The sequence below is a fragment of the Gavia stellata genome, chromosome 28, assembly GCF_030936135.1.
Source record: "Gavia stellata isolate bGavSte3 chromosome 28, bGavSte3.hap2, whole genome shotgun sequence".
NCBI classification, from domain to species: Eukaryota; Metazoa; Chordata; class Aves; order Gaviiformes; family Gaviidae; genus Gavia; species Gavia stellata.
Window position 1 is genome coordinate 5,810,522 of NC_082621.1, and position 67,806 is coordinate 5,878,327.

At 59.8% G+C, this 67,806-nt stretch overlaps 5 protein-coding genes and 1 long non-coding RNA gene across 6 annotated transcripts in view; 3 read left to right on the forward strand and 3 right to left on the reverse strand.

Moving 5' to 3' along the window:
- The first annotated feature begins 4,053 nt into the window (after nt 1-4,053).
- LOC132319556 (uncharacterized) lies at nt 4,054-6,043 on the forward strand. The gene is made up of 3 exons (XR_009484515.1): nt 4,054-4,180; nt 4,518-4,595; nt 5,826-6,043. It is a non-coding gene; the product is annotated as an uncharacterized LOC132319556 (long non-coding RNA).
- A 629-nt stretch (nt 6,044-6,672) lies between these two features.
- Nucleotides 6,673-8,496, reverse strand: HEXIM1 (HEXIM P-TEFb complex subunit 1). Its single transcript, XM_059830543.1, has one exon. The coding sequence runs from the start codon at nt 8,494-8,496 to the stop codon at nt 7,573-7,575; it is 924 nt and encodes a 307-aa protein (XP_059686526.1). The 3' UTR covers nt 6,673-7,572.
- A 2,456-nt stretch (nt 8,497-10,952) lies between these two features.
- ACBD4 (acyl-CoA binding domain containing 4) lies at nt 10,953-19,241 on the reverse strand. The gene is made up of 10 exons (XM_059830563.1): nt 19,172-19,241; nt 18,945-19,065; nt 18,771-18,855; nt 18,579-18,703; nt 15,822-15,931; nt 14,488-14,594; nt 13,511-13,661; nt 11,884-12,053; nt 11,430-11,474; nt 10,953-11,063 (listed from the first exon to the last, which is right to left on the reverse strand). Exons 1-10 carry the CDS (start codon nt 19,239-19,241, stop codon nt 10,953-10,955), a joined length of 1,095 nt encoding a protein of 364 aa, XP_059686546.1.
- A 7,659-nt stretch (nt 19,242-26,900) lies between these two features.
- Nucleotides 26,901-40,024, forward strand: PLCD3 (phospholipase C delta 3). The gene is given in 17 exon segments (XM_059830373.1): nt 26,901-26,983; nt 26,985-27,217; nt 30,439-30,600; nt 31,952-32,180; nt 32,269-32,398; nt 32,944-33,169; nt 34,032-34,233; nt 34,332-34,476; nt 34,551-34,703; nt 34,779-34,934; nt 35,109-35,144; nt 35,775-35,934; nt 36,593-36,709; nt 36,815-36,963; nt 37,813-37,948; nt 39,032-39,181; nt 39,263-40,024. Coding segments are annotated over 17 exon segments (2,556 nt in total). The 3' UTR covers nt 39,352-40,024.
- A 1,347-nt stretch (nt 40,025-41,371) lies between these two features.
- On the reverse strand, nt 41,372-59,284 carry NMT1 (N-myristoyltransferase 1). The gene is made up of 12 exons (XM_059830470.1): nt 59,157-59,284; nt 52,020-52,131; nt 50,531-50,675; nt 48,069-48,187; nt 47,418-47,509; nt 46,643-46,759; nt 45,985-46,155; nt 45,496-45,604; nt 44,232-44,402; nt 43,810-43,977; nt 43,269-43,406; nt 41,372-41,706 (listed from the first exon to the last, which is right to left on the reverse strand). Exons 1-12 carry the CDS (start codon nt 59,282-59,284, stop codon nt 41,686-41,688), a joined length of 1,491 nt encoding a protein of 496 aa, XP_059686453.1. The 3' UTR covers nt 41,372-41,685.
- A 1,434-nt stretch (nt 59,285-60,718) lies between these two features.
- DCAKD (dephospho-CoA kinase domain containing) overlaps nt 60,719-67,806 on the forward strand; it is a 7,710-nt gene continuing 622 nt past the window's right edge. The window contains exons 1-4 of the mRNA XM_009807039.2: nt 60,719-60,807; nt 63,082-63,199; nt 65,158-65,361; nt 67,258-67,345. Of these exons, the coding sequence (XP_009805341.2) occupies nt 63,088-63,199; nt 65,158-65,361; nt 67,258-67,345 (404 nt within the window). The 5' untranslated portion in view covers nt 60,719-60,807; nt 63,082-63,087. The remainder of the gene's footprint in view (nt 60,808-63,081; nt 63,200-65,157; nt 65,362-67,257; nt 67,346-67,806) is intronic.

Consider the following 67,806-nt stretch of genomic DNA (forward strand, 5'->3'; position numbering starts at 1 on the left):
GGGGAGCATCCCAGGGAGCGTGGCTCTGCCTCCCTCCTGTCCCCCCGTGAAGATCCCAACATCTCTCAGACAGGGAAGGGACAAGGAAAAAACCCTCCAGGGAAGCGAGGGGCTGTGCCAGGGCTCCTCCTGTTCCCTGGCACCGTGTCAGCCATTGCCACTGCCGCCACAGACCGGGGCAAGCCCAGGCCTCTCGCTGGCTACTGGCCCTGCCTGCACCTCCCGGCACGGCCTGGCGCTGCCTCCCTGGCACGGTGCCCGTCGGGGACAGGGAGGGTCCCAGAGGGGCTGGGGGCACCCGGTCCCATGCCAGGGGTGACGCCGGGGAGCTCCCTCTCCACGGATAGGGCACCGATGTCACCAGCCTCCTTCACAGCCCCCCCGGGTTTCTGCCCCCCACTGTCCCCCAAATCTGCAGGAGGGTCGTACTGGGACAGGCAGAGAGGGAGAGGTGGATTTGTCCCCCTCCTCCCTGCCCAAATCCCAAGATTTGGCCCATTTTACACCTCTCCATCCCCTTTTCTGTTCAGGAACAGCCAGCCCATTGCCAACACCAACCCTCTGGCCAGAAAATGTTCAGCACAATTAACCCTCACTCACTAAAACCATAAACAACAGAGGGGGGTGGTGTGTAATTTGGGGGTTTACCAGCCCAGAAAAAAACCTCTTTGTCTTTTCATAACAGCAGAACTCGACTCAAAAAGCTTCAGGCGGCTGCGCAGGCTGACTCCTTGCATCGTTCTTCCCAAAATCACACAGGGACACGGCCTGGGCCCAGCGTGTCCCACACTTTCCTCCAAGAAAGGAAAGTCCAAGACATCTGCCTTCATATGGAGAGTTTTTTTTGGGGTTTTTTTGCCTTTATGCAAAATTTATTGCTTATTTTTGCCTTTTATGTGTGCTGACACCCAAAATACACATTATTCCCTTACATACTCGCAGACTGAAAACCCCATCCCTAACACCCACAGCTCTGCCAGCGAGGCCGCTTGCAAGGAGCATTACCAGTGCCAGGGGCAAGAACGAAGACTTTGGGAAAAATCCGAGGGACACACTTGGAAAAGCTCCTCCTCGACTTTGCTCTTTGGGTCGCTCCTCTCCTTGAGATCCAAGATGGAGCCTAGGCTCACCCCGGGAGGAGGAGGCGGCAGAGCTGGAATTGGGCAGAGAGGCAATTTGGGGGGAGAACCGCCACCTCCGGAGAACACTCGGCTCTCGCTGCGCCGGCCGAAGGGGCCGCGTTCCCCACGGGGAGACGCGTCTGCTAATTGCGATCCGTCTCTGCTAACTGCCATCCGGGAAGGGCTCCGAGGGAGGAGAGCGGCATTCAAGAGTTAAGCGCCAGACGGTTGAAGCAGAAGGCCGGGCCTAGAGCCGGGCACCCTCCATGAGCCGGGCACCCTCCATGAGCCGGGCACCCACTTCGGAGCCGGGCACCCTCCATGAGCCGGGCACCCACTTCGGAGCCGGGCACCCTCCATGAGCCGGGCACCCTCCATGAGCCGGGCACCCGCTTCGGAGCCGGGCACCCTCCATGAGCCGGGCACCCTCCATGAGCCGGGCACCCTCCCGCGCAGGCCGCTTGAGCGAGGCCTCGGCCCTCTGTGCCACCGCCGGGCCGGGCCGGGCAGCACCCAGGGCCGGATTTACCGACCAAACACCTCCCCCCCGGAGCCCGACGGGCCCTGACGGCCCAACCGAGGCGCTGCCCCCGCCGAGGGGCTCAGGGGAGCCCGGGGAAGGCCCGCAGCGCCCGGCCCCTGCTGCCCTGCAAGGCCCCGGTCGCATCAGGGCCTGCGGGAGCGCGCCCCGCCGCGGCGGAGGCCTCGGCTCCGGGTCCCGCCGCCCGCGGCAGCAGCAGGGCCGGGAGTCCGCGGCAGCGCAGACCGGGGCGGGACACGGGCCCGGCCCCCCGTCAGCCCCCGGGCGGCCCCACCCCGCCCCGCCCGTCGCCATGGCAACGCGCCGCGCCCGGATGCGGCGCTCCCCGCTCGGCATCACGGGACAGCGAGGCTGCGGCCGCGCGGTCCCCGCCGCCCCGCCGCGGCGGAGGACTACAGCCCCCATAAGGCCCCGCGGCGGAGGCGCGCCCCTCCTCTTCCTCTACGAATCTCGTTTCCATTGGCTCCGCCAGGCCGTCGAGCAGCGGCACGGAGGCGCCTGATTGGCGGAGTGCCGGCAGAGCCGGGGCGCCGGCTATGGCGGCCGAGCGGGCGGTGGGGGAGCGGCGGCCGCCGCCATTTTGTGTGTGTGGAGGCCGGCTCCGGGCCTCGCTGCCCGCCGCGGAGGCGGGGGGGCGCGGCGCGGCGAGGCCGGTGAGCGGCCGGGGACCGGCGGGGGGGGGGGCTCCTCCGCGGGGCCGAGCTGGGAGCGCGGGGCGGCCCGGCCGGGCCTCCCTTCCCCGGGAGAGGAGCGCGGGTCTCTCCGCCGGCCCTGAGGCGGCCAGCGGCGCCGCGCCCGCCACCGGCCGGCTCCCCCTGTCAGGGCTCCGGGGACGGGGGGAGCCCATCCCCTGCCGGGAGCACCTCGCCTGGAGCCGGGGGAGGCTCGGAGCGGCGCCGGGGCCGCCTCCCGGGGTCTGAGTGCGCGGTGGGGCGGGGGGGGGGCCCGGCCCGGCCCTCCCCGCCTCGGGCTCCGCGGTTTTTCATGTCGTGGCTCCGCTCGCAAGCGGCCCCTCGGCTCCGGCCTCACCTGTAATGCTGGGGGGGGGCTCGGGGAGGTAACGTTTTTCTAGCAAAACCCGCGTTAAACAGCATTTGAGCGTTGCTCGGCGGAGCAGCCCCAGTTCCCTGCAGGGCCGGTTCCTGACTGACCCCCGGTAGGAGCGAAGTGGGGAGGAACAGCGCAGGTTTATACTGAAAGTAAAATTTGGGTTAGGAAGGACGTTTCCTGGAAGGGTGAAAGCTGCTCGTTGTCCGCCGTGCCATCGCACAACACCCTTCTAATACACCACGGCGGAGAAAAATAATCCCTCGAATTTAATCCTTTGTTTCACGCGTTTCAGCCGAACCACAGCCGGATTCCCGGAGGGGGTTCTCCCTGGCTGGATCCAGTGGATCGCAGTTAATATGGCCTCCCTTTGCCTGCTGCCGTCTACCGAGGCAGCAATTACCGCTGTGGCGCTTAGAGAGACTTAAAAACAAAAGCGTTTGCCTGTTGCTGGGGGCGAAGGGGTAACTTTTCAAGCTGATAATAAACTGGAGCGAACCTTGTCTTTGAGTTATAAATGCCACTCCTCTGGCTGGTGAAAGCAAGGGCTGTGGAAATAACTGAGTGGGTTTTTTTTTCCTGTGCAAAGTCAAAAAAAGCCTGTTTTTTTTTTAAAAAAACCTAAATTTTTTTTTTTTTTTTTAAAACCTCGGTGCTGGGGAGTTTTTTGAGCTGACTGCAGCCTCTGCGCTCGGTTGCCCCACAAGCGCTGAGGCTTGGGGCAGTTGCTGAGCCTGGGTTGAGTTCCTCGTTGTGTGACAGGCCGAGTTTCTTTAAGCGAGGGCCTCGGCCGCGCTTTCTTCCCTCTGCGAAATGCAGCTAATGCCGGCTCATCCCCTGGTATTAATGGGGCTTGGTTTAGATGTAAAACAGGGAGATTTTGGAGGCTTCTGGTATAAGTGCAGATTGCGCTGTCAAATGTGGACTCTTCCAGTTAAAAAACGGATTATTTTATGTTTATGCCCTTGGTGTTCTTTTTTATGAAGAAGATGCTTTGTTGAAATGACTCTGCTGACAATTTTTGACTCCCACGTTGCTTTCTTAGGTCCTGAACTCCGAAGCTTCGTATTTTTATAAACTGCTGCATTCCCAAAGCTGGGAGGTTTATCGTTTTGTGTGTCTTCACATGCACACGACAGCTGAAGAGCTAATTTCAAGTTGATTTTGCCAAACTAATTGGGGTTACGCTTCATTCAAGCCGGGTGCCTTGCACCTACCTGGGTTGTTAGAGGGTTTTTTGTAGGGTGGGAGCAGGAAGGGAGTGAACACGAAGGGCCTGATCCTAACAACCAGGGTTTGCTGTGTTACAGATGGACCAAAAGCTGCCAGCTTTTTGGCGATGGCCTCATCGGCGAGCGCTGTAAAACCACTTCCGTCTGCAGGGCTCACCGTGCCGCAGAGTCTCCTCTTTTATTAACAAAATACCGCTTACCTTGCGACACGGAATCACCAGGATATCCCGAACAGCTGTGTAAGTATATCCTCAGAAGGTAAAGCTGACAAAATTAAATGCAATTAGTGCAAGTTAAGTCGTAGGTAGGACAACAGCGTTATTGTCAGCACTATGTCCCTGCTTTGTAAAACCTGGAACATCAAGCAGACGGGTTTAGCAGACTTCAGGCCCTAACTGCCGTGCCGGTGAGTACCGGCAACCCGCTCCTCGAAACTTCTTCGGACGGTGAGGGAAGGCAAGCTGCAGGTTCCCTCCAGCCAGTGTTGAGGGGCAGGATTCGGGTTTCACTTCACACCAATGTTGCAGCATTAACAGGCTCTTGAGATGACTACTTCCCTTTTTGATTTTCTTGCAGCTAGCAGCGTTTTCAGGGAACTGCTTTGTCCTTATGCTGCTTCGCCCCTGCGTCGAAGAAGAATGGCTGTAACCGCAGGTGGGATGTTCTAGTCCCCTTTTCTTTTGCATTGGTGCCGTAATTTCTACCTCTCCCCGGGACAGAAACGCAGTCCTTTCCTCAGCAAGTGGGAAACCCTTGCGAGGGGAGGAACTGGGGAAGCCCTTTAGCCAAGAGGGTCCCTCTACACCCCGTGTTTCCGGGGCTGCTTGCTGCAAAGCCGGTGTCGCTGCTATCTGCCTGCAGCCAGCGGAGCGGCAGCGAGCCTCTTCCTACGGCTCGGTCCTGCAGTCGGGACGGGCAGGAGCTCTGACAGGCAGATTCCTGCCGCCATGGGCTCTGCGCTGAGGCGCAGCCTGTTCAGGGAGATTGGAGGGGTGCTGCCATGCCAGCGGCGTTCCTGGGCTCACCGGAGGTGCCGGAATAAAGGCCAGTTGGCTCAGAACAACCCGGGAAAGACCAAAGTGGTGGCAGCAAGAGAGGGGATGTGCTTCAAAGGTTTGGCAGGCGCAGCTGCCTTGCCCTCCAGGGAGGTACTTGCCCTCAACTAGTTAAGACAGTGCGCTGCCTTCTTGTCAGGAGGGACTAATTGCTGCCCTTTGATACCACATCACAGCGAGGGCTGCGGCACCTTTATCTCTGGCGATCTCTCCAAGATTTTATTTGTGCCTCTCAAACAGTTGGGCTGCAGTCGAGCTCATCGCTTCTGGACCGGCTCCGAGCCCGGCTCCAGGCAAAGCTGGCAGGGAGGCTCAGGCGGGCGAGCTCTGCCCTCGGCTGGGGAGGCGAAGCGCAGACGAGCTCCCCGTCCGTTACTGATCCACTTGAGGTTTCAAAGGTCCCCGAATGTCGCCGGTCCGCATCTGCCAGGAGGTTTGGGCACGGGAGCTGGAATGAGGCTTTGCCAGGAGATGTGCCGTTCTTAAACACCTCCTGAAGCGGAGATCTGGGGTAACCTGGTTCGTATGAAGACTCGTCTTTATTAAAAGAGAGAACAGAATGAAGGAAGAGTTGGTGGAGTCAGAGCAGGTTGGGGAGTTGATCGTTACAGTACTTTTAGGGGTTTGTTTAAGTTCTATTTGTTGAAGTATTTGCAGATAACTCAAATGATTTATTCCTGGGAGTTAAATGTAAGAAGTTTGGGGTAAGTAGATGGAGGGCAAACCTTGTGGGTGTGCTGAACTTGGTAACAGCCATCACTCTGTAACAACCATCGTGCTACAATTGATTACTATTATTTCCTGGTGTTAAGTTTTTCACGTTAACCAGGTGCTGAAACTACATTTCATGGTACTTGTGAAGCATGGCACCCACTGCCGGAGTTAGTGCTGTCGGACACACACCTGCGGTTGTCCTGCCTCAGAAGAAAACGAAAATCACGGGCAGCACGGATATGGAGAGGGAAATAAATCGCTGGAAAGAAGCGCCCGGAATGAACGAGCAGGACTGGGGGTTTGGCGCCGCTCTTCCCAGCCAGCGAGAGCCTGATTAACTCGTTACCTCTCGCTGTGCCTTGCCCCCGGTCTGGCTTGGGGCGGTGCGGTGGTGCCTCCCTCCGCAGCCGCGCCGGGCGCTGGCTCTGCCGAATGATGTCATGGCAGAGGGGAAGGGAGCGCAGGCAGCTACCGGGCTCTTGAGCAAGTAGCCCTCGAATAGTTTCCTTTTTTCCTCCCCCTCGATGCCAGTGTGTGCCCCAGAGCAGATTGCGTTTTGCCAGGCTCATGTTAAAGGTGTGAGCCTTAAAGCTGAGCCCCTCGGCCGCAGCTGCCTTAAACCCCCCGATTTCGTACCACCCGCCTGCGCTGCTCACCCCACGCAGAGCTGTGCTGTGCTGGGGGCACCTTTGTCTCCTCTTCCCCGACACCTCAACCCCTTTATTTTTCTAGAAAAGGCTGCTTTCCCTGCCTTGTAGTGTGATGGGTTACCCCAGCTGACCCCCCCGGCTCCCCAGGTCCAAGCTTCGCTGCCACACACTCCCAATTCAGAGCCCGATGTCCTTCAATTACACCACAGCGCCAACCAAAGCAGAGACAGGCCCCTCTCTTACTTTGCTCTTTGATTTACCTGTTTTCCCCCAAAAATACCCTACAGAGAATACAGCTGCCAGGAGCTTCCCCCGCTTTTGTCCTCCTCTGTCCCCTCTCAGGTACAGCAGGAGGGAGGCGAAGGGTTCAGCCGTTGCGTTCCCCTTCCACTGCTCCCTCCTCGTCAGCCATTTCGGAGGCAAGTGCTGACTACCAAAACTTTTCCCCGGGCTGCTCCAAAACTTGAAGTTTTTTCCCCTCACTTGCAGCTTGAAGTACCTTTTTAGGCAGTTTTTGCCCTGATTTCTGTTAACTGACCCGGGTTCCTATGGACCGGGGAGGAAACAGAGTTTAACTGAGCCTTTAGGCAAACAAATACACTTCAGCTTATTAATACACAGGATAGGTGTAAGTAGCATCCATTATACAAATGATATTAGGAGCTGTTCGCCCTCTTCCAGGTATTTTAACTACTTCAGCTCATGGAGCAGGACTAGAATTTAAAAGTAGTGGGGGAAAACAATAACAAAAAAAGGGTTAAGTGGGAAAGTACAGCTAATTTTGATCACGCAACACCATAGACCCATTTATCATGAAAATAATTCAAAACATATTCCCTTCAGGAATGCCATTCTGAATATTTTCTAGAAATCACACCAAAACTGTTACAGTTACAAGTAATTAAATTTATTAGACCTCTATAATTTTTTTATAGTCAGTTTTGGCCAATTTACAGCTTTCCTGGGGACCTTTTTTTTTTTTTTTTTGGTTTAGACACAAAAATAAAATAAAATCATGAACCAAGTATCACCGACACATCAACCCCCCCCCTCGCCCCCCACAGCCACCTCGGGAGGGGGGAAGCCCTGGGCAGCGCCGGGCCCCCGCTCCCGGCTGCGCTTTATTCCCGTTAAAAAGGGTCGGCGGCGCCTCTGTACAATGTATAGAACGTTACACCCCGCACTGTAAAAAGCCCCCCCCCGCCCCCAGTGTCACTCCCCCAGCTTGCAGGGGCCTTTCTCGGGCCCGGGGGGGCCCTTCTCCCGCAGCAGCTGCAGGTTCTCGGCTCGCAACCTGTCCACCTCCAGCTCCAGCTGCCGCACCCGCGCCGTCTCCGCCGCCTCCCCCCCGTGCTTTTTGCTCTCCATCCTCAGGCGGTTGTTCTCCTCCTCCATACGGGAGAGGCACTTCTCCAGCTCCAGGTACTCCTTCACCAGCTCCTGCTTGCTCATGTTCTGCAGGCTCTCCACATGGTACCGCTCGTAGGTCTCCGAGAAGTCCCGCTGCAGAAACTCGCTGCCGTCCCCCCCCATCCCGTCGCTGCCCCCGTCCTCCTCCGCCGCCTCCTCCAGGAAATCCTCCTCGCTCGTGTCGTCCGACTTGGCGGCCGCCCGCCGCGGGTACAGGCCGGTTTTCAGGTCGGGCTCCTCCTGGTCGTGGTCCTCCATCAGGAACTGGGTGGTGTTGTAGGGAGCCACCGGCTGCCCCTTGGCGAACATCTCGGCGCGCAGCCGGGAGGCGCGGAGGCTCTGCCGCTCGTCGAACTGCTGCTTCTCCTCCCAGCTCAGCTTCGAGTAGGGCTTCCAGCGCCGCTTCTTCTTCGACGGCCGCCGCCGGTGCTTCTTCTTCACCGGCCACTCCTCGGCGCGACCCACCGACGACCGGTACCGCGGGCCCAGGCCGGGACGCGCCGCTCCGCCCGCCGCCGGCCGCCCCTCGGCGCCGCCCGCGCCCTCCGCTGCCGCCTCCTCCGCCCCGGGGGGCGGCAGCCGCCCGGCCTCGCCGTCCGCCGCCGGCGCGTCGCCGCGCTCGGGCTCCCGCTCGGGCTGGGGCTCCGGCCGCGGCTCGGGCTCGCCGCGGGGCTCCGGTTCGCACTGGGGCTCCGGCCCCGGCTCGGCGGGCGCCGCGTCTGCCATGGCGCTCGGCTCCGCTCCCTCGGGGACAGGCGCTACCCGCGCCGCATGGGGCCGCCCCCCTCCCCTCAGGCCGCCCGGGCCATGGCGCGGGGCCGAGGCCCCGGGGGTCACCGCCGCCGGTCGCCGAGGGGTTAACGCCGCTGGGCCCGCCCCCCCGCGCGCATGGCACGCGCCGCCGCCGCCTCCCCCCCCGCCGCGCCCCTCCCTGCGCTGCCACCCGCCGCCGCCGCCGCCTGCTCCCGACTGCCGCTCCCCGCCCGCTCCCCCGCCTTATATACCCGCGCGCGCCCCGCCCCGCCCCGCGCAGGCGCGCTGCCCGCCCCGCCCCGCGGCACGCCGGGACCCGCAGTGCCCCGCCCCCGCCGCGCGCCCGCCTCCACCACTACGGCTCCCCGCGCGCGGGCCGTGCCGCCCCGCGGCCAATCGGCGGGCGCGGAGGGCGGGCTCGCCCGCCGGGCCTCGCCCCCTGGCCGCTGCAGGAGGAGGGTCGCGATTGGCCGCGCCGGACGTCGCTCGCGCGCGGCGCCGCCTGTCCGGGGAGGAGGGGCGGGGCCGGGCCGTACCACGCGCGGAGGGGCGCCCCCGGGCGCGGGGCCGCGCGCGCCCGGCGACCTTCAGGGCCGCGCCGAGGGCAGCGCCCCCGCCCCCCCCGCGGCGAGCCCGTGGGGCGGCCCGAAAGGAGTCCCCGCACCGCGGAGGAGTCCTCGGGCTGTTCCGCGACACCTCCGCCCCGGCCGCGGCCCGGCCCCCGAGCGGAGGGGCTGTAACGGGCCGGGCGGCGGGGAGGCCGTGGAGGGGGGGGGGGGGCGGACGGGCCGCGGGGCCGGGGGGGAGGGGGCGGGCGGAGGAATCCCGGGGCTGCGCTGGGTGCGGTGGCTGCCGCCGCGCGGAGGAAGATGTAAACAAACCCGGACGGAAAGAAGTCCCTCCTTAAAGGGACCGCGTCCCTTTTTTCCAGGGGCGGCGCGGAGCTGCGCTCCCGGGCGCCAGGGTCCGCCCGCGTCCGCGGGGGGGCAAGGGGGGCAGGGCGGCCCGGGGCCTGGGCCTGGCACCCCACAGTGACGGTGTGTCCCCCCCCGCCACGGTCCCTGGGGCCCCACGGCCGGGGGGGGAGCTGGGCTATGGGGGAGCCATGGCGGGGGTGGGGGGGACCCACGGCCTGGGGGGGGGCTATGGGGGATCCGTGGTTGGGGGGCGAACATGGCGGGGGGGACCCAGGGCTGGGGGGGACACACACACACCACCCTGTGGGACACACGGCCTGGGGACCCACGGACGGGGTGGGCCAGCCCACGAAGGGGGCTGTGACACCCGCTGTAGCAGCAGCACGGGGGGGCCCTGCCCTGCCCAGCCCCCCCCGCATCGGCTGGGCCCCCCCGGCCCGACGGCACCGGGAAGGCCGGGGGGAAGCGGCTGCCGGGGACCCCCAGGGTGGCACTGCCGGAACCCTCAGGGCGGCACTGCCGGGCCCCGGGGGTCCCCAACAGCCCCCCCCGGGCAGGAAGCTGCCGTCTGCCCGTCCGGCAGCGCGGCCAGGCGGGGGGGCCCGGGCGGTGGGGGCCCTGGTGACAGCCACCGCCACCAGGTCACCCCAAGCGGGGCGGGAGGTGGTGCTGGCAGCGGCCTGGCGGCACCAGAGGCCCCGGCCTGCTGGGTCCTGCCTGTGCTGGGAGCTGCCCACACTGCCCTCCCCACGGTGCCACTGCCACCCGTGTCGCGTGGAAGTGGGGACCCTAAGGATGGGGACGGGACCTGGCGTGGGAGGAGAGGTTGGGCTCTGGGGACAGTCCCCCTGCACCGGGGACCTGGCAGCGCCTGGCAGCCATGGCCAGGGCTGGCAGGGCAGGGACAGGCAGCTGCACCGTGCCCCTCTGCCCGCTGCGGGGACAACAGGGTGGCCAGGCTGGAGCGGGGTGGCCCCGGTGACGGCCGCTGTCCCCTCCCCGCAGCAGGGCAGCAGGCAGCCGGGGCTGGACTGAAAAGGCAACTTTAATTCAGGCAGGTTCAGACGTTCCAGCACTTCGTGGAACCGGTCTCTGGGGACGGCGACGGTGGCTGTCCCCCGCCATCCGCCCAGCGCCGGGGCCATGGTGCTGGTGGGCAGCCGGTCCCTCTGTGCGCAGTAGTGAGGGGATCCCCGGGGATCCGGTTTGGGGCGCAGGGGCGATCCCACACCCTGTTCCCCATGGACGGCCGGTCCCTTTCCCATCCCGGCAGTGCTGGCGAGACCCTGAGAGTGACAGTGGCAATCGGCGGTGCGCGGTGGCTCCCCCTCCCTCGGGGCTGGGGTCCTGGCCCGCAGGAGACCCCGTGGCTGGGTGAGGCGATTCCTTTGTCGATCCCATGGCGCTTCCCCGGCTCGTGCTAAGCAGGATGGGGAAGGCGGGGTGGCAGCAGCCCGGCAGGGCCATCCCGTGCCCCATACAGGGCCAGCGGTGGCGGCAGGGACGCGGCGGTCACCTCTTCCTGCCCTGCCAGCGGTGCAGCAGCCACTGGGTGATGAAGGGCCAGGTGACGAGGAAGAGCAGGGTGCGTGGGGACACGGTCAGGGGCCACGGGGATGTTGCCTGGCAAGGGGACAGAGAGAGGCGGCGTGGAGAGGGGGACAAAGGTGTCACCAGTGTGACCAAACATCCCCCCCAGCCCTCTGCTGAAAGGCAGGCGGTGGCAGGCCACTGTCACAGCACAACAGTCCTTGCCAGATCAGTCATCCTGTGGAGATCTTGCATCAACACCGTCGTCCCTGGTGCCACGACGCTGGGGACACATCCCCAGGGATGTCACCTGCCCCCCAGCTGAGGGACCCTTTCCTGACCTACACCCCCACACCGCATCTCCAGGCCCCCGGGGGTTGTGGGGCAGCCAGGCCCCTCGGGGCAGGCAGTGTGGGGCGGCAGGGCCACCACGCAGCACCGCCTCCACCTCCAACTCACCTGTGGAGCAAGCGGCTGGCCAGGGTCGGTCCCAGCTGCGTCCCCCTGCAAGACATGAGAAGGTTTGGGGTGCAGGCAGGGCTGGGCACCCCCCTTCCAGCCCCGTGTCCCCGTGAGAGGGAGGGAACAGGCAGAAGCGGGCCTGCTCAGGGCTCCTGCGAGGGATCCAGATGGTGCAGCTGGGCTGGGACCCCAGGGGCAATGGGAATGATAGGGGCAGCGGCTCCCTGCCTGCACCTCAGCTCCCTGCCTGCACCTCGGGGTGGATCAGAGCAGCACCAGCCTCCGCCCTGCTGGGATGTGTCACCAAACCCCGCGGTCTCTCGGCACCTGGGCCACCCGGGGCTGCCTGTTTGCAGGGACCGGAGCCAAGCCCTGCCGGCCTGGCCTGCACTGGCGCGAGCATCGCGGCCCTGCCAGCCCGCGTCAGCTCCCCACGCAGCACGGCATGTACCTGCGCAGAGGTGAGCGTCTCCAGCTCGCTGAGGCGCTCCAGCACTTGCTGCATGTCGTCTTGCAGGGCTCGGACAGTGCCGGCCACGCGGGCGTCCAGCTCTGCCAGCAGCCCCTGGGTGAGCTCGGGGGCACTCCCGGCATCCTGCTCTCCCCCTGTGAGCTGGAGATCTGTGGGGCACAAAGATAGGTGCTGCTCAGAGGTAGTGGGACAGGCACACAGTGTGGGTGGCAGTGCCGCCCATCCAGATCGGACAGGGCAGGCTGAGCACCACCTCACGCTCCCTGAGGACGCCCAGGCAGGAGGTCCCCACTCCTGAGGACCCCACTCTGTGTGCTGTCACCCAATGGTGAGCAATGGATCTCATCGGGTGCCTGCACCCCACCGAGGGCTGCCCACATGCTCCTGGCTCTGCCTGCACTGCAGCTGCTCCAGGCAGAGCCGGGACCCCCCAGCCCAGCAGCCCACATCCCCCTCCACCAGCCGGCACCGGGCCTGTCCCCAGGAACACGGGCCGCCAGGCGTCCCCAGTGCGGTGGTGGTGGCAGTGGGTGACCTCTGGCCCACCAGTGTGGCAGGTGCAGCGGTGCACGTGGGTCACCTCGCTTCACCCAGCGAAGGCGGGACGCTGAACGCCAGGCAGGATGCCTTGCCTGCACGGCTGCCTCCCTGCCAGGCCCTCGGGCTCAGTGAAGGCCCCAAACCTGCCTGGCTGCAGTGCAGCAAACACCCAGATAATCCGTGCTGCGAGCGGGAGACAGGCAGGAGCTCGCTGTCAGCCCCCGTGTGCACCAGCACCCCGCGGGACAGCCCAGCCTAGCTTTATCAGCCTCGTTACAAGTTAACTCCCAAGGTCAAGCAGCCCAGGAGGGTCTGCGGAAATGTTAACGGGGGCAGATAAGCGCGAGACGGGTGGGCTGTGCCCAGGTGAGGTGGCGGCACCACGCCTGCCAGCCCGCGGGTGAGGGTGGCAATGCCACCCTGGAGCAGAAAACCCTTGGGATGTGTCTGGGGAGAGCCGCTGAGGTCGGCAAGAGGCTCCTTGTCTCCTCTCCACAGCAGCACAGCTCAGGCCTGGCTGTCCCCAAACGCCAGCAGCAGCAGCGCATGGCGTTAGCTGAGTGGTACCGCAGGAGGAGGGCATCCCCGGGACCAGCGCCTCCAGCGACACAGGGCCCAGCTTCACCCACTGCCCTCCCAACACCACCCACATCCAAAGGCATGGGTCAAGGACGCTGGCAGGGGGGACCAGGCAGGAGCTGGGCACAGGCAGCCAGGGATCCACACTCCCTGCCCAGCTGCTGGAGAGGAGCCAGCAGAGCATCCCGAAATTTAGGCAATTTAGCACTGTTGGGAGAAACGTGCAACACGGGAGATGTGTTCTAGAGGGGTGAAGACACCGAACTGCTCAGGGACCAAGGGGTGAAGAGAGGGGAAGCTCAGGACTTCTTGCAGCTACGGAACAACCCACCCCTGGGTGCTGGAGCCAAACTCTGTTCCTGGTTGGTGGTCGCAGCCCTCACCTTTCCGCTCAGCCCCGACACAGCCCCCTGACATCCAGCCCTGCTTGCCGGGAGGTGGGGAGGGAGCAGCAGGAAGGCGCGCAGGAGCCAAACGCTGCACCCACCTCTCTCGGAGCCAAGGGCTGCGAGGCCAGCGCTGCTCCTCCCCTCTAGTCTTCTGCCTTCTCGCCGCTCTCCCTGCCCAGCGCTGTGGGGCGTGGGGGGCTCAGGCCCAGCCTGGATTCCCTTCAGGGAGAGACCCAGTGGCTGCCCAGCCTGTGCAAAGGGAGAGAAGAAGGGCCCTGAGACCCCCGCTCCCCTCCCTGGGGGCCACAGGAGCACAGCAGGCAAGAGGCAGGCAACGCCAAGGGCAGTGGTGGTGTCTCTCCCCCCGCCCCACGGTGGCATTTTTGGTGGTGGAGGGCGCGCGGGGCTGAACGAAGCCGAATCCCACCAGCAACACCGGTTAGGACACGATTTGGGAGGTGACAGAGCAGAACCCCAGAGACAAGTGAGGTGCCCAGGCTCGAGATGGCGAAAGAGCTCCAGGGAGAAGCTGGGCAGCCGGGTGGCTTCCTCCCTCCTGCCCACCGGGTCCGCTGAGCCTTGCTGTAGCACCTCAAGTGCCAAGCGCTGCTGGTGGCAGCCGAGCTGCCCGGTAGCAGGGAGCAGAGCATGAGTGGCAGGGGTGCAAGCAAGGTGGCCACACCAGCCACGCTCGGGGCTACCGGCCTTGTTCAGCCCCAGCGGCCCACCAGTGCCCCACTGGAGCAGTACCGTAAGAACGAGGGGGCCCGTAGATGCTGCTGGGGTGCACCAAGGGCCCCTCAGTCTCCCCTTGGTGATGGGGACGAGGCTCCAAGAAGGACACAAAGCACGGAGGGGTGCAGCTGGGAGGCCCCATAGGTTTTGGGAGTCTCACTAGGCTCCCAGGATGGTGGAGCTGAGCAGCGGCGTGGCAGTGCCACGATGGCGTGCAGAGCTGGGGGAGCTGACAATATGGAAAGCTCTGCCTGTACAGTGCAGGCAGGGCAGGGCTGGCAGCAGGCAAAGCCTCCACTGCAGTGCGGCAGGACCCCAGCACTTCCCAGCCCTCCGTTACCTGCTCAGGCTCCATCTGCTCCAGGGTATCGCAGTACACGTCCCCCTCGGAGTCGCTGGTCACCTGGCTACCCTCAAGTGCCTCGGTGGCAGGAGCCAGCCCACCTCCTGGAAGGGAAGCACACGGCTCAGCCGTGGGCAGCGCCAGTGGGGCAGAAGCGTTTTGGCCATGTCTGGAGCGCAGCAGAAGCTCAGCACAGCCGCAAGGCAACAGGTCTGCAAGCAGGCAGGAAGGCAGCGTCCGTGTGCACGAGGCAAGGCAGGAGGAGAAGGAAACTGAGGCACAGAGGGGGAAGGAACTGGCTCTGTTACTACTCTCCAGATCGTGGCTGTCAATCCAAAGACCGAATTCCTCCTTCTGCTGCCCACGGTGTCACAGAGCCCCGCTCACGGGCAGGCATGCCCTGACACGGTGCCATTTTAGGGTGGGTTTCTCTGCCAACATGTGGCTCCCACCTGGGGAGAGGGCTGCCACAGTGGCCAGCTGAAACCCTGGCATGGCGGGGAGCCCCTCCAGCGGGATCCGCAGCCCCGGCTGTTCTGGCAGGAAGCGGGTACCGTTCGCACAATGCCAACTGCCACTGGGGTGATCGCACACTGGGGTGATCGCACACCCCGCCACGCAGGCAGGGACGCTGCCCAGCTCCCCGCACGCTGCCAGCCCAGGCGCACTCAAGGATGGGCATGGCCTGGATGCAGGCGTTCGCTCGGTGACCATATATGCTCCTTGGGGGAGGGCTACGACGGCGGCAGGAGGAACGCCTCCCCGGAGCACCCTACCCAACCCAGGGCACAGTGAGAGGCCCCTCCGGGCCGGGAGAGCCACGCGTGCTCTCGAGGGAAGCACACGGTGGTGGGCAGGTGAGTGTACAAGAAAAGCCAGGACCAAGGCGTTAGCCATGGCACCGGCAGGGAGGGCTGCTGCTTGGTACCGTGGCTCCCGGTGCCGCAGAAGGGGCAGACTTGGCTTGAGCTGAGGGAGAAGGTCCCCTTCTGGAACATGGACCTTCCAGGGCGACGTTTTCCCAGTCCACAGGGAAACACCCTCGCCTTCTCACTGCGGTTTAGCAGAATCAGGCCCCTTTGCACAGGTAAGGGCAGCACAGAGTCAAACCAACACGCCCAGGGTTACCCTGGCTTTGGTAATGGCGCCGAGAGCTGGACCCATGAAAAGCTGCAGCTCGCCATGACTCAGGCAACGCCTGAAACACCGGCAGGGTCAGACCAGAGGTGCCTGAAGCCAACAGCTGTGTGGCCAGACGGAGGCCGAGCCCCGTCGCCGGTGCCTCCTCTGCGGGGTCTCTGCCAGGTGCTGGCCACACCAGGGAGACCAACCTGGCACGTGCTGCCCGTTCCGCTGCTCCTTGGGCAGGGTGTCTTCTGGGCGCTCTGGAGCCGGGCTGCTCACTGGGTCGACCTGGCTGGGGTCAGTAGTCCGCTCCTGCCTGCCTGCACGGAGGGGAAGGGCAGAGGAGAATTAAAGCATTGCAGGTGATCCTCACAGCGCAGGCTCTCTGTGGGCTGGGCTCAGTACTGCTTCCCTGCCAACATGGCTGGGGGACACGCGGATGCAGGGACACCCTCCTGCCAGGCAGGCCAGCAGCCTCCGGTCACGTGCAGCGGCTGGCAGGGACGGAGAGGGGCCAGCTCCATTTGCCAACGGCCGGGAATCAACACAAACTCAACTGGTCAGCAGGGTCTACCCCGTGCAGACCACCCCGCTCACCCAGGGGGTGGCAGGGGAGTCCCTGTCCCCTGAGCCCCTACGGCAGCAGGCAGAGGGATCATCACTGACCAACAGCTGGGTAAACACCGACGGGTGACGGCCACCGTCCTCGTCCCCTGGTAGGGCACATGGCACATCCATGGTAATGAACAGAGCCTAATGCAAGAGGCATTGGCTGGGGAAAGCCTTCTGTGGGCAGTGCACGTTGCCATCACCTGCGAGGGCTTTCAGCAGGCACCGGCATCCCAGAGAGGGCCCAGGGCAGCTGCCTGCCTGGGGATCCAGCCCTCCCCACCGCCCCGCAGAGCCCACGGGGTTAAGCCCAGCCACGTTTCCAGTGGCCCCAGGGACTTTGCTCCCTGCTCCTGGCCAGGCAGGTATGTGGCAACGCTGCCCTGCCTGTGCCTTGCCCACACATCTCCGCCATTCCCAACCTGCCTTCGCCATCACAGCAGGCCCACGGCTGTGGGAGCCCCCAGAGGCCAACTCCCCTGGGGGGGATGAGGGCAGCCCCCACCCCGCTGAGGAGTTAGTGCCAGGGCTGCTCTGCTCAGGGATCGTCACTGTCCCCAAATCTCTCCTCAGCATGTGTGCTATGACTCCTGAGCCTGTCCCATGGGGTGGGTGGGCGCAGGCAGGGTCCTGTCACCTTGCACATCGCCACCTGGCTCCAACACCAGCCCCCCCATGCCCGTGGGGCTGGCAGAGCAGCATCGGGCCTGTGCATTAAGGGCTTAATTGTCAGTTCCTGCTTGTTTCAGTCTTGGCCTACATGTACAAGACACTGGTGAAAGTTCTGCTGACTGGAGACCTGTTGGGACCCTGAACCATTCACGATTTGGGTTCCAAGTGCCACTTCACAGTGCATTGACTTTGTAAATAAATAAAACTAAACCTGCCCAGACTCCTCCCGCACAGGACCTCTGTCCCCCAAAAGCTCCGCAGCCGCCAAGGGCCCCGTGCCTGCCACACTCCGCTCTCACCTGCCGCAGCGTCTAAAATCACCTTTCTCCTCTGGATTATCAGTAACAAAAGCTGCAATCGCACAAAATCTGAAGGCGGGTTTGAGAACCTTTAACACAAATGACTCAACAGCCTAAGTTCAGCGCTTTAAATCACTGTTTCAGGCACCTCGGGCTCATTGGCTCCACAGACACTGCCAGGTTTAGATTTAAGTGACAGTGTCATTTATAAGCGACACTAGCACAGGATGACACTCCCAAATGGGTAAGGATCAGGATTTTAGACCCAGCTTTTAAGTTCCAGAGAAAAATAAAGTCTATTTGCCTTTTAAAGGGATTCAGCATCAAAATGGAGAACAAAAGTGCCTGGGTACCACAGGAAGGAGCAGCCATCCTGAGGCCAAGCCTTACAGGCAGCGTGTTTTTAGCATCCTTGATGGAAGCAGGGGGTGACAGTAGCTGTCAGACACAGGACAGATGCTTGGGGACAGTCCATTTGTCAGCGCTCTTCCAACATTAGCAAAGCACTGACAGTTTACACACCCGCTGCAAATATACCCTGAAAGCTCATCTGCTGCTGAGCTAATCTACTGGAAATGCAGCACAGCCAAACCTCCAGACGTGCCACCAGCACGTTCGCTCCGCGGTAGCTGATACCTTTCTGAACCACCACGTCCAGCCCCTCGCTCCCTCGGACGCTTCTCACAAGTTAGATACACCAAGGACTGCCCTGCTCCAGGGGTGGGACAGGTCCCCAGCCACTTCTCAGCATGAGGTGGCAGCCACAGGCATGGAAAGAGCTGGGAAAGACTCTTCTCTAGCACAAGGCGGTCCCAGTAATCCCATTTCTCAACCCCAGTTTCTCCACATCCACTCCGCTGCAAAACTGGCCGGCCTATCCAGATGTTTACATTAGATGACCCGCACTCCCTGTACACAGCCTGCCCTGCCTGGAGGTGGGCCAGTGGCAAGAGAAAGTACAGCCTCCCTGCCACAACACTCCACAGGAGCTGATCCCCTGCTCTACCGGGTACAGGGATTTGGGCCGAGGGGCATTTGGAAGCCAAATCTCAAGTTTTCTCTTCAAAGTTTTGCAGAGAGAAAGCCCAGACTGAAAAGACACCTGCATAACTTGAAAAGACACTTCTTTGGTGGTGACCAAACAAGCACCTCAGCAGCGGCTGCACCATGGCAGGGGAGTCAGACGGGACATGGTGTGTCCATCCTGTCCCTCGCTCAGGAAGCAGCAGCAGGATATGCCCTGGGGAAGAGCAGAGCCCAGAGGTGATGGCCGTACTGGTGCAGAAGCAAGCAGGGAACAGCAGGAGTGATGCGCCAGGAGAGAAGAGTGTGCCAAAGAGGTGAGGGATGTGCTGGGCACAAGCAGAGTGCAGAGGCTCCCACTCACCCCCTTTCCTCTTGAAGAAGGACTCGGGGGGCCGAGGCATGTCATGGATCACCTCATAGAGTGGCTCGAAGTACCCAAACATCTCCTCTGTCGTCTCGTCCATGGGCACCGTGTCAATGATCTGGAGAGGGATGCAGCTTACAACGGGCACTACTGAGCACCCCACCCGCTCTCCCCCTCCCCGTTACCTTTTGGGCCACCTTCTTCATCTCGGCCACATAAGCAGCCATCGCCTCCTCCTTGGACATCCTCCCCAGGCTGTGCCAGGCATCCCTGCAGGCAAGAGCGGCCGTGAGGCGGGGAGGAGGGGGGTGAACCGGACCCGAAGTGGGCCACCCCCCCACCCCCCCCGGTGGCCTTACCACTTGTACCGGCCGATGGGGTCCCAGAAGCCAGGCCTTGGCCCTTGGCAGCACCCCGCCGTCGCCTGCTTGTAGTAGCTGTAGAAACGCAGCATCTCCTCATAGGAGGGACGGTACGAACCTACGACGCGACACGACACGACCTCAGCGGAGCCGAGACCAGGGCGGCGGCGCCGCGGCCGCAGCTCCCGGCCCGGGTTCTGGCCCCGTTCCCGGGCCCTACTCACCGCTCCGGGGAAGCCCCTGGATAACCTGAACGGCAGCGCGGAACTGCGCGCCGCAACCCGCCTCCTCCATGGCGCCGGCACCGGCACCGACACCGACACCAGCCCCGGTGCCCGTCTCACTCCGTGAGGGGAGAGCGCAGGGGCCAATCAGCGCCCGCCTTCCATCGCCCCCTCCGCGCCGCGCCCAATCAGCACACCGCTTCCGAACCGGACCGCTCTGCCAGCTTCCCGCCCCTTCGCTCCCGGCGCTCCGCAGCTAATGGTGAGGCGCATCGCGCGCGCCCCCTGCTGGATGGACTCAGAGCGCGCCGCAGACCAGGGGAGCGAGGGTCGGTCCCACCGCGGCGCCCCCTTGCGGGCAGTGAGCGGAGCTGCAGCGCGGCGGGGACCCGGCACGGGGCGGTGGGTGCAGCGGGAGAGAGAGGCTGTGCACCGGGAGAGGGCACCGGGAGAGGGCACCGGGACAGTGAGGCTGTGCACCGGGAGAGGGCACCGGGAGAGGGCACCGGGACAGTGAGGCTGTGCACCGGGAGAGGGCACCGGGAGAGGGCACCGGGACAGTGAGGCTGTGCACCGGGAGAGGGCACCGGGAGAGGGCACCGGGAGAGGGCACCGGGACAGTGAGGCTTTGCACCGGGACAGGGCACCGGGAGAGGGCACCGGGAGAGGGCACCGGGACAGTGAGGCTGTGCACCGGGAGAGGGCACCGGGAGAGGGCACCGGGACAGTGAGGCTGTGCACCGGGAGAGGGCACCGGGAGAGGGCACCGGGACAGTGAGGCTGTGCACCGGGAGAGGGCACCGGGAGAGGGCACCGGGACAGTGAGGCTGTGCACCGGGAGAGGGCACCGGGAGAGGGCACCGGGACAGTGAGGCTGTGCACCGGGAGAGGGCACCGGGAGAGGGCACCGGGAGAGGGCACCGGGACAGTGAGGCTGTGCACCGGGACAGGGCACCGGGACAGGGCACCGGGAGAAGGCACCGGGAGAGGGCACTGGGAGAGGGCACCGGGACAGCACACCGGGAGAGGGCACAGGGACAGTGAGGCTTTGCACCGGGACAGGGCACCGGGAGAGGGCACCGGGAGAAGGCACCGGGACAGGGCACCGGGACAGCACACCGGGAGAGGGCACCGGGACAGTGAGGCTGTGCACTGGGACAGGGCACCGGGACAGTGCCCTGGAGCGCTGGGACAGTGCACCATGGCAGTGCTCCGGTGTACCGGGACAGTGCTCCAGTGCGCTGGGGTAGAGAACCTGTGCACCGGGCAGTGCCCAGGGACAGCGCACCAGTACACGGGGACAGTGCACCGGGACACAGTGCACCGGGCCAGTGCTCCAGTGCACCAGGATAGCGCACCAGTGCACCGGGATAGAGAACCTGTGTACCGGAACAGTGCATGAGCACAGTGCAATGGGACACTGCACTGACAGTGCACCCGGACAGTGAACCCGTGCACCGCGATAGTGCTCCAGTGCGACAGTGCACCAGTGCACCGGGACAGTGAACCCGTGCACCGCGACGGTGCTCCAGTGCGACAGTGCACCAGTGCACCGGGACAGTGAACCCGTGCACCGCGATAGTGCTCCAGTGCGACAGTGCACCAGTGCACCGGGACAGTGAACCCGTGCACCGCGACGGTGCTCCAGTGCGACAGTGCACCAGTGCACCGGGACAGTGAACCCGTGCACCGCGATAGTGCTCCAGTGCGACAGTGCACCAGTGCACCGGGACAGTGAACCCGTGCACCGCGACGGTGCTCCAGTGCGACAGTGCACCAGTGCACCGGGACAGTGAACCCGTGCACCGCGATAGTGCTCCAGTGCGACAGTGCACCAGTGCACCGGGACAGTGAACCCGTGCACCGCGACGGTGCTCCAGTGCGACAGTGCACCAGTGCACCGGGACAGTGAACCCGTGCACCGTGATAGTGCTCCAGTGCAACAATGCACCAGTGCACCGGGACAGTGAACCCGTGCACCACGATAGTGCTCCAGTGCGACAGTGCACCAGTGCACCGGGACAGTGAACCCGTGCACCGCGATGGTGCTCCAGTGTGACAATGCACCAGTGCACCGGGACAGGGAACCCGTGCACCGCGATAGTGCTCCAGTGCGACAGTGCACCAGTGCACCAGGACAGTGAACCCGTGCACCGCGATGGTGCTCCAGTGCGACAATGCACCAGTGCACCGGGACAGTGAACCCATGCACCGCGATAGTGCTCCAGTGCGACAGTGCACCAGTGCACCAGGACAGTGAACCCGTGCACCGCGATGGTGCTCCAGTGCACCAGTGCACCAGTGCACCGGGACAGTGAACCCATGCATCGCGATAGTGCTCCAGTGCACTGGGTCAGTGCAGTGAGACAGTGCACCAGTGCACCAGTGCACCAGTGCACCAGGACAGTGAGCCTGTGCACTGCAATAGTGCTCCACTGCACCGGGTCAGTGCAGCCAGACAGTGCACCAGTGCACTGGGACAGTGAACCTGTTCACTGTGATAGTGCTCCAGTGCAACAGTGCACCAGTACACCGGGACAGTGAACCTGTGCACCGCAATAGTGCGACAGTGCGACAGTGCACCAGTGCACCGTGACAGTGAACCTGTGCACCGTGATAGTGCTCCAGTGCACCGGGTCAGTGCAGCGAGACAGTGCACCACTGCACCGGGACAGTGAACCTGTGCACTGGGCAGTGGTTCGGGGCAGCGTAATGGGACAGTGCTCCAGGGCACCAGGACAGTGCACAGGAGCAGTGCGCAGCACCGGGATACTGCAATGGAATAGTGCAACAGGACAGTGCTCGGGTGCAGTGCACCAAGGCAGTGCCCCAGTGCTCCGGGACATTGCACCAGGGCACGGGGCAATACACAGGGACAGCGCACTGGGACAGCACGTGGGGACATTGCACTGGCCCACCTGGGCTGTGCAGCAGGACAACGCAGCCAGGCAGTGCCCTAGAGAGTGCAGCAGTGCCGTAGGGTGATGCAGTGGGGCAGCAGGGCTGTGAGTGTGGCAAAGGGGCAGGGCAACGCTCTGGGGCACTGGGACAATCATCCAGGATGCTGGGGCCACGGATGGGGACGCTGGGGCCATACACTGTGACATCAGGACAATGCACTAGGACAATGCACCACGTATGGGGACAATGCGCTGGGGCCACGTACTGAGGGCCCCAGGGGAATGCACTGGGGCACTGAGACACTGCACTGGGACACTGCACTGGGGAACTGGGATATTGCACTGGGACAATGTGCTGGGGCACTGGGCAGGGACACGGCCCTATTGCATGGGGCAGAGGACTGCTGGGTCTAGCAGAGCAATTGATTACTGTAATTATTATCAAACTCTATTAATTATGGTGGTAAGGTAGGGGCAGAATTTGGAGTCCCCGAGCCCCCGAGGTGAAGCTCCTTCACCCTCTGCTCCGAGGGATTTCCTTGAAAGCAGGGTGCTGTGGGGACACAGGTGACATGGGGACATGGGTGTCCTGGAGACATAAAGTGCCCTGGGGACCTAGGATGTTATGGGGTGCCCTGGGGACAGCCTGGATCCGGCCCTTGCCCAGGGCTGGGTGCTGGGAGGGGGATGCAAGGCAGCTTTCAGCAGCCCCCTATCATGCCTCATCATTGCCCCACGCTCCTGTTTTCCCACATTTTGGGGAAGTTCCCTTAATCCCATCTCCAAATCCCAAATCCAAGTGGGCCCCCCACTCCCCCATCCCCCTAATTCCCATCCCATGTCCCCCTGGGGAAACGTTTCCTCTATAAATTCAAGATCCAGCCAAGCTTTTTAAACCTCCTGCCATTTCCAAGCTCTGACTCAGGATTTCTGCTCCGGGACGGCGCGTTGAGGCCTCGCTGGCTCTGACTCACTGCAAAAACCAACCTCAAATCCCGAGCGGTGATTCACAGGGACACGTGCTGTGCTATAAGCGGCCGGGAATGCGAGTTGCTGCTTTCCATGGGGCTCCTTCCAAACCGCTCGCGGGTGGTAGAAAATAGCAACGCCACGGGAGAGAGGGAATCACAACCGGGATTTATTTTTGCTGTGGATTTTGCAGCGAGAGGTGTTTATCCCGGTTGTTTCACCAGGTCAGTGTATCCGTTGCTGAATTCCTGGCAATGCAATTCCCGTGGGAGGAAGAGGACTCGGAGCAGGGCCCAGTTAGGGGGTTGCAAGTGCATTTTAGGGGTGGCTGCGGCTGCTTTCCCTAAGAGTTTTTGGCAAAGGAAAATACATTTTGCATAAATAAATTCAATATATTTTGCAGCTCCTGGGGTGGTCAAAGCCTCGAGCCAAAGAGGACTTTGCCCCGGGCTGGGCTGTCCCTGTGAAAATGCCCTGCGTCCCCATGTCCCCAAAGGATTCAGGGATGGCTGTACCTCCCCTCCCCAAACACAGCCAAGGGGCTGCCCAGATGTGACCCCAGCTGTCCAGATGTTGCGTGGGTCACCCAGGTCTTGAACTGCAGCACCTAGATACTGCCCCAAGCTGCCCAGATGTTGCCCAGGGTGCCCAGATGTCGTCCTATATGTACAGATGTTGCTCCAGGATAAGTAGGTATTGTGCCAGGGATGCCCAGATGTTGCTCTGGGCATCCAGATGTTGCCATAAGGATAGTCGCATATCACCCAGGATTCCCTGATGTTGCTCCAGGGTTCCAGATGTTGCCCAGATGTTGCCCTGGATGTACAGATGTTGCTCCAGGCTAGTCATATATCACCAAGGATGCCCTGATTCTGCCCTGGGTGTCCAGGTGCTGCTCTGGGACACTCAGATATCACCCAGGATGTCCAGATGTCACCCAGGATGCCCAGATGTCACCCAGGATGTCCAGATGTTGCTCCAGGATACTCCAATATCACATGGGGTGCCCTGATGTTGCTCAGGATAACCAGATGTGGCCCCAGGATACTCGGGTATCACCCAGGATGCCCAGATGTTGCCCCATGGCGCCCAGTTGTTGCTGTGGATGCCCAGATGTTGCCCTACATGTCCACGTACTGCTCCAGAATAACCAGAGATCACCCAGGATACCCACATGTTGCCCCAGGGTGTCCAGATGTTGCTCCAGGACACTCAGATATCACTCAGAGTACCCAGAAGTTGCCCCAGGGTGCCCCAGCATTGTCCCATGGTGCCCAGATGTTGCCCTAGGTGCCCAGATGTTGTCCCAGGATGCTCAGGTATCACCCAGGGCCCAGGGTGCCCGGATGTTGTGCCCAGCTGCCCTGCCATCACCCATGGGTGCCCCACCATCCCAGCTGGGTCTCACAGCTGTTGGCAGTGCTGCCCGCTGCCCTGGCCCCGGGGGAAGTCACCACCTGCGGTGGCAGTTTCCTCTCCCTGTGCTGTGGCTCCTGGTCCCCATGGCCTGTCCAGGCCAGGAGTGGCCTCTGCATCCCCCCCGGCACCACAGATTTTTGCAAGAAGCCATGTTGAGTAGTCAAAAATAACTCCTTGTTGCAAGAACACGGCCCCGTGCCCAGCTATGGGCTGAAAACCAAAGCCTGGCTCTGCCTCTGCTCTGTCACTCATCGCCCCAGCTGGGCTGCGGGGACAGGGACCCCGGGGTGGGGACAGAGGTTCTTCCCCTGCAGCCACTCATCCGTTCCCTCCCCACCTGCCCTCAGCGAGCAGTGGCTGTGGGAAAGGTGGGGATGTGTAAAATTGCAGGGATTTGGGGCAAATTCATGCACATGCTCGTGTCGGTGCAGGCACATGCGCAGGTACCGCTGCACAGGCGGGTGTACAGCTGCAGAGATATGTGTGCATGCAGCTGTGTGTGCACATGTGTATACATAGGTGTGCGCACAGATGCACACACTCATGTGTGTCTGCACACACGTAAACACATACATACATGTGTACATGGCTTCATACACACATGCACACAAGCATGCAGGCATACGTGTGTACGTGGCTGCACACATATGTGCACACATACATGTGTGCCTGCATACACACACGTATGCGTGTACATGGTTACACACACACGCACACATGCATGTGTACCTGCACACACACCCCTGTATGCATGTGACTGCACGCACACGTGCACACGGAGACATATGCATACACGTGTACACGTCTGTGGACACACATGCACAGCTGCACACATCTGCATGCACGTGCGCACATGGCTGCACACACACGGATGTACACACGCTCACGTGTAGAGGCCCACGCACACGTGTGGGGCTTTGGGACCGGGGACTAAATGGGGACATTTTCCTCCTCTCTGCCCGGTCCACCGGTGGGGACGGTCACCTGGGGGTCCCACCAGCTGCCTGTGGCCCCTCGGCCCCGGTGCCACCCTCCCCAGGTGTGACAGCAGAGGGGGTCCCCTGGGTCCCCACTGTCCCCGGGTGAGATGGTGGAGGGATCCCGTGGGTCCCCCTGTCCCCAGGCTGGTGGAGGGGGTCCCCTGGGTCCCCACTGGTGGTACCGGGGTGGCACCGGCAGCAGGCAGCCGTGCCCCCCGGGCAGAGCGGGGTGCCCCGGTGAAGACCGGGGGTGTCCCCTGGGCCGCTCCCCGGTGCAGGAGGACCCCCGAGGGGAGGTGGGGACCCCCGGTCCGTTCCGGGACGGACCGGTCCTTCGGGTTATACCCGGTGCAGAGCGGGATCCCCCCCCCGGTGCCGTTCCCCCGTTGCAGAACAACTCCCCGGGTGCACACGGGGACCCGGGCCCGTTCCCCGGGCAGAACGAGCCCCGGTGCAGACCGGACCCCGGTGCAAACCCATCCCGGTGCAGACCCATCCCGGTGAAAACCCATCCCGGTGCAGACCCGACCCCGGTGCAGACCCATCCCGGTGCAGACCGGACCCCGGTGCAAACCCATCCCGGTACAAACCCATCCCGGTGCAGACCCATCCCGGTGCAGACCGGACCCCGGTACAAACCCATCCCGGTGCAGACCCATCCCGGTGCAGACCGGACCCCTGTGCAAACCCATCCCGGTACAAACCCATCCCGGTACAAACCCATCCCGCTGAAAACCCATCCCGGTGCAGACCCATCCCGGTGCAGACCGGATCCCGGTGCAAACCCATCCCGGTACAAACCCATCCCGGTGAAAACCCATCCCGGTGCAGACCCATCCCGGTGCAGACCAGACCCCGGTGCAGACCAGACCCCGGTACAAACCCATCCCGGTACAAACCCATCCCGGTGCAGACCCATCCCGGTGCAAACCCATCCCGGTACAAACCCATCCCGGTACAAACCCATCCCGGTGAAAACCCATCCCGGTACAAACCCATCCCGCTGAAAACCCATCCCGGTGCAGACCCGACCCCGGTGCAGACCCATCCCGGTACAAACCCATCCCGGTACAAACCCATCCCGGTGCAAACCCATCCCGGTGCAGACCCATCCCGGTGCAGACCGGACCCCGGTACAAACCCATCCCGGTGCAGACCCATCCCGGTGCAAACCCATCCCGGTACAAACCCATCCCGGTACAAACCCATCCCGGTGAAAACCCATCCCGGTACAAACCCATCCCGCTGAAAACCCATCCCGGTGCAGACCCGACCCCGGTGCAGACCCATCCCGGTACAAACCCATCCCGGTACAAACCCATCCCGGTGCAGACCCATCCCGGTGCAGACCGGATCCCGGTGCAAACCCATCCCGGTGCAGACCCATCCCGGTGCAGACCACCACCGGCAGCCACCGCTCGGCCCGGGCCGGCACAAACGGTTAACACCGCCCGGGCTGAAATGTGGCTCCTCCCGGTACCTCCCCGCGCCCGGCCCCGGTCCCGGCGGGGCCGCCCAGCCCCAGTCCAGCCCCAGCCCCATCCGCCGCCGCCGCCCAGCTCGGCTGCACCGGCCGGGGGCACCGGGGGCACCGGGGGCAGCGGGAGCACCGGGGGTACCGCGGGTACCGGGGGTACCGGGGGTACCGGGGGTACCGGGGCACCGGCCCCGCACCATGATCTGCGGCAGGAAGGCTCGTCCCGCCGCCGAGCAGCCCCGCTCCCCGTCGGACGGCTCCGGTGGCCCCCGCCGACCCGGCAGAGCCTTGAAGAAAATGGGTGAGTCCCGGGGCCGGTCCCGCCGGTGGGGGGGGTGGGACGGGGGACCCGACGGGGCGGGCAGGGGGGGGGACCGGGCAGAAGCTCCGGTGGGGCTGTGCCAGCGGGGGTCCCGGGAGGGATCTCGGTGGCTCGGAGGGTCCCCGAGGTGGATGGGGACCCCCATGGCAGGGATGGGGCCCCATGGCAGGGAGGGGTCCCCAAGATAGCCAGGGTCCCCGTGCAGGAAATTGTCCCCACGGCTGGGTGAGGTCCTCACCATGGGGAGGGGTCCCCATGGCCACGAGGGTCCCCTTGCCGAGGAGTGTTCCCAAAGTGGATGGGGTCCCCCATGGCAAGGATGGGTCCCCATGGCCAGGAGGATCCCCATGGCAGGGAGTGTCCCCGAGGGGGATGGCGTCCCCCACAGCAGGGAAGGGTCCCCGTGGCTGGGAGGGGTCCCCAAGGTAGCCCCAGAATAGCTGTGTATTGCCCCAGACGTTGGGGGCAGAGGGGCTGGGGTTCAGCCACATCATGGGTGACAGGAGCCCTCCCACTCGGGGTGTTTATTGTCCCCAAGGCTCAGCTCCTGGTACCCTCACCTAATACCCTGCCTCAGTTTCCCCACACAATGGCTCTGCCCACAGCGCTGTTAGTTCGCTGCCCCACTGACCCATAGGAGCTCAGGGCAGAGCTGCCCGTGAGGCGCAGGCGGAAGGAGCGGGTGCCTGGGAAGGTCAGGGTGCGCCTGCCGGGCCCGATCCTGCGTGGGAGCAGTGGGCAGGGCAGGAGCTGGCCCTGTGCCACGGCGGGAGGGCTTTGCTCCCACTGCTGTGCTGGCCCGTGTGTGGCTTTGGGCGTGCGGCCCTGTGCCCAAAACTGCACGGCTCAGCGCGGCCGTGTGTCTGCTGCAGCTCTGTGTGTCCCTGTGTCCATGTGTCTGTGTGTCCGTGTGTCTGTGTGTCCCTGTGTCCATGCATCCAGGGGTCTGTGCACCCATATGCTTGTGCATCTGTGTATCCACGTGCCCATGTGTCTGTGTGTCCTTGCATTAGTGCATCCATGCATCTGTCTGTCCCTGCATCTCTGTGTCCATGCATCCGTCTGTCCCTGCATCTCTGTGTCCATGCATCCATGTATCCATACATCCCTGCATCTGTATATCCATGTGTCCATGTGCCTGTGCATCAGCGCATCCGTATGTCTGTGCATCCATCTGTCCTTGCATCCATGTGTCTATGCACCCATACATCCCTGCTTCCCTATGTCCATGCATCCATGTGCCTGTGTGTTGGTGCATCCATATGTACGTGCGCCCATATGTGTCCGAGTGTCCATGCATCCATATGCTTGTACATCCACGTGACCATGCGTCCTTGCATCAGTGCATCCATGTATCCATACGTCCCTGCATCTGTATATCCATGCATCCATGTGTCCATGTATTGGTGCATCCCTATGTCCATGTGTTCATACACTTGTGCACCTGTGACCCCATGTGCTCGTGTGTCCGTGCATCTGTATGTCCGTCCATCTGTATGCCCACGTCTGTATCCATGCGTCCATGCATCTGTGCATCCATATACTTGTGCATCCATGTGCCCATACATCCCTGCATCTGTATATCCATGCATCCATTTGTCCATGTATCAGTGCATCCATATATCCGTGCATCCATGTGCCTATGCATCCGTGTATCCATGCATCCATACACTTGTGCACCCACGACCCCATGTGCCCGACAATCCGTGTGTCCGTCCACCTGTGTACCCAGGTGCCTGTATCCATATGTCCATACATCCGTGCATCCATATGTGTCCGTGTGTCCATACCTGCCCTCTGAAGGTGCCCTCAATCCTGCACTGCAGGCAGGGTGTGACCGCGCAGGAGGTGGTGGCAGCTGGTGGCTGCATCCCCAAGGCCGTGGCCGGCTCCGGATGTCCCTGCTTGGCCCCAAACCTGCCATTTCCCAGCCCAGGAGCAGTGTCTCCGGCCGGAGCGGGGACATGGGAGCTGGGGCTGTTCCTAAGGAGTGGTTGCTGAAACAAAAAAGGAGGAAATAAGTGGTCTTTGGAGAATAGAAGGAAAAGTCCCGGCCCCGTTGTGATCCTGGGCGTGGGCCCGCGGGTCCCCCGAGGCCACCCTGTCGTCATCATTCCTGGCCTGAACTCCGCCGCCAGCACCATCCTGGCGCTCCCCACACGGGATTTGGGCAGCTTTGCTGAGATTCAGCAGCTGGGCTGTGCTGCGTGAGCAGGACTCCGTCACCGCCCCGCCGTGCCCTGTCCCCCCCGGCCGGCCACACGGTGCCCCAGAGGGGCCTGTTGGCAGCGGCTTGTCCTGTCTGTCCTCTCCTGTCTGCCCTGTCCCATCCCATCCCATCCCATCCCATCCCATCCCATCCCATCCCATCCCATCCCATCCCATCCCAACCTGTCTGTCCCATCCCATCCCATCCCGTCCTGTCCCATCCCGTCCCATCCCGTCCCGTCCTGTCTTCTCCTGTCTGCCCTGTCCCATCACATCTGTCCCATCATGTCCCATCCTGCCCGACCTACCCTGCCCTGTCCTGTCCCATCCCATGATATCCCATCCGGTGCCATCCCATCCCATCCAGTCCTGTCCCATCCTGTCATGTTTGTCCCACCCAACTCTGTCCCCTCCCGTCCTGTCTGTCCCACCCTGTTCTGTCCCATCCTACCTGTCCCCTCTTGTCCCATCATGTCCTGTCTGTACTGTCACAACCTGTCATATATGTCCCATCTCATCCCATCCCATCACCCTTTCCTGTCCACCCCACCCTGTCCTGTCCTATCCCTCCATCCTGTCCCATGCCGTGCTGTGCCATTCTGTCCTACTGTGTCTGTCCCATCCCGTCCCGTCCCGTCCCATCCCATCCCATCCCATCCTGTCCCATCGCATCATGTCTGTCCTATCCCACCCTGTCCTGTCTGTCCCATGCCATCCCATGCCACCCAATACCATGCCACCCCATCCCACGCCACCCCACCCCATCCCATCCCATCCCATCCCATCCCATCCCATCCCATCCCATCCCATCCCATCCCATCCCATGGGTGTGCGGGGGTGTACATACGCAGGTGTGCATACAGATGTGCACTGAGTCCCCCTCGCTCCCACCCAGTATCCCCAGTACACCCCCAGAGCCTCCAGTACCTCCCAGTGCCCCCCAGTGCCCCCCCGGTAGCTGCGCAGGGTGCCCACGGGCTGGTCCCCCGCAGGCCTGACGGAGGACGAGGACATCCAGCGGATGCTGCGGGGCTCCCTGCTCTGGAAGATCAAGTCCCGGGGGGGCCCCCGGGAGCGGCTCTTCCGCCTGCAGGAGGACGGGGCGACCGTCTGCTTCGAGGGGAGATTCAGGCGCGCTCGCTCCCAGCAGAGCTGTGAGTGTCGGCGCTGGGGACCGTCCCCCGGGCGCTGGGTGACCCTGGACCACGTCCTGCGCAGCCTCGAGCTGTAGGGAGGGGTTGGGACCTGGGCAGTGCCCCAAACCTGCCCATGGGGACCTGGGCATGAGCCAGGACCCAGACCCCCACCCAGTACCTAGACGCTCACCCAGACCCCCACCCGGGACCCAGACCCTACCCCGGGACCCAGATCCCAACCCAGCACCTAGACCACAACCTGGGACCCAGACCCCCACCCAGAACCCGGACCCCTTCCCAGGACCCAGACCCTTACCTAGGACCCCCACCCAGGACCCAGACCCCCACCCAGGACCCAGACCCTCACTTGGAGCCCCACCTGGGACCCAGACCCCCACCCAGGACCCAAATACCCCTCTGGAACCTGGACCTCAACTCAGGACCCAGCCCCCAACCCAGGGCCCGGACCCTGACATGTGAACGAGACCCCACCCTGGGACATGGACCCCCATGTGCAACCCAGATGTCCACCCTGGGACCCAGACCCCACCTGGACCCCAATCCAGGACCCAGACCCCCACCCAGAATCCAAGCCCCAATCTGGGACCTAGACTCCCACCCAGGACCCAGACCCCCACCTGGATCCCCACCTGGGACCTGAAACTCCACCTGGGACCCAGACATCAGCCCAGCACCCAGACCCCAATCCAGGACCCAGACCCCCATCCAGGACCCAGACCCCCATCCAGGACTCAGACCCCAGTCTGGGATCTGCACCCTCAGCCTGGAACCCAGACGCTGACCTGAGATGTGAACCCCAGTCCAGAACACAGACCCCCAGCCAGGACCCGGACCCCAACCCACTGCACCCAGTGCCCCCCAGTGCCTTCCAGTGCTTTCCAGTGCATCCCATTACATCCCAGTGCTTCCCAGTGCCTCCTAGTGCACCTTAGGTCGAGCCCCCAGAGCCCACACCCTCCCCTGTCCCCCTTGGGACCAGCACGAGGTCCTGTCTCCATCCCGGTCAGACTCTGTCCCCACTCCTTGGCATCACCCATCTCTTTCCACCCTCTCATCTGGGACGGGTGCCCAGAGCTGGCACCGCTGCAAGACAGCTCCATCCCCGGCTGGCATCCCTGTCCCCATCCCCGCAGGGGACAGTGGCCACAGCTCCTGTCTCGCCTGGGATTAGTGGGTTAAGCCTGGGTGCGGCATCAACAGGAGCCAAGTCCTGGTCTCCTGGGGTGCCCCCGGGGACACGTAGGGTGTCCATCAGCAGGATGTCTTGCGGGATGCTCATGGGTGGGGGAAATGCTGAGGGACCACCTCCGTCCCCGGGGTGGCCCCATCACCACCTGTGTCCCTGCAGTCTCGGTGATCCACATCGAGGGGGTGCGTGAGGGACACCAGTCAGAGGGTCTACGCAAGTACGGTGCCGCCTTCCCTGAGCGGCACTGCTTCACCCTCGTCTTCAAGGGCAAGCGCAAGAACCTCGACCTGGCCGCCCGGGGCGAGGAGGATGCCCGCCACTGGGTGCAAGGGCTCACCAAGCTGATGGGGCGGCTGCAAGCCATGAGTCAAACGGAGAAGCTCGACCAATATCCTTTGTTGGAGCTATGGGGGCTTGGGAACAGGTTGGGGATGGCCGTGGGGGTGACGCCGCGTGGTTTCCTTACCCTGGCGTAGCTGGATTCACGGGGTCCTGCAGCGAGCAGACAGGAACAAGGACAACAAGATGTCCTTCCGGGAGGTGAAGAGCATGCTGAGGATGATCAACATCGACATGGATGATGTCTACGCCTACAAGCTCTTCAAGGTACCCATCCTGTGCTCCCTCACCTCCCGTCCCCTGCAGCTGTCACAGGGAGGGAATGCTGGCTCCTTCTCTGCATTTCCAAGCATAAAGAACTGTCAAACTCATCACACCCAAAGCCACCTACCATCACCAATTGTTGGGTTCACCACCAGTGGTTGGGTCCCTACTCATGATGAAGTGGGGTGAACTGTGCTCCCCATTGCTGTGTGGGTCCCCAAGGTGTGACATTTTCCCTCCATCGGCAGCTGTCCCCAAGGCCATGTCCCAAGGTCCCTTTCCACCTGGGAAACTGACTCACAGCGCTCTGCTCTGCTCCATCCCGTACTGGAGGGTCAGAGGGCTAGGGGTGGGGGGACAGAGGGGACGTGCCCCCACACCCTCCTAAGCACAACCCATCTCCGAGCCCTATGCCAGTAGCTGAGCCCCCCCAAACTCATCACACATGCTGCCAACCCCAAGGGACAGGCAGGACGAGGCAGGGGGTGGCCATACCCCCTCCCCACGGGCAGGGGACAGTCCCCAAATTTGGGCTGTGGTCCCATCAGGAGTGCGACTGCTCGGGTGATGAACGGCTGGAGGGCCGGGAGCTGGAGGAGTTTTGCCGACGGCTGCTGCGGCGGCCGGAGCTGGAGGAGCTTTTTGGGCGGTACTCGGGTGAGGACTGTGTCCTGTCGGCCGAGGAGCTGCGGGATTTCCTACGGGATCAGGGCGAGGACACCAGCCTGCGCCAGGCCCGCGCCGTCATCCGTGCCTACGAGCTCAACGAGAAGGGTAGGGCTGAGGACGGCCAGCTCGGGTGGCGGTGGGATGGTGCGATGGGTGCTGCTGGAGCCAAGGGAGGTCATGGATGGCGTGGGGATGGGGCTCTTCTTGGTGGTGTCACCCCCCAAGCTGGTATGGGGTCCTCCAAGACTTGGGTGAGTGTCCCTGTCTCACTTCCCCAGGGTGGCATGGGGTGTCAGCAGTCCAACACGTGGCCTTGCTGGTGCCTGGTGGATGTGGCACTGTGGGGACAGGGGACGTGAAGGTGGGGATGGACAGCAGGTGGACCTCCATGTCTCCTGGGTGGGTGATGCAGTGCCAGCCCTAGCATGAATGTGACACTGCTGGGGGACCACCATGTCCCTTGGGTCCCACCATGGCAGATCCAGGGTGAACATGGCACTAGGAGGACAGGGGACATCAGGGTGGGGATGAAGGACCTCCGTGTCTCTTTCGTATCACAGTAGTATCCCTAGGGTAGATGTGGCACTAGCAGGATGGGGGACATCGGGGTGGAGATGGGACACCAAGGGGACCTCCACATCCCCTGGGTGTCACAGTGCCAGGTCTGGGGTGAACATGACACTATGAGGACAGGGGACGTCAGGGTGGGGACAAGGAACCTCCACATCTCATGGGTGCCACCACGCCAGCTCCACAGTGAATGTGGCGCTAGCAGGATGAGCGACATCAGGATGGAGATGGGACACTGAAGGGACTTTACATGTCCCCTGGCTGCCGCAGTGCCGGGTCTGGGGTGAACATGGCACTGCTGGGAGGCAGGAGACATCCGGGTGGGGACAGTCCCTGGGATGCCACCCTGCCAGCGGCATGCCAGTCCTCTGTGACGCCCCGCCGCTGTGTCCCGCAGCCAGGCAGCAGGACCTGATGATGCTGGATGGCTTCATGATGTACCTCCTCTCGGCCGCTGGTGACATCCTCAACCAGGAGCACACCAAGGTGCACCAGGACATGAGCCAGCCCCTGTGCCACTACTTCATCTCCTCCTCCCACAACACCTACCTGACCCGCAACCAGATCGGTGGCACCAGCAGCACCGAAGCCTACGTCAGGTGGGTGCCCCTGGTCAGATGCTCCGTGCCCAGATGGTCCCATGGTTCGAGAGTGCTGGGGTGGTGCAGGGACTCATCCGGTGATGGTGTGGTGACAGGGCGCTGATGGCGGGATGCCGTTGCGTGGAGCTGGACTGCTGGGAGGGCTCCGATGGGGAACCCGTCGTCTACCATGGCCACACGCTCACCTCCAAAATCCTCTTCCGCGATGTCATTGAGAGCATCCGTGACTATGCCTTCAAGGTGAGCTGGGTGCTGGCAGCCCTGGGGCAGGTGCTGGGTCCTGGGTGCTGAGCGCTGCCCATCGCCGTCCCCAGCAATCGCCCTACCCTGTCATCCTGTCCCTGGAGAACCACTGTGGGCTGGAGCAGCAGGCCACCATGGCCCGGCACATGAAGGCCATCCTGGGGGACATGCTGCTGACACAGCCGCTGGAGGGGCAGGACCCCCATGACCTCCCATCCCCGGAGGTAAGGCCACCTGCCCACCCACCACAGTGTCCCCATGTCCCCTCTGAGCCCTGAGCTCCGCCCTTCCTCCTGCAGCAGCTGAAGGGGAAGGTCCTGGTGAAGGGCAAGAAGCTGCCAGAGCCATGGCACGAGCCCCGGGGTGTCACCTTCGTTCCGGACCCTGAGGAGCAGGAAGAGGAGGAGGAGGAAGAGGAAGAGGAGGAGAAGCTGCAGGAGAGAAGCAGCCATCGAGTAAGGGTCTCTCCCAGGGCTATGGTGCCAGGGGACCACGGCATCCCAGTGGTTCTGGGGGACCGTGGCATCCCGGCAGTGCCACGGGACCACTGTGTCCCAGCAGTGCTGGGGCCCGGGGCAGGTGAGCACTGCCAGCATCCCCTGACACAGCCCTGCTCTCTCCTCTTCCAGTCGCTGCAGCCGCTGCAGGAGGTCAAACCTCTGCAGGTGGGTCGTGTGATGGAGCTGGGTGGGCTGATGGGTCGGGTACCGTGGGGGCGGCGAGAGGCTGTCACTGCCTGGCAGAGGGGACCGAGCTTGGGGACTCGTCGACTGTGCCTCCCTCTTCCCTTGTTGGGCTGGGTGCTCCATTTCTGGGGTCTCCATCACCTCAGGGTCTCCATTGCCTTGGGAACTCCATGACCTTGGGTCTCCATCTCTTTGGGGTCTCTATCACCTCTAGGGTGACCCCTCATGGTCTCCATTGCCTTGGGGGAGTGTTCTCCATTGCCTCAGTTCTCCATCACCTCAGGGTCTCCATCACCTTGAGGTTGCTGTCACCTCAAGTTCTCCATCATCTTGGGTTGTCCACCACTTCAAGGTCTCCATCACCTTGGGGTCTCTAACATCTTGGGTTGTCCATCACCTTGGGTTCTCCATGACCTCAGGGTCTCAACCTGCTTGGGTTCTCCATCATCTCAGGGTCCGTCACTCCATTGCCTTAGGTTCTCCATCACTTTGGGGGTCTCTATGGCCTTGGGGTCTCAGCACTAGCAGGGTAGGGGGGTCTGTAGACCCTCAGGCAGGTGGGTGGCCACCAGAGCCAGGGTGGCCCTGACACCATGGTGGCTCCTGCAGGCCAAGGACGCATCACAGGTGGCCCCGGAGCTGTCGGCCGTGGTGGTGTACTGCCAGGCTGTCCCCTTCCCCGGCCTGGCCCACGCCCTGCGCCATCCCCGGCCCTGTGAGATGTCCTCCTTCAGTGAGAGGAAGGCTCGGAAGCTCATCAAGGAGGCGGGTGAGGGCGATGGGATGGGGACATGGACAGAGTGGCTCCATGCTCCTGACCTCACTGGGATGCAGGACGGGGCTGGGACCGATGGGCTCTGTCACCGGGGTGGCTCCATGGGTGGTGGTTGGGGGCACGCTGGCCTCGGCCCGGCTGCTCTGGTCTGGTGGGACTGGGGTCTGGGACCAGGGTCTGGGGCCAGAGGCCAGGGTGAGGGTCACAGGTCCAGGATCACGGTCTGCTGTAAGGGTCTGGGGTCAGGGTTTGGGAAGTGGCATCTGGGTCCAGGGTCAGGTCTGGGGTCAGGGTCTGGGATCCAGGGACAAGGTCCAGGGTCAGGGTCTGGGGTCTGAAGTCAAGGTGTGGGGTCAAGGTCAGGATCCAGGGTCAGGGTCCAGGGTCCAGGGCTTGGATCAAGGTCTGGGTCAACATCTAGGGTCTGAGGTCTGGGGTCAGGGGCTGGGGTCCAAGGTCAAGGTCCAGGGTTGGGGTCTGAACCCCAGGGTCTGGGTCACATTTCAGGCTCTGGGTTCACCCAGCCAGGCAGGCTCCGTCTGTGTCCCCAGGCACACGGGTGCAGGCAGAACACAGTCACCCGCTGGCAGGGCCCCGCACCTGCACCCATGGGTGCAGCGGCCCTGCTCAGCCATCCCCCCCTTCCCCCCAGGCCCGGCGCTGGTCCGGTACAACACCCGGCAGCTCAGCCGTGTCTACCCGCTGGGGCTGAAGATGAACTCCTCCAACTACAACCCCCAGGAGATGTGGAACGCCGGCTGCCAGCTGGGTGAGACCCCATGGCCCCCAGGGGACACCCCATGACCTGGCACCACCCCCACACCCCGCCCAGAGCTGTCACCCACCCTGACACCCCATCCCCCTGTCTCCACAGTGGCCCTCAACTTCCAGACGCCGGGCTACGAGATGGACCTGAATGCCGGGCGCTTCCTGGGCAATGGGTGCTGTGGCTATGTGCTGAAGCCCCCCTGCCTGCGCAGCCCCCCCGGAGAGGGGCCCTGCCACCTGGCGCTGCACGTGAGGGTGAGGGCACCCCGCTCCCCCCAGCCCCACACGCGGGTGGGTGCCACCCGCATCCCTGCTGGGTGACACACATGATGTTCCCATGCCTGGCCAGGTGCCACCTGCATCCCTTTTCCCAGGTGACACCAACCCCACACCCAAGCAGGTGCCACCCATTTCCCTTCTGGGTGACGCCAACCCCATGTTCAGCCAGGTCCCACCCACATCCGTTCTGGGTGACACCAACCCCATGTCCAGCCAGGTGCCACTCGCACACCTTCTCCTGGGTGACACCAACCCCACACCCACCTGGCTGCCACCGACCTCTCTTCTCCTGGGGACACTGACCCTGTCCTCACATCTGTTTGGGTACCATCCATGTCCCTACTCCTGGGTGACACTGACCCCATTCCCATGCCCGGCCAAGTGCCACCCATGTCCCTTCTCCGGGAGACATCAACCCTGATCCTGCACCCAGCCATGTGCCACCCATGTCCCTTCTCCTGGGGACATCAACCCTGATCCTGCACCCAGCCATGTGCCACCCATGTCCCTTCTCCCAGGTGACACCAACTCTGTCCCCAAACCCAGCTAGTATCAGTCATGTCCCTTCTCTGAGGTGGCACCAACCACCTTCCTCCTCCCCACGCATCCCCGCTCCCAGCCAAGTGCCACCTACGTCCCCTTTCCTGGGAGCACCAACCCTGTCCCCGCACCCAGCCATGTGCCACTCATGTCCCTTCTCCTGGGTGGCAGCAACCACCTCCCTCCTCCCCACCTCGTCCCCACTTCTAGCCGGGGGTCACCCACATCCCTTCTCCTGGGGCCCGCCACGCCACGGTGCCCCGTGCCGCCACCCTCTTCCCCCAGGTGATCACGGCGCAGCAGCTGCCCAAGCTGAACAGGGAGAAGGGGAGCTCCATCGTGGACCCCTTCGTGCGGGTGGAGATCCACGGCATCCCGGCCGACTGCAGCAAGCAGCAGACCCACCACAAGCTCAACAACGGTGAGCACCCGCTTGGGCTCCCGTGGCCCGGCCACCGGGCCCCAGGGACACCCCAGGGCACCTAGTCCCCAGGGCACCCCAGGGCACCCGATCCCCGGGGCCACCCAGATCCCTGGGAAACCCCAGGGCACCCTGATCCCCAAGGCACCCCAGGGCACCCGGTCCCTAGGGGCACCGCGGGGCACACTGATCCCTGGGCACCTCAGGGCACCCTAAACCCCTTGGACACCATAGGGCACACGGATCCTCAGGGACACCCCAAGGCACCTGGATCCCCAGGGCACCCTGACCCCCAGGGGGTGGCAGAGCCCTCAGGCACCCAAGACCTCGGGCACCCAAGACCCCAGGCACCCGCTGCCCCCTGCACCCCAGCCACTGCCCCCGGTTGAGCCAGCACCCAGGACATCCCAGTCCCCTCCGTGCACCCCAGTGCCTCAGTGCCCCATCCCCAGCACAGCCTGATCCCCGCCAGTGGTAGGGCCCCAGCACGTCCCAGTTGTCCCCAGTGCTGCTGCCTGCTGCCCTCCAGTATACCCAGCCCAGCCCTAGTATGACCCTCATTCACCCAGTATTCCCCATCATGTCCCCAGTATGACCACCATTCCCCCAGTATAGCCCAGCTCAGCCCCAGTATGATCCCTGTTTCCCCAGTATAGCCCATCATGGCCCCAATATGACCCCCATTACCCCAATATAGCCCGTCACCATCCCAGTATGACCCCCATTACCCCAGTATAGCCCTGCCCCACGCCAGTGTCACCCCCATTACCCCAATATAGCCCATCTCCATCCCAGTATGATCCCCGTTCCCCAGTATAGCCCAGCCCAGCTCCAATATGACCCCCATTCCCCCAGTATACCCCAGCCCAGCCCCAGTATGACCCCGTTCCCCCAGTACAGCCCAGCCCAGCATCACCCCCACTCCCCGAGTCTGCCCCAGTCCCCACATACCCCAGTGCAGGATGACGGCTACGCCGGGGCAGGGCCGAGCGCGCTGGTGGGACAAGCCGGTCCCCACGTCCGGGCTGAGGGGTGGCCCCGGTGGCCGCGGCAGCAGTGCCCACCACCATCCCGGTGCCGTAGGCTTCAACCCGCGCTGGGAGGAGACGCTGAGCTTCCAGCTGCGGGCGCCCGAGCTGGCCCTGGTGCGCTTCGTGGTGGAGGACTACGACAGCACCTCCTGCAACGACTTCGTGGGGCAGTTCACCCTGCCCCTGGCCAGCATGAGGGAAGGTGGGTGGGTGCCGCCCTCCGCTGCCTCCGGGGAAGGGGACGGTCCCCTGCCACCTGCTCAGCTCCCATCTCTGTCCCCAGGGTATCGTCACATCCATCTGCTCTCCAAGGACGGGGCGTCCCTGTCTCCCGCCACGCTCTTCGTGCACATTCGATACAAGAGCCTGTGAGGTCCCCGCGGTCCCGGCGAGAGGGACGTCATGTCCCCGTGTGGGGGACAACGTGGTCCTCCATGGGGTGGGCACCCACCTGTGCCAGAGACTCCCCCCTCCCTGTGTGGGGACAGCCTGGGGACACCGTTTGCTTGGCTGCGGTGACAAGCAGGGCTGGTTGGGGGACCCCAAGGGGGTGGGGGACCCTCTCCATGTCCCACAGTGCCACCCCATCTGCTGGCCTCTGTGCCCTGCTCCTCCCCTCCCTGGCTGTGACCCTGAGGGGACAGGGACACTGTGACAACCAGGATGGGGTGGCTGGGCCACCAAAAGCCCAACACAGCCCCAGGGGGGTGAGATGGGTGACAGGAACCCCCAAACGTCACCACCACCGGCCATGCTCAATCCCAGCCCCTCCTTGGGCTGGCAGGATGGTGCCATCACCATGAGGTCCCCACGGGGACCCTGTCACCGTGCAGTCCCCGAGGGGATCCCGCCACCACATGCCCCATCATGCCCATGGCATCAAGGCTTTGCTTGGCTGGGGGCCGCGTTCCCAACCCCTGCTCCAGCACCGGCGACGGTCACAGATTTATACCCCGGTGCCAAGCCAGTCGAATAAAAGTTTTATTTTAACAGTGCCTGTCCCGGCATCCGTCACCTCCCGGGGCCCACTGCAGGGTGCGGAGAGGCTGTGGGGGGGATGAGCACTGCCCCGGGGAGCTGGAAGCACCCATGGGTGCTGCACCCATGGGGGCCAGGGGAGCTTGTCAGAGCAGCTCCCAAAACTGCCACAGGGAGGGTCCCACCAGACACCCGCCCTCCCACACCCCGCACCCAGTCTCCCCAGCCCAGGACACAGGGGATGCGGGAGGGGACGCGGAGGTACTTGCATAGGTGACACGGGACCCCGAGCAGGGAGGATGCGATGGCACTGCTGGGGGAACGTGACGGGCTCCTGGCCCCGCACCAATGCCCCGCAGGTCCAGGCCAGGGTGCGCAAAGCCCCGTGAGATCCGTGGTGTGCCATGGGGCATGACGGTGGCACAGAGGGACAAGGAGGCGTGGGAGTGCATAGGCGGAGTCTTGGCCTTGGCATGCAGCTTTGGAAACCTTTGGCTGGGAGGACAGGAGCATCTCGGAGCAATTCGTGGACACGGTTCACGTCACGGCAGGAGGCGGCAGGCTGCCCAGGCGCTTGTTTCCCAAGACATCTTGATGGGATAAAGGGTTTCCACAGAAGAAAACAACTCCTTTACCTTGGAGGTTCCTGTAGTACAAGACAACAAGCCTGCTGGAAGAGGCACTGGGGTGGCTGGAGAGGCTGAAGCCCCGGGGCGATGCCGATGGCATGCTGCAGGGCAGTCGCTTGCATGTGTATCCATATTTCCACACTTCCAGAGAAAAGCAGCCGAGCAGAGAGCCCTGAGGTGAGGCAGTGGCGATGGATCATCCCCCCAATGCCCGCAACCCAGTGTCACAAGGAGTGGCGGAGAGGAACGACCCTGCGGAGTCCGAGCAGAGCAGGGTGCACTGGACGCGCTCCGGTGGCAGCGAGGAGCCGAGTCCCCTCGTATCTTTGGGTGTTGCTGCTCCTTGGTTCAGCGCTTGCCCCGTGGCGCAGAGAGGGTTCGAGTCTCCAAGGCTGGGGAGGAGAGGGGACAAGGCGTCGCTTGCACAAATAGCCCTTAGAAACAAATGTTGAAGTGCTCCTGAACCTGTGTGGGGAGGGACGGTGCTATCCTCCCTCTCCAGGCTCCTGCGGGAAGGACCGAATTTAAAGGAGGAGGGAGCAAGCCAGGGGAAAACAGCTGAGCAGGGGACAGAGCCCAAAACACCCTCCAGGCAGGCAGGAGGGCTCGGCAGCCTGGCCACCGCATCCCGGTGCTCCACCACGCCGGCGTCGAGCCGTTTGGTGCAGCAAACATCTACCTCGGTTGGCCCCATCGAGAGAAGTCATGGTCCAGCGACCCAGAGGTGGCCTTCAGCAGACGAATGGAACTTGTGTCAGTTTGGAACAGGAAAGATTTAAAATATATATAATATATACTTTTATTATTCACCCGTTAACTCCATTATATGCCAACCATGAGCTAGTTTCAGCAGTTACATTCCCTTGATCACGTCTTTACGAGGATGCAATTAAATCAAAACAAAGGAGACCGCTGACGCCAGCAGGGGAGCAGTAGCTGGCGCTGCGGACGCAGTCGGTGAATCCAGGCGGTGGGCGGCTGCGCGGCTGGTTCGGTTCCACCTCTCGGTGCAGGTCCGGCTTCGGCGGAAAGGATGAGGGCAGCACCTCCGCCGGGCCCAGCTCCTTGGCAGCGCCGCACTTTCCTGGCAAGGGATCATTTACTGCAACACCAGTCCGACCTGGGGGAGCCAACAGAGATGGCAGGTCAAGATGTGCTCAAGCGCCAGTGTCCTCTGCCACATACCCGGCTCCGGGCGGATGCAGCTCACAAGCCCTCGCCGTGCCGGCTGGGAGGGCTCAGCATTGTCCGTGTGGTTTCCCCACTGGCTTTGGGATATTTGAGAGTAGCAAGAGCCCTAAGCTTGCGGACGGATGGGCGCATGGACCCTGTCCAGCTCTGATCTGGGGAGGTGACCGATGTTTGAGGTGTGACAAGCCCAGGCAGTCTGCAAGACAGCCTTAATTTACGAGCCAAGGTTGTTCCTAGTAACAGCAGATTTGGGAGAAGCTGCTTCCCAAGAGCCTCATACCAGGACAGGCCCCTCTGCAGGCAGGTGGCACTGCTGGGTGCTCTCCAGCCACTGTGGGACAGGACACGCTGGTGGCTGGTCCCGGGCTCCAACCCGCTGTAGCCACGGGCAGCCCCACTGCAGGGTACAGCTGGAAAGCAGCTCCCAGCACCAGGCTCTCCAACCCACCAGCTCTCCCAGCAAGACAAGGGATTGCTGAAACCTCCCAGCAACATCCTGGAGCTTTTTGTAAGGCTCAGTGGCAGAGCAAGGCTGGTTTAAGATGCATGGGCTTGTACCCACAGAGACAGACCTGGCTTCACATGCTCTGTGAAGGGAACCAAAGCGCCAGTACTGCCGTTAAGGCATCAATTAGCTGTTGCGACATAGCGCAGGCAGGCTGCAGCGCTGCACAGCTGACGGCTTCTGGTTCTCAAGTACCGTCCTCTCCAAGGCGGCTGTGGACCGGAGGGATGCTGAACCACAACTTCAGGGTGGAGACACAGTAGCAACCAGGTGCTCCCTAAAAATGGTCCAGGGCAGGCAGACGGGGTGTCTACAGGCACAGCTGTAAGTGCTCAGAGCTGCTGGGTGGGGAGTGAGCTGCTGGCTGTGGGGACAAGGTGACACCCCTGTGATCCCGTGGCTCAGCCCCTCCGCACATGCTATGAGCGACCGTGCTGGCAGAGCTCCCCATTGTCACGGGATCCTGCTCAACAGCAACCCAACGGCTCTCAAGCTCATCTGTTCTCTCTAGAGGGGCTCTTGTTCATCACCCCACCACGACAGACTGACACACAGGCTACAGCGCGGTGACACCTGGGTCCTGTGCAGGCTCACAGGGCACAGCAACCATCTTCCAGGTATGGACAAGTGACTGTCAACTACCTGTGTCACATTTGTCACCCTGCAGCCCTCTGCCTGTCTATTCTCTGTACCTGGACTCCTTCCACAGAGGGAAGAGGTTGTCCGTGCAGATGTGCGTGAGGTTAAGGACTCTGAACCTGCACTAGTCCAAGAGTAAAATGAGGCTGGGGAGACAAGTGGCGAGCGCTTTTCCCCAGGGACACCCTCTGTGCATGCACAGCGGGGAGAGCACAAAGGAGCCATCACTGGATTCACCCATTACTGTGTGTACTGCTGGCCTGGGAACGCCGAGGTGTGTGTGATGGCAAACTCCCTTGCGGGGACAAGACCCCTTCCCGTGGACCCCACCACCCCAAGGCACTGACCTTCTCTGGTGCCATGCTGGGACACTTCCAATTGTACAGGTAATACTGCAGATTCCCGTCCCCAATCCCAAACTTCAGCTTCTCCAGGAAGGTTTTGTTTTCCATGAGATCCAGTGCATTGAAAACGTCGAATCCTTTCTGCATGGGCAAGACACAAAACCATCAGCTCCTCCTGCTTACGTGCTGGGGAGTTCCTCCCATCGTGAGCTGCCTGCCCCTCTGCTGCCCAGCTCTGCATCCCAAGAAGATGGGAGCAAGGCTGATGGGGAAGAACTTAGCATCAGCATAGCCACCTTCAGTTCAAGCGCTACAGACATACAGCAATGTCGTTTGCTGTAAGAAACGAGTAGGCACCCTGAGCCCAGCTCAATCCTAGCCAGAGGGTTTAGGGTACTCCCGTGTCCCTCTCCTGAGTGGCAGTTCCTTTAGGATTTGGGTTTGTACAGCCCAGGGTAGAAGCCCTGCCCCGTGACCAGCCCTCCCCATAAACCCAAGGGCGGCCAGGTGAGCGGTGAGCCTCCCTGGCCCCACCATCACTCACCGACTTGGCGAGTATGAGAGCATCGCTCATGAGGTCGATGAGAGGCGTCTTGGTGTGAACATTGTAGAAGGAATAAGCAGCTTTCAGACTCTTGTGAGTCGGGTGGTTCATGATGGTGGAGGGCAGCGTGTAGAAGCTCAGGAAGTCTGTCACCTCCCCTGGGGTGCTCTGGAAGTCAGAAGTGACACCGCAACACATCAGAGCCAGGATAAAGCCTGGCCAGAACCTTAAAGGGGCTTTGCCAGTCTGAGTGATGTGTGGGCTCCCTGTGAGGAGACTCGGGGCAGCCCAGGGTGGAGAAAAGCTTCTCAGTGCCTGGGACAGCAAACTCCCCAGTCACTCCCACAGCTTGCTGCACACTCTTCCAGTGGCGGCAGAAGCCCAGGAGAACACCCCTCCCCATCTTGCTCCTGTCCCCTCACCTCTACCACAAAGGTGTCGATGATGTTCTCCTGAGGTAAGAACCAGTGCTCCACCTCCTCTCGGCTCATGACAGGCATCAGGTGGAACTGCTTCAGGTACTCGGTCAAGAGCTTGTGCACTGCGGAGATATCTCTGTGCTCCATTGGCCGCAAGCCCGGAGTCTTGGGAGTCTACAGAAAGCGGGACAAATAGTTGCTTGCACGGTGGCTTTTATCACCCAAGGGCTCTCTGACAAGCGGCCGGGAGATGCTCTCTGCTTAGATCAGCCCATTTTCAGTCCACAACGCAGCACTCTCCCCCCCAGCCCTGCTTGCCTAGCAGAAGGATGGATGCAATCGACCATGACACTGATGGCAAAGGCTGCAGAGAAGCACAGCAGGTCCCAAAGCCCCACCTGCCAGGTCAAGTCCCACTGGAAATGGCCTCCTACCCACTAACGGCACAAGATCTTTACTTCCCTCCAGGTCTCTGCGCCCATGTGCGGTGGGGATGGGCTGGGAGACATGCCCTGGGCACCACAAGGAACCACCTGATGTTATTTCCAGTTGGACTCAATTTCTAATCTAGGGTTGGGATTGCTCAGCAAAGCCCAGATCAAGCAGCACAGACTGCTTCTGGGGCTGGGTTTCTGCGCAAAAATTGATAGCTACGAAACAGCAGCTGGTGCCTTTGCTGCAGCGAGCGGCAGAAGACAGGAGCCATGTGCTGCCCAGCACCAAAGCAGCGCTCTCCAACCGCAACGAGCAGCTCCGACCGACAGAAGGAAGCCAACAAGGTCGGGGAAGGTGGTGGCAATTTTAATGCTTTGTTTGTCTCTTCTCCCATATCCAGCTGGGGAACTTCCCCAGCAGGACAACTGCAGTGACAGAACCGATCAGTTTGACTGAAGAATGAGGGACTAACCCAATTCAAGGTCACTCTGAGGCTGTGTTTGGACAGATGAAGGCTGTCATATCTGCATTCTCGTTTTACCAGGAGGACAGGATATGACATGACTCACCGTGAAACAAATGCTCACAGGGTCCTCTAGCTGCAAGAATTTGCCCTTAAAATGCAGGTACCCAGGCAAAAAAATAAAGATTAAATAAAGCGCAATAGCTTGACAGAGTCATTTACTACATGAAATAAACCCCAGCTCTCCAGGCAGAGGACTCGACCTCGGCCGAGATGTTTGTGTCTCCAGGTCCAAGCCTCACCCCTTGCTCAGCGAGGAGCAATTTGTGAGCTCTGCCTCTGCAGCTCACAGCCCTGGCTGGCACCCACCTCGGGCAACCGGTAAAGCTTCATGGTACGTTGCATAGTCATGTTCCTGCTCAGGTGGGAAAATTTGACCTCGATGAGTTTCCGAGGATTCAGGGACCGGTGCCAGTACCTGCAGAAACACACTCACGGTGGGAGACTTGTTCTCCGCCAACTGGGCGGCCACACGAGCACAAGGTTCTCGTAGCTGCCATGAGAGGGCAAGCGAGAACATCACGCTGGCTCGCAAAGAGGCCAGCAGCTCCCGCAGAGAAAAACAAGGGTGGCCTGAAGCGCTTGTGCTGCATAAAGTCTCCTGTCTTGTGATACATGAGCAGCTTAAGCAAAGCTACTGGACTTAATCCTGGAAGGACAGTGTGGGGAGGAGAAACCTGGGCTGGAATCAATCTCTCCTGTCCCGGGGAATCCCACAAACGCTAAGCGCCACAGAGGGGATCCCGGCAAGCAAAAGTCTGCAGACAGAAATCTTTTTGCAGAACTGTAGACACTCACCTGCAAGTCCCCACAGGCTTTGGCAGCACCACTCCCGCAGTGTAAACAGCCTGAAAGATCCCCTCCAGATGAACCCGCCGCGTGATCTCGCGGATCAGAACTGGAGCCACCCGTTTCGAGCGCAACTTTTTGTGGACGCACAGGAAGTTTATCTCTACCATCTTCTTCTCTCTTGGGAAACAAACAATGCAGAGCATGAGACCCGACTGTCCTGACCTGGGAGGATCTGTCCAACGCCCTGGGCAATTTACCTCCAGCCCCTTCAAGAGAAAGAGGAGTCAAAGCCTTGGGGAAGGCCAAGGGGCAAGGGCTGGGTTTGGAGAACCTTCCCTTCAGCTGTTACCCAAGGTTTTCCCATGGAAAATGGTCTTCATCCAGCCCTGGAGGATTTCTGTAAGCCAGAGCTCTAAGCTGACCTCATTGAGGAAAACAGCCTTCAGGGCTGCGAACTACAAGATGTCCTTGCACAGAATTTTACTGCCCACGTTAAATATCCCCCACTTTCTCTGCCAAGCAGCACAACATTTCCACAGCTAAATGGTGTCGGTCTGACTCGGTTGGTTGGGGAGGACAATGTAGCCAGACCTCCTCAGCACTCCCAGGAAGCCCCACATGCCATCAAGGGGCAGGATAAGAAATGCAGTCGAGCAGCACTCACGTGTCATAGATGTGGATAGTGGCTGGAATCGCGCTGATAAATCCAACCAGCTTCTTGCTGGAGACAACTCTGACTCCACAGTGCCACTGGGGCAACCAGCCCGGAGGACGCAGCGCCCTGGAGAAGAGATACACACCAGAAGTGACATCCCATCAAAGGTCTCCAGCGTACCTGCTCCTGCCTCCTCGCCCAGTCCTGGGACGCCCTGTGTCCTGCTCCAGGCTGCCTAATGCAGCTGTGAGTTTGCAGGCAGGAGGATGAAAGGGTGACAGTGATGTGACAAGGCAGGACTGCCGGGGTCCAGGGCAATTCCTGTACTCCATGGCCAAGGCCAGTTCTCGCTAGTGACACAGGAGGAAATTCATGTTCCTCGATTCATGAACGCCCTGAGGAAACAGCAGCTCTGCCGCAACAGGTCTCCAAGTGTTATTGCTGGCAATGTTATTTGGCAGCCGCCTTCATCTTACAGCTCCAGGGCACTGAGAAGTTCCTCAGCTGCCGGGATTTTTACAAACACTCAAGGGATCAAACCAAAGAGGAAAAAAATCCAGTTTTAGGCTCCCGTATCTCAAAGAAGCCAGAGGCAGGCAGGGCTGGGTGAAAGAGCCCTCTCACAGTGTACCTGGGACACCACACACGCACACAGTGACAGATGGCGAAGGGAGATTTCGGAAAGAAATGAGACAGGATAAGCAAAGGCAGCTGCAGCGCTGTCACCAGGATCACGCTTGCCAGCATCCAACACCCTCTGCTCCACGGTCATGATGCCACTCACCACAGCAGGAACTCGGGAGAGTAATCGAACCGGAACATGTTGTCATCGTCCTCTACGTAGTTCTCATTCAGAAGTGTGTACAGCTCTTTCAGCTAAAACAGGAGAGACCAAAGAGGTTAAGAAAGTTATTCAGGCATCACACACCCCAGCTGCCCTGAGACGGGACCCTGAACACTTTTTGTGTGGCCACAGCAATAAGCACTGCGTGCAGCTGTGTCCCTGCTACCGGCATATCCCCCTGCTCCGGGCTTCTGAACCAGTGCTGCTGCAGAGCAGGGTAAGCAGCAGGACACACAGGTAAGTCCTGCTGCCCTCAGGTCATCTCCCAGGGAGGTGGGTCACAGTCTGGAGGGTCTTCCTAAGGGAAAACTCCTGGCTTCAGGCATCCTTACATCCCCATGAAGAAACCACACCAACCTGGCCAACATGGGATGGGTGAGAAGTAACTGCGCAGTGGGGGAAGTCAGACCCATCTAACTCAAAGGAGATGGCGTGACCACTGAGCTGGAGAGTTGCCTGAGCTGGAGAGTTGGTGTGGTGAAGGACATGTTCCCATTCCCAAAAACATCTTCAGCAGTCCAAGCATGGAACTGGCAACCATGCAATGGAGACACTCTCCCAACACACATGTGCCAAGCTGCCTGTACTCACCACGCCTCTATCCCCAAGGTCCAGGGCATCCCAGGTGAAGCCCTGGGGCAAGGTGTATGGCTCCTGACGGATATTGTCTTTGTCTGGCTCAACTGGACCGTGGGTGTTCACCACTTCTCCTGTAAGAGAGAGCAGGGAGCCATGAAGGTACTCTGTACTGTTTGAGGCCAAGTCTCCATGACACCTCAATCTGGCGGCCAACGTGCCTCCTGTCTCCCACCCCAGGTCCCTGGCGCAGGCAGCCAGGGATTGCCATTTCACCAACCCAGTTTGGGACTCGCCACACATTCATCGTGACACAGGGGCAGAGAATCAAAACGCTTTCCAGGGCAATGCTGAAGCTGATCGGGCAGCAGAGAGGAGGTGACCCAACTAATGGAGCTTCAGGGCCACAGCTACATCCTCCAGGTCCACATGCAATGCCTTATCCTTCCCCATCCCCACAATCCCAGCCTCGGCCAGCACTTTCCCATGAGCCACTCCATCAGATGGTGGCTCTCTCCCTGCCAGCTCTGGCCCCTGCCATTTGGCAATCGTCAGGGTTTCCTTCCCACTGCGCTTAAAGAAGAGCTGCAGCGAACAAGACAACTTTTGTTGAAAAAACACTGACTCCTAAAGCCCCCGATTCAGCCAAGAGATGCCAGTTCAAGCACCGGCTTTCTCAGGGATGACAACACAGCGGCATCACTTGAGTGCTGCCAAGAGAAGCAAGCCACGCTAATTAGGAATTCCCTTAAAAAGGGATTGAAAAGGTTTCCAGGCAATGGGGAGGTGAAGAAAAGCCCAGAGCAAGAACTGTCCCCATCACACCCACCCAGGGCGGCTTCCAGAAACGCTCACCCCTGGCCGTCCTCTCTGTTTTGAGCAGGTGCTGAACCACTCTGAAATCTGGCCCCAAAAAATCCCACAACACTTTTGTTACCCGACCCTAAATAGCCTCGTGTACGTAACGCTGTGTGCCAGAGCATGCTCCTGAGCAAGGACCACGAGAGATGCTGGGACCCAGTGAGTGGCCAGCAGCCAGAGCACAGACAGCAATTTGGTGTATGGAGGAGCGGGGTGTTTTGTGCCTCTCCTTCCCCTGAAGATACCTTCCACCCTTCCTCCAGGGTTTACCCAAGCAGAAATGATCTTTGCCATGCCCAGGATCCTCTGGGAAAAAGGGCAAATGCAAGATCAGGCTTTGCTGTCTCACATAACCCCGTGCCATCTCTCTACGATTTTCCCAGCACACAGCTGAGACCATCGCTCCCAGCAAACAGTCTTTGAGAGCAAAGAAAGCCTCAGACTGGTGCTGACAACATGAAAAGGGAAGCAAACACGGTGCTTGCAGCAAGACAAGTCAGACACAACCCCACGAAGGAAATTACTGAAGAGCAGCCATTTTGAAGCCATGACAAGCTTCAGGTAAATCTAGAAACTATGGGCTTGGACTCATTCTCTAGTGCTCCTGAGCTCTGCATGGATTTTGCTGGGGGATGCAGGGGCGGAGGGACTAAGCAAAGCAATCCTAGACACCCCAGGAGCACTGCAGGTTTGCTCCAATTAGCTTGTCTTCCAGTCACGCAGCTCTGCAGCAGTGCACCCCTCTTCCTTTCAGATCTGCTCAGCTGCCAAGTGCTCCTGCCACGCTGAGAAACGCCTCGTTACCGACAGCAGATCACTTTTGACGCAGGCTGACAGAGTCAAGAGCAAAGGGCTGGAGCAAGGATTAGACCTGAGAAGCACAGCTGGGCTGTTCGCAAGGGGAAGAGGTGACGAAGAGACAGGATTCCCCATCTTTAGACAGGCATGGCAGCTTGGGGGTGCAGATGCTCGTGAGGTTTGTGCCTCCTCTCTCCCGGCTCTCCTGGCTCACCCCCAGCGCCTGCCCGTGCCAGAGGCTGGTGTGAGCCCAGCAAACCAATGATGTGGCAGCTCAGCACATGGATCTGCTTCCCTGAGAGGCTCCCATCACTGGCTGGCCCCGTCTCACCCCAAGTTACCTTCCCCACCAAGGACTCCTTGCTGGGAAGTTTCAAACCCCAGAAAGGGGAGAGCTGGTTAGCTCCAAGTCCCCTAGGACTTGGCAAAAGGAAGGCTGGCAACACCCCGCATAAGACTTGGGCACAAAGGACTGCGGAGACCCAGTTCAAGGACTGAAGACTGAGATTAAGGGATGCCCAAACACAGGAGGCATCAAATTGGATGTCCGAAACGGCTCCTTGTCCCTCTTGACGCCCCCCAGCCACCTGCACAGCTCTCTGGCGACAGGGCTGGCCTCTCAGTCCATGATACTGAACAGTGGACAAGTGTCATTGATGCCGTTGAAGCCCAGGCAGGACTGCAGCGAGGGGCCATCCAGGGACTTGCTTGCTGGCCAGAGACCAGCTTCTTTGGGCTTCTTTGAGGGCTTCTTTGAGCAGCCTAGAAACCACAAGGCTTCTCCCAAGGAGCACAAAATGGCAAGAGGCTGTACGTACCTAGCTTGGGCACGGGCTGCGTGTCCCAGAACTGGTAGCTCCTCTTGCTGGCTTCCTCCATGGTTTTGGCAGGGCCCTGACCTACAGAGAAGAGCTCGATGGCTTTTTGAATCTCCTGGATCCTCTCAGCGGGTAAAGAATTCACCTGAGGGTGGAAAAGGAGGGCAGAAAGACAAAATGAGTAACCTGAGCCACCAGATCTGTTTTTCAGCTCCTCATTAGGGGAATCTGGAGCTGACCTTGCCAGGATGGGGAAAGCAGGGAGAAGACTCGCTTCCCAGCCTAGATCCTCCCATAACCCTCTATAAGATAGATAAACCCTTTTACCAGGCACCTGCCACACACCTAGACCTGGTTTCTAGGCACTCCTGGTTTGAAGGGGATAAATTAAGTGCCTTAAAATGCTTTAAGCTTCAGTTAAGGAGAGAACTGTGAGTCCCAAGAGCAAACCTCCCTGCCCCACCTTGCCTAACACCCATGCAGAGACACCCTGGGTCAACCCACATCCAGCGTTCGGGCTTTCTGCGGTGGCTTTTCTCTCTCGCTGCTTCAGTCTCCTCCATCTAAGTTGGATCCATACCTGCAAACTGCAGCTTCCAGAGGAGTCCCTGGGCGCCACAGACCGGGACAAGGCGGAGAGGCTGAGTCAAGATGAAGGACACTTTCCTCCTCCTCCTCCCCATGCAGAACTTGGGCAGGGTGGGCAGCTCTGCACTGAATTCACAACCCCATCTCCTCCCTGATTCCCAGTGAAGTTAGTTTGAAACACTCAAAGCCCCAATTTAACGCTCAGCACAGTCAGAAGGGCAAAATATTAGAAATATTTGGATGGGAACTGGGCACTGGACAGAAAACAGCTTCTGTTGATGTGCAGATCTCTGTGTTCGTGTCCTGCCACAGGACCAGAGGGGACAAGAGGGGTGACTGCCAGTGCTGGGAGGGATAAACCTTGCGTGTCCCATGCTCCTTCATGACGCACCAGCTGCTAGTCAGGATCGGGCAAAGCCAAGAGGGGTAAGACAGACCCTGCTCTGACCCGACTGCTGTTCTTATGTTAATCAAGAAAAAAAATCAACATCAGATGTTGCCCAAGAAGTAGGAGAATGTGCTCGTTGTGCTGGCTGTGGGCAGGAGAGGAAGCTGGCAGGTGGCAGCGTGGCGGTTCCCTGCCTGCGAGGAGGCAGCTGGTAGCTACAAAGAAGAATTCGGAGGCGCCAGTCTGACCCTTTCACCACAGCACAGGAGCTGGCTGCGATATCCAGCCAAGGACCGCGTTTACCCTGGAGTGCTCCACAAACACCTTCCGCAGCGACGGGAATTCCCACGCATGGAGCCAGGCTGGGAAATTACTCTAAACCTTAAGTTTTTTGAGCAGCCAAGTGCCTAAAACCAGGACCGGGAGACTTTCCTTGCCCTAAATTACACCAGAGAGGTTCAGGATGGGGCTGGCTATTGCGTGGGGCCACGACTCCAGGAAGCGGTTGGTTACCTTCACCGGCTGATCCTGAGCCTGGTCGGGCTGATCCCCTCCTTTCTCTTTCTTCCGTTTTGGTTTCTTTTTCTTCTTTTTGGCTCCACTGTCATTTGCTGGACTCAAGCCGCTAGGGAACAAAAGAAACATCATTGGAGCCTTGGGGTTTTCTTTTGGAGAACATTTATAGGGTTTCTGAAGCTCTCTAAAGAAAATACAAGCTCCCTGCTCTGAGTCCAAGTCTCCAGGAGGGGGAATACTTGGTGCACAGAGGGTGCAGCCATGCACCCTCTTCCCGGCACCCCTTCCATCAGCGAGCTCTGTGTGAGCTCCCAAAAGGGGACCAGTGCCAACATCTCCCACCCCGCAGGCTTGCGCAATGGTGGGGAGTGAGCCCCACGCCACAGGTGACCACGTCTTTGCCGTCACATCACCCCACTCAGCCGCACATGCCCAAATCCACCCTGTGGAGCAGTGGGGACGCCCAGCTTAGGCTTTTTCCTCCTCTCTGAGCCCAAGGATAGACATGGGAGCAGCAAACACTGGTCCAGCTCTGGGCATAAGGCACCACAGCAGGTCTGGGCACCATGGAGGGGCCAGAGGCCAAGGACGCTGAGCCAAATGTCACCCCACCTGCAAAGGTGGTCTAGGGAAACAGGTAGCTGTTATATTGCAAAATTATTATATTGTTATGCCGGAGATGGAAAAACGAGATGAAGCAGCAAATCTCTTTGGGAGTGCAGGGTGGGAAGTGTATGTGCCAGGGCATCGCTCCTCCTTCCAGGGATACAGGGCAGCCCCAGACATCCAGATGATGATCACCCCAAAGCAGACCCAGGTGTGAAACCCTGCACTGAGCCCAGCCTCGCTGATGGGCAAGTCTGGCAGGGACCTGATGCCAAAACGCAGGAGAGGCACTTGCCCCCAGCAAGGTGTATGTGATCTCACCCCTGGGTGAGATACCCTGGTGCAGGACAGGCGATGTCACCGCTGCGGAGGTGGGGCACCCCAAGCCAGGAGCCTCCTTGCCAATGGTCCCCAAAACAAGGTTACAGCCTCCAAGAGGGTCATGGCTCAGATGGAAATTCTACCCCAGAGATGGCTGGAGCAGGACTGAGCGGAGGGTTGAGAGGGTAAGAGGGTGGGACACCGGGCCAGGGATGCCTTGTCAGCTGCTGACACGCACAAGGGGTCTTCTGCAAAGCAAACTGGGGGGACGGTGCGTATGCCACCAGTGTTGCTCACCTCTGCCCTGTCCCTGTCACTGCTGCCAGGTTTGTTTTGCAATAAAACTACAGCATCTTTCCTCTCTGTTTTCACGAAGGAAGGCTCGATGGGGAGAGGACAGAGCCATGGAGAACCCGAAGAATCCCGGGTGGGAGCTGCTCTTTGCATTAAGCGGCACATCCACAGCACCTACAGCCACAAAGCCCACCACCAGCGCGGGCCGTCACCTACACCAGAGCGGCTCTGGCTGGAAACTGGTACGAGCTATGTGGGACTGGGTCTGCCCCACCTGCCCCAGGGACCTACCGCCAGCCCGGATGCTGTGGGACATGTCCCTGCCCTCCTGTGCCCGGGGACCTCGTCCTCTTCTTTCCCCAAATCTCAGCACAGGGATCCAAGCCAGTATACTTTTTACTCTACGATATAATAGAGGTGTCTCCTTCCTCACACCCCCAAAACGATTGCCGCTTTCACAGCAGGGACAACCACGCAGCTCGGATCTGCCCAGAGGCAGACGGTGAACCGAAGGCACCAGCCAGCCTAGAAACCCCTCCGAGCACCACTTGCTCCCAGACCAGCTTAATGCCTTTACCAAACACAAGATAGTGGCGAAGAGGGTGGAGCAGGGAAAGGAAAGGAGAAACACGCTGGAAAATATGTTGGAGCAGCATTCAACTATTTATTTCAGCAAGGCCAGGAAAAGGAGAGAGCCGGGAGGGGAATAAGGTTTAAATAAATCCCTGGGCTGAGCAGCCAGTGAGTTTTGAAACCAAGGAAAAGTGGATAGAGAAATGTGTTTTTGAGGGATGAATCTGGAAGGGCTGGGTGTGGAGATGCCTGCAGACAGCGAGGCCACTGATGCTTGCGGTACAGAAACCCAGCGCAATGGGCAGCTGTTGCCCTGCGGAGCAGAGACATCTGGTTTGCAGGACACGGAGCAGCTGAGCTGGGGAAGGCTTTCCTCTGGACAGAACCTGAACAGCAGTGGAGACTCTGCAGATGCCATTTTCTGAGAAAGAAGATTCCCGTCTATCAACAGAGTCCCATCTGAAACACTGGGAAACAGCAAGCATTTGCTCACCGGCACGGGGAACAAGCAGTCACGCAGGGCAAGCTGCTCCACAAAAGGGGGCTCGATGAGAAGCATCCCTCTCTTCTCCAGAAGCGCTTTAAGCACTTGCAGCGGAGCAGAGAGAGGAGCAGCTGCGAAGGTGCAGCTCTGTGATCAGCATCCCACGGCACTGCTGAACCATCCCTTGGGGGGGACATCTCACCTTTCCTCCCACCCCCGGGAAAGGGCTTTACCTCCACCCGGGAAGACGCGAGCTCTGACATGACAGCAAAAGTAATTATAGTAAAGCAGCGCTGACACTGCTATTGATTTTGGTGACAAATGCGTGATGTTTTGTTTTTTTTTTTAACTCCGCGCAGAGGAGCACGGGCAAGACCTGGCAGATCCCCAGCCAGCCAGGACAGCCGCATGCAGGTCCTGGGATGAGCCAAACCATCCACCGTGGAGCTGCAATAAACACATTCAACCGATTTCTTACCAATTTTAACACCACAAACTGACGGCATGAGGGCGGTTTACGAGCACGTCCCAGGGCAGACACTGGAAGCTGCCCCTTCCAAAGGAGACAGACACGTTTTCCCGGGTGACCTCCATGTCAGGATGAGGGTGTCAGATGCGACAAACAAAATCCTCCCAGCCCCCTGCATATTCAGTCTGCGTCGCTTTGCTTCATAAATCAGAGCTGCCAACTCCCAGCTTGCCACTAATGAGTTCAGCCCAACCAATATCGCTTCACCCCCACACCGGGCTCACAGGTAAAAGCGCTGAGAAAAATTCTCCCTGATTTATGAGCAAAGCCGTCGTGACCTGGAGGAAATCAGGGTGGCATAAGGTGGGATGAGGTTTTGCATTCCCAGGCACCGTGGCATGGGGAAGGGCCCCGCTCCAGACGGGAGATGAAAACCAACCTGGCAGAGGAGTCACCAGCATGTAGGAGAATGCTGGAAAACCCGAAGGTCCAACTCACTACACTTAGGGAAGCAACAATTATAGGTATTTTCTATTTTAAAGTGCATTTAAGAAAGCAAATATCATCTTCTTTATGCTCCAGTGCAGCTGCAGCCCCTCAGACGTTCCTCAAATTAACAGCAACACCTCACCTGTGCCTTGGGACGCCACTGTCCAAAATCCCAGTTACCGCAGCTGATGCAACCCATGAAGCTGCGAGGGCTGAAGCCAGTTTCACCCCCCAGGAAGGGTTAACTGCCAGGCCAGCTCCTGTCCCGACAGCCCACAGCCTTCCTGGCTGTGCTTATGGCTTTTTTACTCCCATATCTCCTTTCCAGCCCGAGCTGCTTTGAGAGATAAAGCGGGTGGAGAAGGGTGCATTGGCTGCGCTATGCGGAACGTCTTCCAGTTACCCACGGGATTGCAACGGTCCATTTTCTGACGAAGAAATACACTTTTTCCCTTCTCCCAGGGAAGGCGTCACTGCTGTCACGACCATAACCTATCGCTGCAACTCCCCCTTCCTCACTACCAGACAGGTCCTTGCGTTCAAGCGAAAGGAGCCGGCACTAATCACTGCACAGAAAATAATACCCATAACCTGAGCAATCTCAAAAATAGACTTTTGGAAGTACCTAAATAAACTGGCCAGGCTGGTTCAACATGAGACACGCTCGACTGACTGTCCTCCACCAGCTCAGCCCCTCTGGAGGCTGGGAAACACCAGATGCATCCAGTAACAAACTGGTGTTCAGCACCCACTTATCTATCACCTGGATCCATGCGTGCTCCCGCTGTATTCCCAGATCCGAAAGCTGTATTTTTGCAATGTGGGGGAGGAAAGCACAAGGGAGGACAGCCCTGTCTGCGGCCGACTCCCCATGGCTCCCTCAGCTCCTGATGCCCAGCAGGAAGCTCTGGGTCAGCATGGGGGCATTTCGATGGCAAGGGCTGGGAGTTATTTCCCGTAGTGTATGCACTGTGGCGATCAAAAAGTGTCTTTCATTGCACAAATTGAAAGGCCACGCTCTAGCTCTCAAAGTGTCTCACACCTACGACAGCAAACGGTACCAAACACTGCTGGTTCTTCCTCAGAACCCAAACTGGAAATGCAGATTCAGACAAGGGCTTGTGCGGTTTGCAATTCCTCCACTGCTCGGCCATGCTTCCTAGTCTGAAAGGTGTCAGATGAGAAACAGGTGTCAGATGAGAAACAGTAGATCCCTGCTCCGTATTTAGGTGCTGTAAAATCCTTCTGCCAAACCTGGGGCTAATCAGGCGCGGTACTTAGGCTGTAATCTTATTAGGGGACGAAGCGAGAAAGGAGGCTCTGTAGATGGCAGAGCACGGGTTCTGAAGCAGAGCATGCCATTATTGTGCTCCATATAACACCTAAAACTAAATTCTGCATGTCAGAGCACAGGGGTTGTCCCAGGAGCATCCTCTCACAGTGTAAGTGCAGGCAGGGACTGCCAAACCAGGCACCTGTCCACTGTCCCACCAGGAAAAGCCCCACACCCCATCCAGCAACAACCCAGTTTGTGCCACAGGACCATCCCCGAACTTTTCCCACCCAAAACCACTTCCCTGGGTGGTTTTGCCAATGATGGATCCATTTCACAGGGCTGGGACACTCGAATCCTTGGCCTCACCACTGCCACTCGCTGCCTGTGAACCAACAAATCCCACCAGGCTCACAGCAGCTCCGGGGAGCAGAGCCTGTGCCGGTCGGTGTCCCTGCCTTTCCAGTGTCTTTTATCTACAATGGGGATAAACCCTCCACAGACACCGGAGACGTGACAGAGCCCTCTCCACACAAAGGAAATCGCGACAGATACGAAAGTGGGATTTTTTTTTCCTTGGGAAATCAGCTTGGATGGCCACAGCAGAGAGCAGTGCAGCCACTTCGCAGCGCTGACATGGGACCAAGGCGGACGAAACTCAATTCCTCTTTCCTGTCCTTAAAAGGAAAGGAAGTATTGCTCTCGCTAAGTAATATTTTTATGTTTTAAATCTCAGAGCCAAGATCCAGTGACTCTTAACACAAACTGGGCAGAGGCAGGACTCTGAGCATTGCTCTGCAAACCCCAGCAGCTCAAACCACTTCCCTTGCCCTGTTTTTGGGGACTGTTCAGCTGGGGTGACCAGAAACGCTCCCACATCTCAGCATTAACGCGACGGCATGAAATCAACAGAATCAACGTGCATCAAGAAAGAAAACCACTACCTTTCCTACCGCTTGGTCTTTTCTACCCTAGGTGGATCCCCCATTAGGTTTTGGGGGGGGACAGAAGATTTGCCAGAGAACTCCAAAGCCTCCCTGGCCTGTGCTCATTATCACTGTGCCCGTCAGCCACACTTTTAACATTATTTCCCTAGCAATCCGAATTCTCTAAGTATATTTGTTACAGGACATTTCCCAGGCTGCGCGGTTCACTTGTTGCACTTCAACACTCGCCCTAGTTGGGGCAGGTAACTGCATTTTAACTCCTTGGGGTTGCAGGCAACACGATGCTCACGCTAGGATATGAAGAGCACTCCAGAACACACCTTTTCCTGGCAAAGGGCAGACTGAACCGCTGGGCTGGGAAATAACGGTGATTAAGCACCGCGTCTCCTCTCTGCTTGGCTCTGGTTTCCGCAAACCTAATCATGTCAGAGGGAAAGAAAAGAAAAATCTCCCGAAGCATGGCTAAATCTATTAAACTGAGAGACAGTGCCACACCCGGGAGGCAAATAAAATATAAACAGGCATCTGTGCTGCCATAAAAAAAGCCTCTGTGATATTTCCTGCATGACCTTTTATTCGCTTTGGTTACCGGACAGGCAGGATTACCTACGGAAAGCTGCCAACGGAGGGAGAAGAGCTCCTCAAGCTTTCCAGTGTCTTTTATCTACAAGCTACAAGAGCTCTTCAAGACGATGGTCTCCACGTCGCACGGCTGGGAAAGCAGCTGCTGGGGCACCAGGCAAATGGAAAGAGGAGCCTGGTGAGGCTCAGATGTGCAAAACACAAGGCAGAAAACCTCTGGAAAACTCTGGAAACACATCATGTGGCATAAGCCACACACTGACATGCCCTGTCACATGCAAAGTCAGCACGAATGAGGATGAAACCTCTCCTGGAAACCACAGGCATGGTGAGGCAGCTCTGCACCTCGTTAATTAAGGCAGTGAGTAATGCAGGTACTACATTAGGGATTTTAGATCCTTCCTACCTAGATAAGGACCTGCCTCGCACCGTGCGCTCGCTCCTAGCCTAATTGTTGCTATTTCACCACTTCGTACGTCTGGATGCCATGCTCCTTGAACCACAAGACAACATTGGTTGAGCTTTGCAAAGCCCTGGGCTGTGTTTAGAATAACAACGGGAAGGGTGTGCAGAAGCCTGGGCTTCTCCCAGGATGCAGCGACTGCTGCGGGAGGCCACAGGCTCCAGGGAGCGGGATAACACACCCAAACGTGCCACCACCCTGGGTGCCACTGCGGTGCCAGAGATGGCAGGAGGGGGTCACGGCTTGTGCTGGATGACAGGGGGAATGTGGGGAGCTGCACCCTAACGCAAGGACAAGAAGAGCTGCGAATTGGACTCATATCTCCCAAAAAAAGGCACTGGCGGTCCCTTTGTGGCTGCCCCCCAGACCCGCCGCAGGCCGTCACCCATCCACTCCACGAACGGGCCCGACCCTGCTTAGCTTCAGAACACGCTCGCACAACAGGCGTGAATGGGAGCCAGCGGGCCCGTCCCCCCCGCCAGACTGACGGGCAGCTCGACCAATTGCAGCGCGGGATGCTGCCCCGCGGCCAATCAGCGCACGCATAGGGCGGGGCGACGCTTACTTCCCGGCCGCTGCCCTCCTCAATGGGCCCGGCCGCCGCCTCGGCGGACGGCCCCGGCCGCCGCTCACCCCCGGTTGGAGCCGTGCTCCGCCTCGTTCTCGCAGTCGCTGCAGTGCTCGTGGTCGTTCTCCTCCGTCGACGGCCGCGGAGGCCTCGCCGGTGGCCGCCTCGCTGCTGTCTCACTGTCGTCCGCCATCTTGAAACGGGGCCTCGGCGCCTGCCGCACCCCCGCAACAAAGCGCGCCGCGATTGGGCGGCGGGCCGCGGGGCATGCCGGGACCGGTAGTCTGCGCGGGCATGCGGGGGCCGGACTGCGTCGGGGACGGGACTACAGTTCCCGTCAGCCTTTGGGGGCGTCCCGGGGCGGGGCTGCGGGGGCGGGAGGGCTCACTCGCACCGGGGCAGCCTTGCGGGGCCACCCGCCCTGGCGGAGAGCCGCGGCTTGTCCCCTCCGTCGCCTGTCCCCCTCCAAGGCCGCCCCGCCCGCGCCCACAGCCGGTTCCTGCCCAAGGGGGCGGGCCGAGCCTAATGGCGGCGGTGCCGATTGGCTGCGAGAGGGACCCCGCTTCCCACCAGCCAATAGGCGCGCGGGACACTGCGCCGCGCGTGAAGCCGGGCAGAGGGTGAGTGGGTGAGGGCGGCGTGAGGGGACCCCCTCCGGCCCTCGCACCCCGCGGGCGGCGGCCAGGCCCGGCCCGGTGCGGGCAGACCCGCCGGGGCTTGGCCGGCCCTGCTCCGCTCCCCGGCCAGCCCCGCGGCCCTCGCTCGCTCGGGGCGGCCCAGCCTGACCCGCCCGGCCTGACCCCCCAACCGTGTCACAGGCCCTGGGCAGGAGCCGCGGCAGCGCCCCGGGCTTGGGGAGGCCGCGGGGGTGCCCACGGCCCGGGGCCGGCTCGGGAGCACCGAGGAAGCACCGTTTTGCAGTCAGGGCCCTGTCCGGGGAAAACCGTTGGCACGTGGGGCTTGATTCAGTACCAGCCGAAAGACCCCGGGGGTGGTTCATCGTGGCGGTTCTGATGGTGGCTTTTCCCCCACCAAGATAATCGTGTATTTTATGAATTTTCCTTTTATTTGCAGCCTCCTCAAGCCGAACACCAGGTCTGTCAGTGTGCCAGGTCCCAGTCAGAGCTGAGGATGGGAGCAGGAGGAGGGCTGGGTGTACTGCGGCGCTGGTGGATGTGTTTCAGCTCTGTCCTCTAACCCCCTTGGTGTGCCGGCCAGATGGCTTGAGGCGGGCAACTCGCACCCTGCTCAAAAAACAGAGGAGTCGGGACGTGGGGGAAATTTGGGCACCTCAGTCTTCGAAAGCTGCTTCCTGAGGGCTCTGGGTTACATCTCCCAGGGCACCATTCCTCAGAGCAGGAATAACTCACCACGTTTTCCAGTCTGACTAGCCTCTGTGGCTCGCCTTTTGGCTTTCCCCACGTTTGATTTAGTTGGCGCAGGCCAAATACACCCAAAAAATGGTGTATTGTGGGGAAAACTGGTTCTGGCTCCTGCCTGTAACATCTGCAGGAACGGGCTGGCCTCTCTACCCTTGTGTACAGTTCAAACTCAAGCTTGTTAAATATTTATACCTTGTACCGTGGATCTTCTGTACAGGGCCTGCGACAGTGCAAGTGTTTTCAAACCCCGTTTGGCCGTGGTTTCTAGACTAACCCTTCCAAGTGCACTTTTACCCCTGCAGTAATTCTCACAGCGAGCTGCCTGCTTGTGAAGGTATGTAACAGAGGGACAGAAATAGCAGGTTTTTTTGGGATCAAGTCCCAGCTGAGGCTGGAGGCCAGAGCGTAGGGGTTACTGCAGTTAAAACCCTGTATTTACTCTACATGGGCAGGAGAGATTTTTATGTATTTCTCAAAAAAACATGCGAGTGGAGCCTCCACCCCTGCACAGCAGTGCACCAAAGGCCTGATTCTCCTTGTGCAGCGTGAGCCCTTATAGGCTGTTGCAGAGGGTGTATAAAATCCTGCCAGGGAGGGCTGGATTTTAACCTGCTGCAATAAATAGAGAAACAGCCCCTCTGCCACGCCGAGCCCACTGTAGCGCCAGGAAAGGCTCCCAGTGAGGACCGGGTACTCACTTGTCAGCAAAGCTGAGATTTACGTCAGCCTCCCGCAAAGCACTGATGTTTATTGTGACTGCCCTTTCTGATTCCCTTTGAATTCCCCCTTGTTGTTGCTCGAGTTAACCCCATCTGTTCGCCTGGCATCTTGGAAGGGAAAAGAGCGCGTGGTGCTGCCACGGGCTGGCGTCCGCTCTCGGCAGCCACGAAGCGAAGTCACTCTGTGATGCTGCTTGCTCTAACTCCTGGTTCCTCCCTCTGCTGAATTGCCTCCAGCTGCCAAAGGATTTATCCACACCCCTCTTCATCCCCAGACCGTGGGTCTGGGTCCTGTTTGCTGGACTGAGTTAGGACAAAAGTGTCTTTTTTTTTTTTTTTTAGCGAAAAGGAAGCAGTGCTATGTTTTTGCCCGTTTTCAGCTACGCTGCAGGCCCATGTTCTGACTGCTGCCCTTGGGTGCAAATCAGCATGGTCCTCGTTCATGGGAGGCGGTGCCAGTAGTAGGTACCTGGTTATTGTATGTGCAGAGTTTTTTAGGGGCTGGTGGCCGTGGTGTCTGGAGGGAGGTGTGACAGCAGAACCAGGTTAGGCAGAGCAATGGCTACTGAGATCGTTGGATTCTGGGGTACGTGGCTCACCGGGAGAGGCAGTGAGAGCTGGGCCTCCCTTCCTCTGGGTAAGAGGAAGCTGAGGGGGTGTCTACCAGCAAAAGGTGACAGAGCCAGTTTCTTCTCAGATGCAGTGAGCAACAGCCACAAGCTGGGGCTTGGGAGGTTCAGGCTCCTCGCCTGTCAGGGTGGTGTCACCCTGGACAAGGTGACAGCAAAGTCAGGGACTCTGTCCTTGGGGAATTGCAGGACTCGACTGCACAAAGCCCTGAACGCCCTTGTCTGGGGCCGGGGTTGGTCCGTGGGGGCTGGAGAGGGGATGCTGAGGTCTGTTCCCCGCGCTGCCACGGCTGCCCCAGGTCCTGCAGGACTCGTGCTTTCCCAGCCTGCTGTGGCTGTTGCCTTTTCAGGGATGCAGATACGACCTTGCTCGCAGGCATCCCCACTCCTGTCCGGAGCTGCCCCTGCGTCACTGAGCCTTTTGGTGAATGGGTGCAAGTGGGATTTAGAGGGCTGCAGGGTTTGGATTGAGTGGAGGGAGATCTCAGTGCAGAAACAGTGAGAGAAGTTGTTTGCTCTGGCTTGGCCGGGGGGTTAGCAGCTCCTTCCCAGCCTCAAGGCCATTGGCAAGCGCAGCCTCTGCATTTAGTGCCATGTTTGCAAGCTAAGAGACACAAGTTTGCTGCTCGGAGCCATGACTTCTTGTGTCCATTGGGCTGCCGATGATGGTGCTGGCCTTCAGGTAACGTGGGAGTGTGATTTACTTACTGTCTTGTGTGCTTTGCGTCCCGATTATGTCAGAGGTAGCTTATCTCCTTTTATACCTTGGCTGTAGTGATCAAGCAGGGCTCTCCCTCTCAGTCCTCACGTTTCTCGGTCTGGACTGAGATGTTGTCTGAATTCTTCGCCTTTGCCACTGATCCTGGGTTACCCTGAACAATGCTGCTAGAAATGTCCTCTGATTTACGGTGCTGTAGGTGAGACTGTGGCTTGCTGGGTGCAGATGCTAAAGGGGAGCGAGTTGCATGGAGCTGCAAGTAAACGAGCTGGAGGAACTTAGGGCTGGCTCAAGTTGCACATCCACAGCTAGCAGGGTCCAGGGAAGCCTCATTTAACCCAATGCTGTTCTTCAGCCTGTAAAACAGGGGTACCTAGCTCAGAGGGGTGCCAAAATCATAATAAAGTCTCGGTAACACCCTGAGAACATACGAAAATGAGCTTTGAATGAAGTTGTCTGTTTGGGATAAATATTTGATGTGCACAGCATGAACAAAACGGCCCTGTCCTGGCGCATTTTCAGCTCTTTTCTTTCTGTTTCAGAGCACAATGTTCCTGGTCGGACTCTCGGGTGGAATCGCGTCAGGGAAGAGCACAGTGGTGGCCGTACTCCGGGAACTGGGCTGTGCCGTGATTGATGCCGATGTTATTGCCAGAGAGGGTGAGTTTTGCATAGTTGATCTTTCTCCCTGAGGTTCCCCTGACAACCGGGATTGATGCAGGGAAGCGCAGACGGCAGAGGGTGCTCTGGGTACATTAGATAAGTGTTTCCCTCCCATGTCGATGAGGCTGTGTGGAGCAGTTGTCTCAGGGGGATTGGAACTAGGATATATTTTTAATAAAGAAAAAAAACCAACCAAGATCTTGCCCTAATAACAAACACTGTGGGGAGATCTTGCCCTGAGTTTCTCTCTCCTGGAGTGCAATGCTTCCTGGCTTTGAAAGCCAACTTGTGGCAAAATAAATGCCCTTGTCTGTGAAGCACGTTCCTTCGTCTGATCTGATGTCCCCCCTCAGCCCCAGGACACCCATCCTGTAACACGTTGGGTGGGGTCACTAACACGCTGAAAGAGAATTCCCCTCTGTGCTGGATGTTGCTTGGTTGTAAATACTGAGACATTGGTCCACAAAATTACTTGTGCCTTAACGCGCTCAAAAAAAAAAAAAGAGGCTCCGAATACCCAGATCAGAGGGAATTTGATCTGTGCTTCTGCACAGCACACCTGCCTCTCGCTGCTCTGGAAATGTGCTGTCCTGGCTACGGAAAAGACCCAGAAACCCAGATGTGTTGCCTCAGCAGGGCTGGAGCAGACCCTGCTCTCCCCCATTACCTGTGTGATGCGTTAATCCCCCGGTAGCACCGGGATAACAAGGAGAGCAGCGCTCGCTCCAGGAAGGGCTGCTGATTTTGTATGCGGAAGGTTTCAGGTCTGCAGCTGAGCAGTGGTGCGGGTGGTGTCATTTTGAAGTGCCTGCGCTTTTCTATTTGGTGAAGAACTTACCCTGTAGCCACTCAAAGCTGTGATGCTCTTAACATTTTATTGCACTGTAATTCCCCTCGAGGTGCGGAAAATTTGCTGGAGGTGCTAAAAGCCCTCAGAGGCAGTAGGAAAACACCACAGATACTCAGTGTCAGTTTTCTACCAATCACTTCCTTTTTCTCCAATTCCTTTTTTTATATGTGTTTATTTACTATATGGATTTCACCCATCCTGAAACTGCCTAGAGGTGAAATTCCATGGGAAAAAGAAATCGGTCTTAAAGACTTTTATTAGGTTGGCCTGAGGTTACAACCTGTGGCAATGTTCCTGGATTTTGGAGAGAAAATTATATACGGTCTGTCATTCTCTGTGGTTAGCCTCAGCTTGATCTTAATTGTGATTTTATTACTGCATCCTTTTTGTTGGTGATTTTTGTTGGCCTTAAAATTATATGCTCGTGTAATGTTAGAGTCCCTGCAAATACCTTTTGGAAATTGATCTCTTAGAAGGTTTCTGTGTTCATTCTCCTGAAGAATTTGGTGACTGAGGTGAAAGACAGTAAAAAAAACAAAACAAAAACAAACCTTAGTAGCAGCCAGAGCCAATTTGTAGCAGCCAGGCTGTATTCACCTAGCGCTGAAGTTTTCAGCTAAAATAAACCTGACGCTGGTCCCCGTCCCTTTAGGATCTCCCTGCTCGACTCCTCGCCTTGCAGGCAGTGGAATCAGCTCGGGCGCGTTCCTGCCCGTGCCTTGGCTAGTAGCTGTCAGCGAGTCCTCCCACCTGCCCTGCTGACTTCTAACCCTGAGCAGAGCAGCACGCACGAGGAGGGTTGTGGCGCTGAATTAATGTTTGCAGGATGCTTCGATCTCTCGGGTGTCAGCCCTCAAAGGGACCTTGGGCTGAGAGGGGTTTTTGCAGACGCTTTCCTGCAGCACCGATGCCAGGTGTCTGCCGGGCTGCAGTGCTGAGCCACGCCGGTCTCGGTTCAGCGTGTGCTGGCAGGCAGATGTGCTGCCCGCCGAGGAGAATAAGCTCGGTTATTTAATGAACAAAACTCATTTGAGGCCGATTGCTGATGCAAACACCGACTGTGCTGTAGAACTGTCTCTAACCTCCGGCTGTTTAATGTTATCAGTGGTGCAGCCCCACTTCAAGGCCTATCGGCAGATAGTGCATTACTTTGGCACCGAGATCCTCTTGGAGAATGGAGAGATAAATCGTGAGGCTCTAGGAAACATTATCTTCTCCCACCCGGAGAAACGGCAGCTGCTGAACTCCATCACCCACCCAGAGATCCAGAAGGAGATGCTGAAGCAGATCTTGAAGTACTTTGTGCTAGGTAAGAGGCTGTGTCCCAGCACACCGGGACTCCTGCTCAGGCAGGGGCTGTCCCTGCTCATTCTGCCTTTGGTTTTAAAGTGGGGAGAGGGACGGGGAAGGAGAAAGGGAACCGATGTTGAGTGACGGCCTTTGTGCTCTGCCACCGGTGGCCTTTTGCGTCGGCATTTGGAGGATTCATTCCTGCCTTTCACTGCTGCCCTTCACCACCTTCTTCTATGGTTTAAAGTACATCTGTAGGGCCTGAGAAAAGCATTATGAGGCCCCTTCTGAGATTACTTGCTGGATAATGTCATACCTTCCAAAATGGCCAAATATTCTTCCCTGCCCCCAACCTCTGTGGGCTTCGATGAAAGCTGCGGAGCCCTTTTAGTCTCGATAAGGTGAGAAATGGGCTGACAGCTGTGGTTTCCAAAGTCCCGCTTTTTCCCCTGATAAATATAACAAATACAGCTGTCAAACGTGGTCTAATCAAATGCCAGATAAGATCACCAGCTGTTTTGGAGGTCTCCGTGTAGACAGAAAGGTGTCTTAATAGAGTCAGTCTGGTTTCGCGGAGCTTGTCAAAGCTGAGCCCTGTGACAGCTCAATAGGTCTGTGCCGGGGCTGCGCACCGCTGTGGGGCGAGGAGGAGGGGGAAGCGTGAAGGAAGCAACAGGCAGGAAAGCCGGGAGCTAGAGATGGAGTCTTGAACCCGGGGCTGTGGGCTTGGGAGGCGGACGCTGTCCTGCCCCTCGGCGAGAGCTCCATGTGTCTTCAGCAGGCTGCCTTGTCCTCATTAGTCAGGTTTTAATGATTTGGGATAGCTGGATGTTGTCTCTAAGGATCGCTGTGTAAGGAAAGCTCTTATCGATCAAACCGTAGGGCAGCAAGAAGTCTCTGGGCGGAGATAAAATGGTGGCTTGTTGGATGATGATGTCTTTGTCAAGGCTTTTATTGCCATGGCCAGCTCGGTTAGGGGGTTTGGGTTATAAAGAGGGGACACCAGCAAAACTGGAGGTGTCCCCGCGGCTGGGGGACACATGGGGGAGCGAGGTCCTGACTCACAGCTTTCCCTTACCCTTATCCACTCCTCCAGGCTCAATGGGGTGTACCCCCATGTCCCCGGACGCTTCCGTCTGCTGGGGGTGTTGGCGTTTGCGAAGGGCAAAGGCACGCAGAGAGCCTGGGGTGGGCTGCAGGGTCCGGGAAGACGGTGGCTGGTGGTTACGAGCTCTCCTCTGCCAACTGCTCTGTGAGGTGACAGCAGTTTTAAACCAAACTTGGCCAGTTTTGGTGAGGTTTCAGGCCCTGGGGATGTGCCTGGAGGCACCCCTGTGTTTCAGTGTCATGGCTGTGAGAAGTCTGCAAGGATTTCCTTGCTCCCCTTGGAAAAATGGAACTGTTTAGCCAAAGCTTTCCAAAAAGAGAAGAAAACTGAGCCGGGAAACATCGGCTCAAATGATCACAGCCTGGAGAAGTCTTGGACACGTGAAAGAGAGGAGAGCAAATTCTGCTGTGGGCACTGCTCCCCTGGAGAGGCCAGCAACGACGGCATGACTGCTGCTCTCGCCAGCCAGGCACAGGCGCTTTCATTTAAGCTTCTCGTTTCAGCTCCTCATTATATTTCTGCAGCTTCACCTTTGGTCTGAGATCATCCAGGTTAGGGTGGGTGGGTTTTTTGTTTTTTTTTTTTTTTTTTCTTCCTTCTGGAAACTTGGAATTAAACCATTTCCTCCCTCCAAAAGGGAGGAGGGCAATCAGGCTCTGCTCTCCTCTCAGCTGTAATCGTGGAGCTGTAGAGCTTTCCTGCTTGCTTTGCTGGAGCAGCCATGGTTGTAGTGCGCTTGCAGCACGAGGGATTTAGGAATCTGAGTAACGCTGTTCCCTTTTTGGGGGGGTGCTGTCATTTCTGCAGGCTACCGCTACGTGATCCTCGACATCCCTCTGCTCTTCGAGACCAAGAGATTGACCAAGTTTATGAAATACACGGTCTTGGTTTATTGGTAAGTGCCATGTGAACCACGAGGGCTGGCATGCTGCCCCCGCTCTTAGAGGCTGGAGGGGACTGTCACGTCCCTTCTGCTCTGGTGAGGATTTAGCTTTGGCCCTGGCGTGAAGCCTTTCGATAACGCCGCCTCTTTTCTGTAGGCGTGAGAAGTGACGCCTTCCTTTATCCTAATGTACGAGGGGTTCTTACTGAGGTTTCCCTGAAACCTGGCACCATCGTACGGGAGAAATCTCTGTCTTTGGGCCTTCCACAACCTGTGCTCCGTTGGCTGGGGCAGGGTTTGGGACACTGCCCCGGTGTTATGGGCCGTGGGAAAGCCAGAAACACGCAGTGGGGTCAGCCTGGGCAGCGCTGCAGGGGCTGGCTCCACTGATCTGAGAGCGGGATGCCTGTGTTGGATCCGAAATGAAGCGGGGCACGTCTTTCCCCACCACTTTACCCCGGCTTTTTCCCCTC

Coding starts and splice junctions, on each gene's coding strand:
- NMT1 (XM_059830470.1), bottom strand. CDS start 59,284: ATGGCGGACGACAGTGAGACAGCAGCGAGGCGGCCACCGGCGAGGCCT. Junction 52,132..59,156: donor GAGCACGGCTCCAACCGGGG/GTGAGCGGCGGC, acceptor TTTGTTCCCTAG/CGGCTTGAGTCCAGCAAATG. Junction 50,676..52,019: donor CTCAGGATCAGCCGGTGAAG/GTAACCAACCGC, acceptor TTCCACCCTCAG/GTGAATTCTTTACCCGCTGA.
- ACBD4 (XM_059830563.1), bottom strand. CDS start 19,241: ATGGAGGAGGCGGGTTGCGGCGCGCAGTTCCGCGCTGCCGTTCAGGTT. Junction 14,595..15,821: donor GAACGGGCAGCACGTGCCAG/GTTGGTCTCCCT, acceptor CTTCCCTTCCAG/GAGGTGGGCTGGCTCCTGCC. Junction 13,662..14,487: donor AGCAGATGGAGCCTGAGCAG/GTAACGGAGGGC, acceptor CCCTTTGCACAG/GCTGGGCAGCCACTGGGTCT.
- HEXIM1 (XM_059830543.1), bottom strand. CDS start 8,496: ATGGCAGACGCGGCGCCCGCCGAGCCGGGGCCGGAGCCCCAGTGCGAA.